The sequence below is a fragment of the Oreochromis aureus genome, linkage group 4 (assembly GCF_013358895.1).
Source record: "Oreochromis aureus strain Israel breed Guangdong linkage group 4, ZZ_aureus, whole genome shotgun sequence".
NCBI lineage: Eukaryota > Metazoa > Chordata > Actinopteri > Cichliformes > Cichlidae > Oreochromis > Oreochromis aureus.
The window spans coordinates 4,913,479-4,966,877 of NC_052945.1; the positions used below are offsets into that span (position 1 = coordinate 4,913,479).

A 53,399-nucleotide genomic window follows, 5' to 3' on the forward strand; every position below is an offset into this window, starting at 1 on the left:
CAGCTGAGATATCACATCGTCTGCAACAAATAATTCAGCACTTCAAGTCCTCCGCTCTCAATCTACTATTACTGCGTTTAACAACCTTTTACTCTGTAATTTTATAAATAAAGTTTTATGTTTGAAATTTCAGTTATAAAATGTAAACTTTAAAGTCAAGTTTTCAGTAAATTACTGACACCAGCGAACGTAATTTTTTGTCAGATATTCTTGTAATTCTTTAAAGCAGTCTTGAGCAATAATTCTCTAAAGTTTTGGAGGGTCTCAGGGTGAGGATGGGCCACCAGCCAATCACAGGGCCAGTGAGTCCAGTCCATCTGACTATTTTCAGAGGAATGGTTTTTTTTGTTTAAGCCACTTAACTGTATCTGTAGACACTTTGTTTCAGCCTGTCACAGAAGCACATCATTTGTTCCCAATTCTTTAGTTGAATCTATAAAAAATGCCAAATATAACACAGTTTGACAGACATAAAATAGTTTTTCTGCTCCAACAGCCAAAAACTTGGCATATCGCAGAATTTGTCTGAGCGAACTGGACAAGTGAAGGACAAAAGAAGAAAAAGTATCAGGCCTAAAAAAAACTATATACAGTAGATGGAAAGTATCTGAAAGTCATGTCCATAAGAGACAGGGAAAAATCCTGCAAGGGGCCTGAGAGATGCACCCGACCCTTCAGCTGGTCCATCTACTGTTCACTGAAGCTTCATCACAAATACTCTCAGTGAAAGGGCAGCTGTCACAGAGCCATTCTTAATGAGGGATGAAGGCTGAGGTTAACTGAATTACACAAGACCGTGATTACAAATCAACTAGTGGAACTATTCCTGAAGAGTACTTACAGAAATAAAGTTCAGACTGTGTTTACAGAATAAAGGCGGTCATATCAAATATTGACAAACTCTGTTTTTGCTTTATATCTTGTATATCCACGTATGTTTCCCAATAACCCAGCTAAATATAAAAACATCATTGGCAGCTCAAGACTTTTGCACAGTACTGTGTTTCATATTTGTACTTATGTCTTTTCCACTGCTAATAAGAGTGAAAATGCAGATTGACTGAAATATCACAAAACACTTGTTCACTAAACAGGAAATAAATGTTCAATAGTGTCTAAGAAAATCTGTATACATAATATAAACTCCTCAAATATTATGGTTCGTACTTTACTGAAATTCTCTTTATATTTCTGCATTTATTAAATAACTTTACATTAGAACAAATAATTTGTATTTAGTGTGTCATTAAAACTTCTGGTTTGATTGGTGAAATTTAAAAAGTAGAATTAAAGATGAAAACTAAACATTTTCGTTACACAAATGAAAAGATTATTACCGACACCTGGTGGACAAAGAAGAGACAACACGACCTTTATCCACTGTTTTTACTTCTCACTTTGGCTAAACTGAACAAAATCAACCACAGCCTGCTGTTAATCCTCTGAGAGGGAACAAAAAGACTTTTTCTTTTGTAGTGGAGCAGCCAGCCATGCCCGAAACTGGTCAGCATGGAAACCAGTAAACAAAGTGACAAACAGGAAGAAGCTCTGATCACTGATTAGCTGTGAGTCACATTCAGGGTAAGTCTGTTCGTCTCTGATGCTGAATTGATAAAAATGATTAGGGGGGGATATTTATCAGCGAATGAGAAAAACAAGCAGTATTTATATGTCTTTGTAGCTCTGGTTACAGATGAAAAGCCATTAAACAAAGAAGAAAAATTACCATAAGGCAGAATAAAGACACAAACATGCGGATCTAGAACGTGTTAGCCTGAAAACCACGTCCATCCCGGTACCAACAGGTGATTTTACAAGTTTGCACCTTAAAAGGGAACAGTCTTACACCTTTAATGCCTTAAATATAACTAAACGAAAGATTAACATAAATTTGTGTTATGGAGTTTAGACAGTAACAGTAACACAGGTCTGGTATTTCATTTCCAGTCTCTCTGGCAAAATTACTTAAAATGCAAATAAATCCACACAGGAGCAAAAGTTTGGACCCATCCCTTTCACAACACTGATGCATAAGACAGATGTCACAGTTTTAGCTAAAATAAACTGATTATTAACCTTGAAATCCAGAAGAAACAGCACAAATATGTCCATTTGTTTGCACGGGAAGCGTCAGAAACCTTTAGGAACTGTTACTGTGACTCTTTTTTACTGTCAGGCGATTCACACAGTTTAACCTTAACACATGAACTCTTTAGTGCGTTAGAAATATTGAAGATTAATTAACTTTTTGGGTTATATAAAAGTATTTTATTCAACTGTTAAAAAGTGGCGCATTTATTGTAAAATTAAACTTATTTTAGTAGTGACTGCTCTTGTGGGTTTTAACAAATGACACAATTAATTATCATATAAACAAATGGTTATTTAACCTGCCAATATCAGAGTAACCTGCTTCAAGGTCTTACTGAGCTCAACAGAGGGCGCTATAAGCTCACGCATACTTCATAATCACTCAGCTCTTCAGGTTTTTTATGGTGCCAAACACTACAGGCTGCACACAAACACTCCTGCGGTGTATTTCCAGCAGTGACCGTGAGTTTAAGCTAAAATAAAGTGAGTAAAATCAGTTTTCTTCCATCTGAGAAACTGTGACAGGATTTTGAGGCTCGCAGGATCTCAGCGTCCAAACTGCAGATTTGACCCATGTGTTCGACATAAGCGGGATTACTCTCTCCTCAGGTCGTACAGCGCTTACAGGTCACAGCTCTCTGACATGTTACTGTGAACACTTTTATCATTAACTGGCACATTTTTTACTCAATACTCAAACTTTGTAGTTATTTATATTAAATTGAGTTTCATAAAAATGTTCTGCATCTGCCGGGGATTATTTTTGATTTTTTTTTAAAAAACCTTTGCAAAGGTTGTTTTTTTTTCTCTATTTTTGAGAGCAGTTAAATAATTAAACTATAAAAGTACTTCAGATTCATCCTGCAAGTTCCCGTACACACATTTATACTGAGTGTTCAGACATTTCATTTAGATTTTATTTTGAAAAAGTATTTACATTCATTTTATGTCTGGAACAAACTGGGATTTAACATTTTGAGGCCAAACAATATAAAGGATGAACGACTTTGTTCTTTAACATGACGGGTTTTGGTCCAAACTGCATAAAGGGGACAAACATTTTCAGTTCAGTCTAACAGGTCGACCCTCTGTGATTCTCATCTCCCACAGTGGTCTTTGGTGAAACTAAATTCATCAGGTATCAGTCCATAATGAAAACCGCAGAGAGCACAAAATCCTCTGAAAACTGCACAGCAGACGGAGCTCTGCAACATCACAATTCGATTGTCATATAATTTTCTTTCTTGTTTCCTCTTAGTATCGGATCTGTTTCATCCATCCATTTTCTTGACTTATCCAGTTCATGGTGACGGGGGTCCTGGAGACTATCCAGGTGGGCCAGAGTTGGTGTACAGCCAAGACAGGTTGCAATTCATTACAGGACCGATTTTATACTAGCATAACCAGAGCATTATCATTCCCAACGTGGCTTTGTGGCTTTCTATTCCAGCCCTAACCTTACTCCTAACCTTAACCTTAACCATAACTGTAACACATTCACATAGTGGATTCCAGCCCTAACCATAGCCTTAACACATTTACAGATTCATGCAAACCTGCTCTCGTGCCTCCGAACGCGTAACATACTGATGATTTGTCACCATTGTTGGTATGTTACGCGTTGGGATGAGGACCTGTTGACATAACATACTGAAATATGTGGCTATATGTAAATGGTTGTGCAGCAGAGCCTACACATAGCTTTTCACTGTCATCTACATATTGGAGCTGTTTACTGTCACTAGGGGGCAGTGTCACGAACTGTGGAACAACTATTCTATACACTGCTCGTGCTGTTGTTTGTCCTTTAGCCAACACTATCAAGGAAAAGAGGGCATGCCATATAAAGATGTTCTGTTATGTTGAGAACATTAGAAATGTTTTCAGCTTTTACATTTTCAGTTTTCTTTTCAGCAGAAAAGAATTCTACCTATGCACAGCTCCGTCACCGTGAAGTTACACAGTGGTGGGTTGTTTTTTTTTCCGTGGAGGACTGAACATGTCTGGGAAAGTTGCATACCCAAAACATGTTGTTCAGGTGCCAATTTACTTCAGGATTTTCTGTACCACAGTTGGCTGTGAGTCAGATTCTCCCCGTTGACTTTAATACTGTAAACAGCTGCAGCCTGGCGGGAGTAACTTCATTGACCTACAGACCAATCATGGCCTGATGTTAACATATATAACTGTTCTTCTACAGATCCCAACGGTCAGGTGTTATTCACAGATTTCAGGTTGGGTCAGGGAGGTAAAACTCTGCCAAATCAAACATCCAGAGCTCCCCGATGGGGGTGCTTTGGAGCATAAATCCTGGGCTGCACCTGGGGGCAGATAGAGACAGTAACTGAGGCTGGGACATCACCCCACACCACTCTGTTCATTTTGCTTGGTGGGTTATCTGCCCCCAGATCAGACCTGCTTGTCTGTGCCCTTCTCGTAGTAGATGGTATTTGTCTGAATTGAAGTTAACTGACTGTCTTTGTTTATAGGTTAGCATGTTATTAGCAGATCCTTTTACCTCCCTTTGGTGTGCACTGCTTAGAATATCTGACCTTAAAGTCAAAATGCAATGTTTGTTCAAAGAGTGAAGTATAAACATTAAGACAGAAGCTCGGTTTGTGTCTGATTAAACTTTCTGCGTTTTGATTTGTGATAGTTTCATGTCAGCAGCTGCTTTGAGCATTTTGCCCATAACGTCATCACTGCTGCTACCCGGGGCTGCGTTAATACATAACTTTGTGCAGAAGTGAATGAATGTGTTCTTGAATTTGTCTTAATGGCAGCCCTCACATACCAAGAGCGCACCAGAGAGGCTGGTTGAACCTGAAATGCACTTTGAAGCGATCCAAGGCATAAATATGAATGAGACCAGAAGGATTTTTATGGGACGGAAGATCAAAGACTCAACATGTGTCACATTTTCCTCAAAGGAAGCTGTGAAAAAACAGAAAATAAAATAAGCTCTTCATTCAAAGACGGTTCAGTGTTTCATGTTGACCCTCGGAGGGATTTCAGTATATTAACATAACATAAAAAAGATGGTGCAGACTTATCAGGCAGAGTCGTATCATCAGTGTACGAACTGTATCGCCACCTATTTTTTATCAGAGGAGAGGAGGAGCTCGTTAACTGGTTTCACAGGGGGATTCAGGGGCATCTAAGATAAGATAAGATAAGATAAGATAAGATAAGATGACCTTTATTAGTCCCACAGGTGGGAAATTTGATTTGTTACAGCAAAGATGTTACATCTATAAGTATGAAACAAGTCCACTATATTTAATCAAAATCATAAGATATGACTAAAGAGTCGGGAAACTACCAAGATCGTTTTGTTCTAAACCTCAGCAAACTGTGAGTGAAAACTAAACTTAAAAGTTAAAAAGTACACAAAATAAAAAAGTTGAACCCCAGTTTCCTGGATAAAAATCATGTGGACTACGTCTCCTACAAACAAAACAAAACCTTTTCTGACATCTGAAGAAAGATAACTTCAGGTGTCCTTCACTACATCTTTTACAAACCTTTAGAAGATGTTTAAATGTGGATCTTTCTACAAATGAAGTAGAAGCTCCAGGATGGTGGCAGCGGGTCGACGTCCTCAGTGAGGGCGTCGTGGATCAGGCTTGTTGTAGTGCATCTGGTGGACTAGATTAGGGCAGCACTTTGGCTTTGTTGGGGTTTTGCTGTGTGGAGGGGGAGGCTGCTGCTGTTGGGGAGTGTCATTGGCGCTGGAGGTGTGATTGGTCTGAAATAAGGCAGAAGACTGGTTTCTAACATGATGTGGAGCGTTGTTCACTTCAGTACTGTTGTGGTCTTTTTGATGTATGTTACAACACTCACACTACTCTTTTCTCCAAATAACGAGTACTTTTGATACTTTATACCAGGACTTGACTCCACTGAGTGAATACATCAGCACTTTCAGTAAGTGGGTGATTGAAACTGGTCACACTGAGATCTTCCTGGCTGTCCAGGTCATACACGTTCGTCTCCAGACAGGATTTCCTGTCTGTATCTGAGGGACGGGCTTGATATCTGGACCCAGGAGGTCCCAGCCCTGTGACTGGCACTGACCAGTACTGGGAGTGAGGAAGCTGGAGACAGCAGACTGGTCACCGTGGCTTTGTTTCCTGCCTTCATTGTTTAAGATGAGCAGGAAGGATGAGCAATCACGAAACCATCTTGGCTATCCTTTTTATTTTGTCACTCTGCTGCTGTGATGTGCTTTCTGCTGGGGTTGAACAGGACTAACCATTTAACAGCACAGTAAATCAGGCTTTCTTCAGAGCATTAAGCTTTTTGGGGTGTGTTTCCAGTCACTGATGAGCGAATAATACTCATTCGGCCTCTGTGTCATCATGTTTGGTTGTTTGTCACGGGGAAAGGCTGAAAGAATACCAGTGACGTAAGCTGTCATCCCCGGAGAGAATGGAAATTTAAAAATATAAATTCAGAAACTCACCTGAATTCTGATCAGATGAGAACAAAAAACAAAAAACTGAGAGACAGAATACAAAAGTACAATAGCATAAAGAACTGGAAAGAAAGTAGAAAAACAATGCAAAACATCCTCATAGCTTCTGACCGGTTTTTATAAGAAGTCGTAAAAGTACAGTGTTTTCTCTAAACGTCATAAATAACTAACAGGAACACGTAACGCACCAGGATTTTCCGTCACTAATAATTCACTAGAAGTGGATTCTTTCATGCTCACACTTCAGTGCTGATGAAAGAGTAGTAACATCTGTGAATGTAAAGAATCAAGTTTTGCCAGCCTGTTTGTGGCTCTGCATGCCAGATTTGTTACTTTATGTTTTCATAATCATCCTCAGTAGGAAACAGACAGTTCTTCCAATTTTGTTTCTTATAGAATCCATAGCACACTTAAAAGTTCTCAAGTCCACCTTAAATTATGCAATAGACCTTTATTATACTGATACTTTGAACTGTCCAACATCTGCTCCTCCACAGTGGCATCGACAGGAAACACCGAGCTGAGCTCAGAGAGCAGCTTTCTTCATATAACCACGGCATGAAGAAGAAAAAGCAGCAGCACGTGAGACACACCAAAAATCAGCATAAAAAGTAAAAAAACGTAAGAAACCTCCCAACACCACAAAGTTTCACTCTCAAACAGAACATCAACAAAGATAAAGAAGAAGCAGAAGGCTGTGAAAAATGTGTCTGCTCTGAAGATGTACGATTACTCGATGATACATGAGTCGTGTATTTCTTGGAAAAAGATGAACCTCTAGGAAGTACGGTGTTAACCGCCCCTGGTTCTTTGGGGGTAAACAGATTTGCTTGTGACTCTTAACACTTTGAGAATATTTCTACAGTTACCTGCATCCTCTATAAGCAGGCCAATGTTTGCACAGAAAATACTGAGCTTGTTTAGCACAAAGATGGACTTTCCCAGTGGATGGCATGCAGAGACAGCATTGTGGGGGGGTGGGTCTGTAAAGCCTGCAAGTGTCACAGCGAGTTTAAAATCGAGATGGAGGTCTGTTTGGTTAAATCTGGGGCAGTTTGATCGACTTCAGGAAATAAGGTGGTTTTGGTTGAATGTAAATTAAATTGCTTCTCACGTGAATTTTTTTTTCTGTCTTCTTCCTCAAACATAACCAAACACTACCAGGAACAAGCCATGTCTGGGAAACTGAGTCTTTAAGAGCCAACTTATACAAAAAAAACTCAGATTAAAGAGAAAAAAGCTGCAAACATGCTGAAATCTTCACATATTTATTGATAGGGCCAAATAAATGGGTGAAATTGTGGAAGTTCTACCTCTTTACACCAGAGCCGCATGACTTTGGTTTAGCGCTGCAAATAAACATGTTGCACACATGCATTCTTCACACCGATTTTTCTCATTTTATTTTGTATTATTTATGTTTTCATTGTGTCCCATTTCTAAAGTTTATGGTTGTACTGATTTTACTGTAATGTGATATTTCCTGTGGTTAAAGATTTCTGTGAACGCAAACAAGCGGGAGTCTGAGAGCTTCCTGGATGAGTTGATCGGGTGGTTTTCTGATCATCAGCAGCAGATCAATCAGCTGTTCATCCGCGGTGATGCAGACAGAAGTGGATCAGTCAGCCTGAAGGACTTTGAGGTGGGTAATCCATCATCCCTGACCTGAATAATCCGGGATTTTCTTTGCCAGGATGGGAGAAGGGTCTCGGATTTTTTATTGAGCTTCTTTGAGTGTCAATTAAAGATAATCGTAGAGGAGAAGGAGATATGTGAGTCAGTACTAAATGCCACAGTGCCATTGTGCTGAAGTATTTATGGAGGGTACTGTGAATCAGGCTCTTGGTAATGTCAGCAGAGCCTCATTTCCTCTCATCCACCCCCCTCCTCCTCCTCCTCCTCCTCACAGATAAGAGCAGCTGGCTCTGGGAAACAAAACCAGGACAATGTTCCTTTTGTCAGTCTGACTTCAGACACACTGAGTAAACTTCCAAAGAGATTATGGCGCAGACCTGCAGTATAACACCGCAGCTATGACTCTGACTGGGAAGACCTACAGCACAGAAACACTGCTGTAGGTCTTAATAATCAATAAATTACTTTTACAGCACATCTAATGTGATCATTTACAGCTGGTTTATAGATCACACACGATTCACAGAGAGAGATCTCAGTTCATCTCATCTTCTGAACAAAACTGTCTCTGCCTCTTTAAAACGTCTCCCCCTAAAAGCCTTTTTTTATTGGCCAGAATCTGGAAGCTTTGTGAGGGGCAGCACTCGTGGGTTGTGAGCTGCAGGAGAAAAGAGGGAATCACATTTTTAACATTAAAGCCTGCAGGGATTGCACGTCCTCATGTTAATGTTATTTGACACTTTGTTCACATTTTAATATAAACATCAGCTTTTTATAAGCAAATAAGGAAAACCATTGCAATTATTATTATTTTACTGTATATATCTTTTTTTTTTACCAGGCAGGTCACCATTTTATACTTTTTTATACTAACCGTGTTAAGACATTTTCATGTCCTAAAGACAATTACTCACATGTGGCAAAATATGGTTTGTGCACCATGTGAATCCGGCCTTTGAAACTCTAAAAGGAAAACTAAACAACCCCCCAAAGTCTGAATCTCGGTGCAGATGACTAAAGGCTGTACTGTTATTAAACTGGATTTCAGAGGAGGGCGCTCCACTTACACGTGCACGTTCTGTGTATGCTCTCTATGTTTTTACTGTGCTGCAGGTTTGATGAGTTTGGGTGTCCCTTATCAGCAGTTTCAGCTCCACACGCTGACTCAGCAGCTGAAGACCTTCAATGACATGATTAGTTATCAAGATTTGATGAAACAAATACAGTCTCTGAGGTGAACCAAACTTATTTCTCTATTAGTATTTGATTATTTTTCCTTTTTTTAAAGTTTATGAGTTTGTTTGATTTTATTTCCCGCAGTCACAGCGCAGAGCCCCGCGCTCAGATAGCAGAGGACTTCATAAAAAGACAAGAACCAGTGGAGACAGAAAATTTAAAACATCAGCAGAGACGGCAAAACACTGAAACCCAGAGGTATTTAGCTCATTATGTGTAATATTATATTATATGAACAGAACATTCATTCTATAAAGATAAAAGTAAAGGTGAATGCAGTTTTGCAAATAAAATAATCAGTGGCGTGTTACAAATACACAAAAATAGACGTTGCAGATGTAACTGTGATGTTTCATAAGTTTGTATGATTTGAAAAATGTCAAAGTTTATTGTTTGTAAAGTTTTCTCAAGTTTACTATTTTGGCAAAATTAGCTGATTTTAGCATTTGGAAAATTTTCAAATAAAAAAAATAAATTAATGTAACCTTGTTTTCCTGTTTGTGTAATTTGTTGAAGTTTAATATTTCTAAAAGAGTTAAATATTTTATTATTTTCAGAAATTGTACTATTTATAAGTTATGTAAAATTTTATTATTTGTTTTTAAATTTTATTATTTGTTCATATTGGCTTATTTTCATATTTCTGCTCATTTTTATATTTACCAAAATAAATATAAATATTTAGTGGAATATGTGGAAAAACTTGCCTTATATTTCAATTTAAAACTTAACTTAATTTTTTTTACCTAGAAAACGATTAAAAAAGAGATTTACAATTTTAAAAATATAAAACATTTTACACTGACATATTTCAATATAAAGACAACCTTACTAAAGTTCTATATTATATTCTATATTAAGTAAACTTACTAAAGTTCATTTTCTGAGCACTTCAAACGTACATATAGCTAACTGATATAGTTATTTTGCAGGTTAACATTAATAATAATTTTTTAAAAAGTTTCCAAGCACATTTTCATTTGATGAACTAAAAAATCAGAGCGATAGAAATTCAAATATCATCAACTGAATCACTTCAGACCAGTCTGTTGATAGAAAAGCACAAAATGTTCACACCTGAGATTTTTCAGTTTAATCTTACTTCTATTTTCCTGCTCAAACAGACTGAAATATTTCGCTTTTTACTTCCACTTCAACAAGTCGTTTCACTTTACATTTTAAAACGTTAAGTCCACTTTTTTACTTTGATCATGGTACATTTGAATATGTGAATATGTGAATATTTGCATACAGTGCAGACATGAAGCCACAAAATCCCTCTGACTTGTTTTTAGAGTAAGTGGGAGGAGCAGCAGCTGGTTTTAAAATATCATAAAGCCAGACAGACATCAGACATGTCCCGGTGAAAAGCAGTTTCGACAGTTTCTGTGGCTGCACTGGGACAAACTGGGCAGCTCCTGGGAAACACAATCAGGCTGTGTTGACATTCATTCCAAAACTCCATGAGTGAGGTTAACCAGGCTGAGTTATTCCTGACCCTCAGCTGTAAATCACACTGTGACTCCACTCCTGTAACTCAGACGCCCAAAATTACAACATCGGGACACAAGCAGCCTCAACAGCTCTGAAAACAAAGGACTCGGGGCGACCTTTAGCTGGCCCGCTGACAGGTGCCGTCGCCTTTTTCTGACCTGGCAGCTGTGATTGTTTTCCTGTGCCACAGAAGGATGTTTTAGCAGTAAATCACACATAACATAGTGTGCACAGCCCGAGTTGAATTGAATTAACTTTTTTCCCCCTCTTTTGCTACACTGGTTTGATAAAATTAGACTTAGACTCAAAAACATTACATTTCTACATGTTGATGTTATTTAAACCCACTGATTGCTTGATTACATTAGCAAACAGCATGCCGTGTCTGGAAAGTCTCCAGGGGTTTAGGCCTGGAGTTTGCTTCTCGGACGTGTGGTTAAGATGCTGAAACAAACATGTTTTTGCAGTATTTTCAGTATTTGCATTTAGCCTTGATGCGTTCGGTCTGCTGTTAACAAAAGCTAGAGATTAATCAGTTCTGTTTATCTCATCTCACACGGAAAACACATCGAATGGTTAAACTGAGATATTTTAATGTTTCATGAAAAACATTTGGCTCATTTCAAAAAACACCTTAAAAAACACTGGGATGGGGACAGTATAAAGGCTGGAAAACTAAGTTATGCTAAAAAGAAAGAATGGGAGAAACATTTTGTACCTAATCAGGTTAATTGGCAACAGGTCACAAATGGCAAATGAAAGTGCTGTGCTCTAAATTATTCCCTAATTTACTATAATGATGACGACCATTCAGACATAAAACCAGGGATTCAGACCATAAATTCATCAGGACGCTGTAAATCAAATGACAAGATTCTCACATTATTCATAATACCACAGCAGTCGCCCCCTGCTGGATAGAAACCATGGACTTTTAAAACCACTTAACCAACCTTTGAGCCATCTTCTGTATATATAGGTATATATATGTATATAGTGTAGCCACATAGTTTTATAGAGTCTAAACCCCAAACTAAATTTTCATCGTCATCAAACCTCCAGGTTCATCCGTCTGAGTGTCCGACTGATCCCCTTCACCTCGTCCACAGCGCACCCTGGAAACTTTGAGGTGGTTTTATCGAGCAGTCGCACAGTGTTTGGTCTGATGAGTGCGATCGAGGACCGAGCTGGGATCCACACCTCAAGCCTGGAGGTTTTCAGTAGCAGAGTGCCAACAGAGGAGGCCCGCCTGCCCCTGGAGAGCACGCTGGAGGAGTGCGGCTTCAAAGGAGGGCCAGAGGAGAGGCCTCCAGAGGCCACCGTGTACTATGACTACAGACTGCCATTTACAGACTGTCCCATCCTCAACTACGACCACTACATCAGGTCGAAGCAGGATTCTACATCGTATCGGGGTCTGTGAATTACAAAGCTGTTTGGAGGTACCTACACCTACTGTAGAGACCAGTTTTGTTATATGCTTGAGTTTCAATATAACAACAACAAAGGTGACTTCGAACAGCACCCAATGTCACGCATAGTTGAGGTCAGAAGTAAACACACCCTAATCATACACATGAATGTTGTGTTCATTCTGGGCTGTCAGGGATCCTCTTTTTCCTGGATGCAATGATTGCACAACAGACATCTTTAATGACTTTATTAAAACAAAAACTCGGTGCACATGTTTAATATGGATTTTCCTAATCCACACAGGCTCAAATATACACCATATACTCACTTAAATCTTTAAATAAGTGGTTGCTGAGTTTTCTACAGTATATTATCCTGACAAGTCCAAAGCTATTAACTTCTCATTGGGGTCCTGATTGACTACAGCTGGTAGTTCCTCTTTGCCAGAAAACAATTTCTTTGACAACATTCATTGGATTGACAAATATTCAGAACAATGGGAAAGTCAAGGAGCTCAGAGAAGAGCTAAGAGGAATTGTAGATTTACCTAAGAACACATTATGTGAATGAGTCATCACTTTGCCAAAGTCTGGAATATGAAAAGTTGTTAGGATGTTCAGGAACAACCCAGGAACCAGGACTCAAGACGCTGCTGTAAAACCAGTGAAAGCAAGTTTTACATCACCACGGACTGAGAGTGTGCTGACCAAGAAAGAAGACCCTGCTGTAAAATCCAGAAAAACCCTTTAAGCTTGAAATTTGCAGCTGCAAATGCAACGCAATGACAATGACAGGCCTTCAAACCTAAGAACACTTTCCCAACTGTCAAGCATGGCGGTGGTAGCGTTACGCTCTGGGGCTGTTTCGCTGCCAGTCGTAATCATGGGTTGCAAGAGACATCAACAACAGCTAGACAGTTTAAACTTGGACACAGTTAGTTGGGTGTTCCAAGAAGACAATGATCCCAAACATAAAACCAGCTAATGTTGAGCTTCTGGAATGGCCTTCCCAAAGCCCTGACCTCATCCCTATTGAAAATGAGTGGACTACGCTTAAAAATCAGGTCTTTAGCAGCAAACCAACCAATTTATATGATCTCTGTTAAGTCTGCCACGTAAACTAGACACATATCCAGAAGGCTATTGATGGCTGCCAGAAGATATATATATATGTATATATATGTACATGTATTTGAACCTGTGTGGGTTAGAGAAAATCCCAAATGAATTCAAACTCATGAACCAAGTTCTTGTTTTTGTTTTAGTCATTAAAGATGTATGCTGTGCAGCCATTTCTCCCTGGAAAAAGAACACCTTGAAGAAATCATTAAAAGCCCCAAATTACCACAACATTAATGCCCATGATGACCTCAGTGACAGCTAGCTGGCTAACCACCCCCATGTTGGCAGTTACTAAAGTAAATATTAGCTTTACAGCTTTACTGATGGATACAACAGTACTGTTTTATTATACATAATTTAGTACCATAAATCAAGTAATTTGGTAAGTCGGCTAACCAGTTTTAATAGAAGATGCTTTCTGCTGCTCATAAAATACAAAAATATGCAGGGATGTCTTCAGTATCCCCTTTTTGTTTGCTAGTGTTAATAAACATGGCGACAGATGCCTCATGCTTATTTAGACTGGAATAACAGTAATATCTATTTCTAACCTCACTCAGGTCTTCCCATTTTATTATTAAAAAGAACTGAAATTCGCACAAACTAAATTAAGAAATAAAAATTAAAATGTAAGCATAAATGAAAGCTAACGAGCTCCTCGAGTGAACCCTCAGCAACATTTAAAGGAGGATTTATGTAAGAAAGCTGCAGGGAGCGCCTCACTCAGCACCTCGCGGTCAGCTCATGCTTTAATTACACCCTCAGGGACGCAGTTTAAGCCGGCGTGTACAAATCTTCACACCAGGTCAGAGTGGCGCTTTTCCCCGCAGGGCCTCGCTGGCTGAACGCTGCCATGCTGGAGTCAGTGGAAAGTGCCTGGCTGGTGGAAACCGCAGAGCCGCTATAAACAGTGGCCACCAAAGCGTGCCATGCAGCTACCACACCCCACAGCTTCCCTCCTCCTCCTCCTACTGCTGCTCCACCCAGCCCAGCTTTTACATCCCAGCTTCAACCCCGAAGCCTCCTCGTCCTGTTTACTAACACAGGCCCGATTTAAGGAAACAGACCGTAAAATGAGCATAAGAGACAGGTTTTCCAAGTCAAAATAATATTTATTCCACAGGCTCAAAAATACTGCGCAGTATAAATATTACAAAACAGAATAGTTTAAGATGAAAAACACAGACAGACGTCAGGTGTTCGAGCTCTGCAGCAGTTTTCTTTTTTACATCATATGTTTTATGCTTTTATTCATTAAACCAGCTGAACACGTTAATGCTGAGCAGAACAAAGTCGGGTTTATGTTTCCTTTAATAAACTGAGTTCTTCCAGAGGAGTTTGGAGAAGTTCTGGAATTTAAATGTCTCATTTTTATTTTTGGCCTGAGCTCTGCGGTTTGGAGGGAAACTAAACTGTAATTAGAGCCGCATTAATGAGGCAATTAACCCAATACCTCATAAAATGTGTACTGTCATGTTCCCAAAAGCTTTTTAACTTTTAAGTTGCTTTCAGATATGAAGTTTAGTGCCTTTACTTTTTTTCCATGTTTAACACAGCAGGAAGAAATCTGCTTCAAACTACCAGGAATACTCTGCATGGTTTAGGCCACAATCCGACATCTATGGTGCCAAAATCCCAATAAACTATCCCAGTAAGAAGCTGGGACAAACAGGGCGTTTGTGTAGGAAAATGTGTGACGCTAATCTGCTAAATAGTCTAAATGAGCTAATGGTGTGTTGACTTAAAAAATGAAGACAACATGAACCATGCATCATGTTTGGTATTCGACTTGTTGGTTAAAGTAGCTGCGTTTCTCTTTTCTTTGTGCTAATTTCCTTCATATTTTCAAGGCTGGACTGAGTGCGGGCGCCTCAGACGAGGCCCCTTCTGCTGCGCTTTCTTCTGAAAAACTGATCCTATCAAAATGTGGGTCATGTATCAGTAAGTGGAATAGGTGTACGACGTCACCCTGACCTCTTTGTAGGCTGGCTACAGATGACTCTGTAGCGCGTAAACAGCTTTTCATTTAAGTAAATAAAAGAAAATATTCTTTAGGTTTGGACTCATTAGTTTTTTTTTAAATTGTTTTATAGAAAGATCAATGAAGAAAATAACCTGTAGAATAATTGATAATAAAGAGGATCAGGCTTCACTGTGGTTATGATTACGAATAACTTCTTTTTCTGTTTCTCTGGATTGCAGTGAAACTTCCAAGCAGCGGTTCTCAAACTTTTCCTCTTGACATGCCTCACAAAGATTCACAACCTACATATTTTTTATCAGTTAATACAAAATAAAAAAGTAGCTCTAAAAATTAATCAAGTTTTTTTAATTGGTTGTCCACACCTTAACAAACAAGGGTTGTACCATCTTGTACAGCAAAAATATAAAGAAAATAAGCTGTGGAATAACTGATAAATAAAACCTGCAGTGCCAGTTGTGATTCTCTGACTTTGTCTTAATTTAACTTCTTAACTTCCTGGTGAATCACTTAGGCTTAGTCTAAACCAGAAGAAGTTACCGATCTCACCGTATATGCCCAACAGGTCAAAGATGCAACGTAACTATAGCCTAAAAAAGATCCTCATGGTTAATCCCAACTCCAGCCACTTGGTTTTAGTGCCTAAACCTAACCTGCAATTTAACTTGAAGCTGACCCAGCAGTTTTTTTTTCCTAACCCTGGCCACTTGTTTTATGTGTCTGACCCTAACTGCCTTTGGTTTGAGGCTATCTGGTGCTGTTTCTCATTTTACCCTGAAGTGGATCTCCTCCATGTCATCCGCTTCCTCTGGACCTACTTTCAAGGCTTCTTGTTTTCTTTAACGAAGCTCTAAACAGCTCAAATCACTTAAAGTCAGCGGACTGACACGGGGAGAGTCAACAAGATATTTGAAGTTTACTGACCTTCACTAAGCAAGGTATTTCAGAAACCCTTTACCCCAATAAAGTTTTCCCATTCCTCCTGGGGGATCCTGAGGCGTCACCAGGCCTGAAGAAATAGATAATCTCTTCAAGGAATTCTTAGTCTACTCCACAATCTTCTCCCAGTTGGGTTTACCTGGAAAACCTCCAAAGGGAGGCCTGATCAAATGTTTGCACCACCACAGCTACTTATGACATAAAGTAGTGGCTCTACTTTGAGCTCCTCACCACATGTTTAAGACTGAGCCAACCTAAGAAGGAAGTACATTTCTTCTTCTGAGGGGTCACTACCCACAACTTATAGACATAAATGAGGGTTGGAAGAATGGCTGGTCAATCAAAAATGTCATCTTTAGAGTCGGTTTTCTCTTAACCATGATGCTTCCTACACAACATGCTGATCCACCTCATGCTCCACTTTCCTATAATCCGTAACATTAAAGTTTCCTCGCAATAACTCTCCCTGAATCGTATGTGTTAGAGATAGTTTGAGAACCGCTGCTTTAAAGCACGAGTTAGTGTTTAACCCAGAAACATAACCTGCCCGGTGGAAGATCTGCCTGCAAGTTAAAGAAACCAAACACACCTTTACCTGCTTTTTTATATGTGTGGAAAAATGAGTAACACGCTACAAGTGCTAATTAGATTTTACTTTTAAACGACTGATAATATTTTATGGTGTTACAGCAGCAGACTGATGTTGAACTTATAGAAGGAAGAACCTGAAACAGCAGAAAACTGAGGGTTAATGTTCAGTCGTCCCTGCGATGAAACAAACGGTGCAACACAAAGACAATTTTCCTTGTTTTGGAAACTTATCTGAATCTGAGACATGCCCACAGGCAGATACGTCTCTCTAACAAAGTAAACAACTGGGTAACATATTTTGGTTTTGGAGTGTAACATATAAAGCTTCACAGTTTTTTTTAAATAGATATAATTTAAAAATGAATTTGGAAATAGTTCCAGTTGAAGCCAGACGTGAGGAATCACGGAGCGGCTTGGCGGCGCTCTTCGGAGGCTGGTTTACCCCTTTCACTGTTTTTGAGTTTGTTTTTAGAAGCTGGTAAAGAAAAAAAAAGAGCTTTTAAAACTTGTCTTTCCCCTCCGCCTGCCAGCAAAGCGCCTACAGTCTGAGTTCAGTTTGATTGTCTCCATCCGACAGTGAGTCACAAACAAAAAGGAGGAGGTTTGTGTTCCTTTGATTGGGGAAATCCATCCTGTGAGAAATACTGATTTTGGGATGAAGCAAAAAGGATGAAGTTCACGCCCTCCGGTATTCCCAAATTGCACTTTATCGTCCACTAGCGCTCTTCCTTCAGCACGTTGTCAAAGTGGAGGCTTTGATGCCTGTTTTGGAGTCCATCTTGGCAACCAGAAGTTTAAGTATGTCTCCGGATGAGCGAATCAGTTCCCGTCCACTGAAATGAAAACACAATGAGTTGGAAGTTAGTTGATGAGCCTTTTGCTTTACCGTGATACCATGATGACGTGTTTTAGATTTTTGCTATTTTCTATTTAAATGGTTTATATTTAGAGTCAAAAGATTAAAAATACAAACAGTGCTGCGATTTACATGATACCTCACATTAATTTGTGAACTGTTTTTGTAAATGTCTTAAGTTTTCTTCATATGATTTTCTTTTTTGTGTTTTTTTATACTTTATTTGCATGATATATGTTTTATTAAGCACCGTTTATCATATGTTTTGTTGTTGCTGTTAAAAAAAAAAAGTCAGCTTTGGTAACAACAATGGCCTACATGACCTGTGGTGTACCTCAAGGTTCTGATATGGGTCCACTTCTATTTCCATGATATGTGCTACCACTTAGATCAACCTTTTAAAAAACTTTGCACTGCTAATCAATTGTACGTTGACGACATCCAAATAGACTTACATCTGAAATCAGACACCAACTCCTCAGTGACGTCCTTACCTATTGCTAGCTAGCTGCCTTTGCTCGGTCTTTCATGTGTTTATGTTGGACTGAGGTTTTGCAAATATCACAATTGCAATCGATATGTTTGTTTTAATACATTAGTCAAGCTCATCGAGCCAAGATAAAATTTAGTTAGGTATGACAGGTTATCTATGGGGGTGGCTGTAGCTCAGGAGGTAGAGCAGGTTATCTAACAATCAGAAGGTTGTGGTGCATGCCAAATATCCTCGGGAACGATACTAACTGCAAGTTGCCCTCTGATGCATCCACCGGAGTATGAATGTTAGATTAGAACGGATGGGAACGGGTGAACGCGGCAAATTGTCTAAAGCACTTTGAGTGCTCAGGTAGAGTAGCAAAGTGCAATATAAGAACCACTCCATTTATCATTTACGGTAGCAGACACACAAGCCTTAGGAAAACAGTTCAGGGTTGTATTTAATCCTGAAAAACAAGCGATCCTTCCATAAACTAATAACTGCCATTTCCTGCTGGTCAGGTCTTTGACAGATAAAGAAAACTTAAAATCAACCTTTAAATAAATATATTAGTTAGCCTACCCGGTAACACACACAAACTCAATATACCAGTAACTGACGCTAATCTTAGCGTGATTGCTGATGTTGCTGCCAGCAAAATACTATCTGAATGGTCTCTCTGTGAATGAGAAAGGGCTTTAAAAAGTAAAAGTAAGTAACTGATGGTGTTTTTCCTGAGAACTGCCATCTGTACTTTTACACTCACATGCTATATTCCATCCCAACCAGGCTGACGCCGTTCACGGCCAGGATTCGATCACCTGTTCTCAGTTTCTGACATTTGGCGGCCGGGGACTCGGGAACGACTGACTTCACATAAATGCCGCTCATTCTCAGCGGTGTTTTCTACATGAAGACATAAAAACAGGACAAAAAAAATGATGCTGTAAACACATTAGAGAGGTGGTTAGAAAATGATTGAAAGTTTGCTGCAAAAGAGGGGTGACACACTGCAGATGCTCTGCAGTAAAGCAGAAAAAGTCCTTCTACAGTGTTTTGCAGATATTTAAGCTCCCGAGAGAGGATTTGAATTTTTCTTTCTGCTAATGAATACAAAATATTACAAAGCTTAAAAGATTTCTGTCAGAATCAACAGATCAAAAAATGACATCAAAAGACAATGGAAGAAAATCAAGCAAATATTCCAGTGAAGGATGAACCTGTTTAATTTTGGTGTTTTCTGATCATTCTGCTAATCAGTTTTTCAACTACGTATTTTGGGATAAGCATAAGGAAGCAAAAACATCAGATTCAGTTCATTGTAAGAGTTTTATTGTGTTGTAGCACCTTATTTGTCACAGTGTCATTACGGTGTTAAGCACTGATCTATAGAGGCTCTTCTCCCCAAGTCTGGACTGCAGGAACATTTAGTGATTAAATGAGGGCTTTCAGCCTTCCAGCAGTTTGCAGTCTGAACTAATTAGTGTCCGATCTCATCAGTTAAACAAACTTCTTCCTGCCTACTACTTTATTTACAAACAGCGATTGTGAATATTTACCGTCCCATCTACGAGTGCCAGCCCGAGACCGTGAGGCCCTTTGTGGAGCTCCACCGCAAACACTTCCTCTCTGTCTTCTTCTTCCTCTGCTGCTGCTTCCTCGTTTCCCGTCTTCCTCCCAACACTTCCACTGGCTAAACAAACACAGACAAACACATCAGATCAAAGAGGCGTCCAGGAGTTGATTCCCACAGTGTTGTTCAATAAGTCTGGTGGGTGGAGCTTCTGCATCACAGATAATTGATAATCTATTTTCAGTCTTTTTCACGCTGCTATAAATGATGGACGTAGCCACAGTGACGTCAGCCAGTGATGTGTGGACTTTCATTTGAAGTCTGAGCGTTAGCTGTTAGTGGAGCTAACGAGCGTTTCACATTACATAATCTGAGGCCTCAAGTGAGCATTAGAGGAACCGCAGATTTTCACATCATTTTAATTTTTGCCCTGAAGTTGCCGCTTGGGGTCGTCCTGTCAAAACACCATCGACAGCAGCCTTCCCCTCCCCAAAAATAAACCCTGATCCTCCCCCTCCTCCCCCACTGTCTGTCCCCCACGCAGGACCTGCCCCGAACAATGCCGCTGCCGATTAAGATTCCACGCACCAACCCAGCTGTAAATTCCCATGACGGATCAGCCGCTGCTTTCCTTTCCTGACATCACCTCCTCTCTGTCATCAAACCGGACTTCACCAATCATCATGCACTACCTGACACCTCAGAGCTAGGTGCAGGCGAGTGCAGGAAGACTAAAACTAAAACTCTATTTACATAACTTACAGCATGATGTGAGCATGATGCTCAAACGCTTTATTTTATTCATTTGCTTCATTTGAAAAAAAACCCACTGACAACATGTAATAAAGTAACATTATTATTATTATTATTATTGTTATTATTATTATTACTGTTATAAGGACAAAACAGAAGAAAAGTTCTTTTTTGTGTTTTTTTGCCAATATTCTCAAAGAAATCTTTAAAAAAATAGCTCTCCTTGCAGAATGTGTCTCAGTTTTTATGCAGTTATATTTATGCCACATAAAGTTTTTTTGTTATTTTGAAGGTTTTAGAAGCTAAACAATGGAAAACAAAATAGGCGTTGGTTGTTATCCCATGAACTTATACTACCTTAACTTTGACTGTCTTGGAAGGGACAAATTTATCACTTCTCATCATGATCTATTTAATACTTGATGAAAATACTGAAGCTTTCAAATTCCCCTGCAGTTAGACTGAACAACATTGGGTTTTACTTTTATCATAAAACTGTAAAGATGAAAGAAAACTAAAGCTTTTCCTCTTTACTTTGGTCTTAGTTTAATTTACAGTTAAATGTTGCAGATTTTAAAATCATACAGGAATGTGCCAGTTATTTTCCTTGTAAACAATTTTATCTATAGTCCATAAAACATAAATAAAAATAAATAAATAAAAATACCAACAAAAAAACCCCAAAACACTCATAAGTGCTTATCTGTAATGGAAGAAGGAGAAACAGGAAATTCTCCCTATTCAAACAGTAGAAGAAATGAACATTTAATGGATACTCTTGGAAAATCATCTGTAATTAACCCATTACTGGAGTAAGAAGTGCAGCTTTATATAAAAGTATAAACTGTGCAGATTAAACTGAGGGATTTCCTGCAGAGAGAAGGTGCCAGATGGCTCAGGTCCAGTGTAATCCTCAAAGCTTTTCAGCAAATTACTTTTGTTAAAAGCACTAAGAGGGAAAACACAAAGCAAAAAGTGACCAATGAGAGTTAAGACGTCTGATTAAGATCAACCAAATCCTGCTTCTGTTGGAGCGCTGAGGCCCACTGGGGCATCTGTCAGGGAGCGCATTAGCACAGGTGATGAAAAGCGTTCCTGAAGGTTCAGATGTGAGGGATCGTTGGAGCAGGAGATCCTCCTTCCTGAATCCACCACAGCACTGTTAACCATTACAGCCTCTGTTTTATATGTATGTTGTGTCTTTGGTGTGTATTTGGTAAATGTGAAGGATTAAAAAAGAAGGAAAGTTTCTGTGCAGATTCAAACCCAGAGTCCGTGTGAGACCAAATGATAAATACATTAATTTATTTACTTTAATAATTTCTGCACATTTAAAAATCATGAGGGGAGTCGATGATTGTTTTTACCTCCATGTTAGTGATCAACCTGGCAAACCAACACCTCTAGTCAAAAAACATCACCTGTGCACAACAACTTTCCTTTTGCCACAAGCAGAAGGAAATGCAATGAAACCACAACTGTTATCAGAGTGGTTAGCAGTATTATCTTTAAAAATCAAAGTCTTCTTTTCAGTGCTTGTGTTTGAGGAGATGTATCCTCCTACTTATGACTAAAAACACATCTTAGAGCAACAAGCAGCTCCAGTGGCTGTGGCTCAAGAGGTGGAGCAAGTCCCCAACTAACAGAAACCCAAATTTCCCCTGAAGGCTCCACCACAGTGTGAGTGTGCGTCATGCCGTGTTGTCCGTCTTTATATACAGTCTCTGGATGTCGTTATTTTTCACAGTTGGGTCGAAAAATGTTTGAAACTTGGGAATTTATTCATTATTTTCTCAGCGACTCCCTCTAACTCCTACAGATGACCTCATGACGGAGGCGTCCATAAACAATAGGGGTGGGAGAGGAAGCTCTCTTTCCTCTGCACGGTGAACCCACCCTGAGCAGCCTTCCACTTGAAATTCCTGACCTCCAGAGTCAGTAAAAGAAGAAGAGGAGGAGGAGGGCGAAGCCACCTTTATGTGGACAAATATGCAGCCGGCCCACAAGGTCAGGCTGCTAAACACTCCCCTAAAGACTTAAAGGAGGTTCGGGAAGGAGACAAAGGTGGGAGTCACCCTGTGCGTCATCTGAATTAAAACCTGCTGCGTGCCAATGAAGCCAAGAAAGAACTAAAAAATGTGGTCAGGTTGTTGGCATGTGCACCAACTGAGGGGGCTCAATCTTTGTTTTAGTGACTGCTGAACATGTTCTACGCTCACTGAAAACCAAAAACCCACTAACGCATCTGAGAAGCCAGAAAAACATAAGCTGAGCTCTGAAAATGATTTGCAGTACTGATTAATGCTTATATATTTTTATCAGTGGCTTCAGGCCCTCGTATCCAACACGGAAGTTGTTGTGTTCTTGAAACATCTTTGGAGCAGAAAAAAACTATGAATAACTTTTATGACAGTAACTTCATACCAAACGTACGGAAGGTGAATGTTTGTTAAAGCCTGATGTTCAGGGTGTTCAGGATTGAAAGAGTAGATAAATAGATATTTAGAGCTTTGTTTGGGTTTGTATTTACTTGAGATTCGGACTGATATTTCTTTCCTGACTGCTAGTACACTCTTACCTTTCTTTAGTTGGCGGGTGCCCTCCTGCAGGTCAGCCTCCAGCTCAGCCAGCTCCATCCCCTGTGGGGTGTTGGGTGGCGTGAGCAGGCAGGATGGGTCCAGGGCCAGGCTCTTGTGGTAGCCCATGTCGGCCTGTCCTGGGAGGGTGTTCTGCAGCTCCAGGCTTTTCAGCTTCTGGGCCAGGACGGCCTCACAGCTGCTCAGGTCGCCAGGAGGGACTCGGGCCTGAGCTGGTTCTGCAGACGTAAGAGAGTCCGGGTCTACCGGGTCGGAGACCGCCTGATCGGCTGGATCCTGGGCGACTCTGACTGAGGCCGAGGTCGCAGACTGGCTGTCTGTAGTCGTCTCATTGACAGGCTGAGTTTGGGCAAAGTAAAGTTAATCAACAGCAGACGCAGAAACATCAAAGTGTCTCATTTACTGTTGTCTCGTTATGGCGGCGCAGAGAGCTCGTTACCTGCTCCTCCGCTTCGGGTTTGACTCGGGTTTCACTGCGAGGAAGCTGGCTGATGAAGTCCTGCAGACGTGCGAGCTGCTCAAACAGCGCCGGCTCCACGATGGGTTTGCCTAGCTCCAGGTGAAACGTGCTGCTGGGCAGGATGAGCGGCGGGTGGTTGTCGAAGCTCTCCAGGATGTCGGCTGCGCAAATGAAGAAGAGAAGGGAAAGTCCAATCACCATCCATCAAAAACAACCTGAACTTCATTACGGCTCTCTAATAAAATTTGATCCTGCACGTTTATGTGGAGCTGCTGGGTTTGGTTTAACGTTGATTAAAAGCAGTACATACACAACAGGCTGTTAAGGAAGGCTTTGATCACGGGTCACCAGAAAGTTAACATTAGAGATCAACTGATACCAATTCTTAGTAATCAAGGATACCAGTAAATGATGCTTTTAATTGTGACATGCAACCAATCAGTAGCTCTGCAGGCAGCATGTTGCTCTAAACCAGAATGGTGACTGTAGAGAGAGTGCATCAGAGCTGAATCAGGGGCGATCCCCTAGTCACCATCGTTTGCTGCCTACGTGGAAAATCTGAAGTCACTACAAATAAAAAGAAATGCAGCTTCATTAAAGCGCAAACTTCTAAAAAGTCAGCCAAACTGGTGAAAGGTGGTTCTCACAAACACCTGTAGCGCAGAAGGAGACGTGCCAGCTGGAACATTTTTTTTATGGTTACAGCGATAAAAAGGTTGTTTTATCTTCACTTAGAGGAGGAGTTAAATATTTTGTATCCTTCACATGCTGAATACCTCTCAGCATGAGTGTCTAAAATCACTTTGTTGGAATCTGGTTAATCTGAAGTTGGAGGTGAAAAGAGGTTAGAGCGAGGTGGTGGTGGTGGCTGAGAGTTAACTGTGATTGGTGGAAACAGGCTGACAGGTCAGGATTACGCCCACTTTAATCCTGCTAATGTTCATTTGTTTTCTCAGTTTCAGCTCTTTAAGTGGAGTCTTACTCCCCCGATAAAGAAGCTTCACTCCAGCAGCTCTGAGTTAGAGTGTAGATCTTTTAACTCTGCGTTTAAGGTTGCTCTACTTTCTGGAATAGTTTTGTTATCAGTTCATTTGCAAAACTAACAAGATATAATTAACAATTCAATTTTTTTTAATAATAATCTTATAATATTGATTGACATCTGAAATCCATGTTTTTGTACATTTCTATTTTAACTTTGATTTTTGTTGAGATTGACAGCTTTGGGCCTCCGTAAATGTTACACCTCGACCTCTAAATAAATATGCACAAAACATGAAAGGAGACGCGCTCACAGCTGCACAGGACAAATACCTGACAATATAATGAGTATAACAATAAACAGGCGTCGTCAGCTGATGTTTCAGGAATTTCAAGATTGCTTCTCAGCTGCTGAGGAGAGTCTCTTCTTCTCTTTTTGTTTTTTAATCACATTATTAAATCTGCTGCCTGCCCTGTTATTTATCATGACATACTCCTCAGTCAAAATTGTCTGACAACAAGTTTGAGCATGCAAAGCTGCACAACAGGTCGTTCTGATTCCTGCCGAGCGAGGAGTCCGATTACTGCAGTTTGCTGTAAACAAGGTCGTCTTGTGGAGAGGACGAAACTGAAAATGTTTCTAGTAACAAAAAAACACTTGCAGTATGAGGAAAACAGCATTAAAATGCACTTTGTCAGCTCTTTGTCACAGCCTTTTAATTATGAAATCCTTAAGTAACGGGAACTGTTGATGACAGGAGAATGTCTCAGGCAGTTGCGTTTATTATTCACTCCCAATAAAATGTATTTCAAAAAAGGCGTCACAGCCAAAACCCAATGTGATGTCTTTAAATTTCTAAATATGAAACATTCAAATACTTGCATACACATTAGGGGCATCAGAAAAATAAAAAGTGCTAATTTGCTTAATCAGTAAATTTTGGTTTATTGCTGAAGAACAGCAGCTCGTTCATACCCGCCTCGAGTCAGTTAATAACAGCCTTCTCAAAGGTGCCAATGCTCTCGAATACAGACGAGGTTTGGCTCTTTGAAGTTGAGATGAGTCCAAACTCATCGTTTTTCAGCATGCAGGGCTACTTTTGTGACGGGTCTGCTTTAGCCCCAAAACAGAATGTTTTCCTAAACCTAAGATGTTTTTAAGGCCAGAACAAAACCAAAGCACAAAGGTCTGACTAGGCCACCGCTAACCCTCCAACCTCATAATGTGACCTTTGCAGACCTCTAAAATTGATCATTTAGAATCTGTGCATTAAGTTAATCCTTAGAATGATTTTAACTGGAAACTGCTTGTTAAATCTACTGTTATTAACTATACCAAACTATAACTATACCAAATGCTCCAAATGTCCGTTCCCAAAAAACAAACAATCCCTGAGTAACACTGAGATTTAAAAACACTTCAAATTCTCTCAGCTACAATAAAATGATCAGTGTGGCTGTCCTCTCAAGGTGTTACAATAAACTTTAACGTCCATGACAAAGAGAATTTACGGAGTTATGAGCCATAAGTTAGTAGTAACAAAAAAACTTTGATATAACTTTGAAAGCATTAATATAACTTTGGGTGTAGCAGCAGCGAGGTTTGGAGGGTCGCTGAGGTCAGACAGGTTCCTATAGAAACATGGTTAGGCTCATAAACACATTAGCAGAGAGAAGATTTATGAGAATCGGAGGATAGAACAAAGGTTAACTAGGTGCCTGATGGGCAGACTCAAATGCCATCATATGGCAGGAAGAAACTTGACCAAATCAAACTTGAGCTAAGAAAACATCTGAGATGATCCGTCCACAACAGCGATTCTTTCTGAAGCATTGGTAAAAACCCTGACAGGCTAAACATGACCACAGTGACTTAGACGGGACACAAGGCTGCTACATCATCATTTAATAAGTCTGTTCTTTACCCGTTCTGTCGGCGTCCTCTGCATCACCCGGTGACGGGCTCCATCCGGAGGGGCAGGCCTTCCCGGAGTTGTACTCCCTCAGCATGTGGTGAAGCTGGGCGGGTTTCAGAGCAGCGAACTCGGTCCTGAGAGAAACCCAGGATGCCTGGAAGGACATAAAACAACAAAGAAAAGACAAAAACATCAATAAACACGAGGCAAAGCTCCTCTGAAGCTTTTCATGGGTTAAAATATGGGTTCATAAAAGAATTTCCCTGATGGTTTAGTTTTAAGTAGGAGTCATAAAAGCTCCTTATTGTACTGTATTTTTCCCATCATGCTTCCATATGAGCAACTCTCTCATTTACATGCAAAGTATTCTAAACTAACTACATAACATGCAAACAGGAAGCTGTGGTAACAAGGCCTCATGGGAAAAATGTATCCACAGTAGCACTTAGTTTCAGTTTTTCTTGTGTTTACTCTCCACTGCGAGGTGCGTGCTGGGTTTCACTAATCAACTCGTCCCGCTTGTTCTGTGCAGCGTGAGAACTGTAAACTTGTCTTTATCTCCACACTCTTAGTGGGAAAGTCCACATCGTGAAATATGATGATCGCCTCATAGCTGCAGCCACTCAAGCACACTTAAGACAATATTTGATATTTGACCTTTTGATGAGTGCAGCAGTATAAGGATACAGGTGAGTCACCTAATTGTGTTATTGAACCTACGGAGTCCAAAAGGATCACAATTAAATACTTAAAAAAAACATTATTCTTATACATATTAGTTTAGTTTGTCTTTGTCTTCTTTGCAAGATGAACAGAATCACAGAAGGAGATGTGCTTGTTCAGCTGCACAGGACTTAACGACAGACAGACGCTGATAATGAGTGTTTTTCTGAAACATCGGGTGATGTCATCTTGCCAGCTGATCTTTCAGAAACACCGACCTTTTCTTAGAGCGTCTGCTGAAAGTAGCTCGAGGACACGGAAACAGGTCAGTCACCTGGCTGCGTCATCGTGTGTTTGAAGTCCAAAATGATGTAAAATTAACAAAAACATAACCAAATCATACTCAATCATCTTTATCCTTTTTTATTTTATTGTATGTTTTTTGGTTTGTTAGTAAGATGACTGCTGATCATGTTATGACATCATTCTGCCTGCTGATGTTCCAGAAACACAGAGGATTCCTGCTGGAAGTAGCTTGAGGATAAGGAAACAGGTGACTCACTGCATACTATTCATGCATCTGTTGCAAGACAAACTTTACAAACATGACACGGTTTATTCGGTCTGCTCCCACTTGAACTACTGGATGTAAAGGTTGTGCTCAGACTTGCTGGGGCCAACAGAAGCTGGAAGCTGCTCGGTCCCACAGACGCCACGCTGAGCCGAGGCGGAGAAGGTGAACTTTAAGTTCTGCTTACAAACAACGCAAACTTTAAAAATGTCTCATTTTTAAAGATGTCTGAGATTTAATGTCCCCCTAAAATAAGGCCCTCCAGATGCTGTGTTCTCTGGCACAACAAGCGACACCACTTCCCACATCTGGTAATTTACAGCTGTGCCAGCGAGCCACTTCAGCTCTTAGCAGCTCCAGATGGAAAAGCAGAACTCTTCAGAGGGTGTGTGCCGTTTAGCGGCAGCCACAAAGTGACCTCATGCCAGGGGGGAGGGGTGGAAGAAGCAGCAACTCCGAGGCAGAAAAGACGAAACGCTGCACCCGTCAGATGAGTCATGGGTGGTGCTGCGCGTCATGCAGTAAAAACAGGTGTCAGCCTCACAGTGTGAAACCAGAGTTATGGTTCAATAGTCAGTAAATGTTTCCGTTTTTTAAACTGGGTATATGAAACACAGTGAGTGTACATCATGTTCTTTAATAATCAATAAGAGTGCTGTAGATGAAACACTTCCTGAGGTTATGCACTGGTAAAAATAATGGCTGTTTTATACGACTGAGGTTATTTAGAGACAAACCATGTGACCTTAGACTGACACAAGAAGGCCTAAATATAAACTCCTTACCCGCCCACCCCTCATTCAGGGCCAGCTTAAACTGCCCTCATGTCCTTAAGTAACGTTAACTAACTGAATGACCTTCTAGGTGCTTTGTACCTGGGGAACTTTGCAGGTCCGTTTCCCTTCAGTGACTCAGTGTTTAATAACATACTAAGTGAGAGCTCAGCTTCCTTCTAAGAGTAAACAGGATCTGAATAGGTAGCTATGAGAACAGCCTGCTTAAGGAGGGACTAAAGTGGTGAGCTACCACAGCAGTGAAGTGTAGAGGCAAATATGAACAGGTTGTTCTCCGATTGTCTGTCAGCCTTTAAGATGATTTTTCTCCTCTCTGTGTTTGAACAGTTCCTTAAATAAGGATTTAATCTGATAATTTATGAAGTGTTAGTCCGAGCAAACAGGATATCCTCATCACAGCCAAGTGAAGTCAGTCACACCTTCACTGGCAGTGTGACATGAGGGTTCAAACATTTTAGTGTGTTTACTCGGTTTCCTCATACAAATGTTTCTCAGAAGACTGCAGCTGTTCTCAAGGGGACAATAACCATAAAGCAAGAGCGTGCCTCCACAGACAGCACTGCCCTCGGGCTCTGTGGCAGTGCTGTCAAACATGTGGCCCGGGGGCCACAACAGGCCTGACAGTGCGTCTGATTCAACCCGCTGTATGTTTTATTTTTCTTTTAATATGGTTATTTTGTGGTAATGCAGAAATCGTTTCTTCTTCTTTCATTTTTTCTGTTGCTTCTTCCCTTTCAGTGCTCATTTTCTTCATTTTTCTTTCTGTCCTTATTTGTCTAATTTATTTTCTTTCTTTTTTCCTCTTCTCTCTTTCCTTCTTTTATTTCTTTCTCTCCTTCATTTCATTTTTCCTTTTGTTTCTTTCCTTGTGTCTTTCCTTTTTTCTTTCCTCTGCTCCTTCTCTTACCTTTCCTTGTTTCCCCCTTATATCCTTCTTTCCTTTGTGTGCCCCTTCCCTTTCCTCCTTCTTTTCTCATAACTGGTTTTTACTCGTCCAGTTTAAGATCAAACTGCTTTGTAAGTGGCCCACAATCTAAAATGACTGACACGCTGCTCTGTGGTGTTACTGGTCACCATAATGTTTGACAGAAGGAGCCAAGAGTTTGGAAAATATAATTGAGCTTCAGATTTCCCCAAAGATGGAAAGTTTTAAATGAGCCAGAAACATTTAACTCGTACACATTAGAGGAAATACTCGGGCTGGCGTAAAACGTGACTCTGCCGCTGGGCTACACCCGCCTGTGGTAAGACAAACAGGAAAGGAGAAGAGGATGTCCTCTGACCTGCAGCAGGGTTTCTTTGGGTGTGGCCAGCAGATTGACAGCAGCAGAGAGCTTTTGGAAAAACTCGGTGGCCAGATCACCCAGACCGATGCTCTGGATCCAGTCCATCAGCAGGTCCAGGTTGGCCCGGATCTGCACGCCTCGGGACCACTGATAGAACCCAGCGACAGATCCTGAACAACAACAGAGAGAGGACATGAATGATAGTTATAAAGTTTATTTGCACGTCAGCTTTCATTAGAAGTTTAAGAAAGAGAAGCATAAACATTCTCATACACAAAGAGCAAAATAAGACAAAATATGATAAAACAATAAGAAGACAGACTAAAAAGAAACTCGCAGTAAATATTATATTTCGTACATTAAATGAGAAAAAACAGATCTTACCTCTCTCCATGAGGGTGTTGAAGAGCGATGCATTGATGAAGAAGAACAGGTAGGCGCAGAGCTGTAACGAGATGTCCGGATGCACCTGGAAGGCCGTCAGCAGCTTCAGCGCCTCCTTCAGGACCTCCAGGATGCTCTCAAGACCATCGGGCACTCGCAGCTGACCGCTCTCCGAGAAAGGGTTCCCATCCAGCAGGCCAGACAGGGCCGAATACATGCTCTGTGAAGGGGGGGTGGAGACATCATCAACTACTGACACGAACTCCCTTTGTTATGCCGTGACTCAAGAAACAACTTAAAGTATGTAATGGAGTATTAGGGCCCTCTGAAGGCAAAAACTGTAAAAATAATGAATTTACCATAAAAAGGGCAAATTTAAATACGCAGAAAAACTTGTGTGTTTTTCTGCTAATTTATAAGTAAAAAAAAAAAAAATCTGGCATGGGCCCTAATTACACAAAGAGAGGTGCAACACAAATCATGTGTCAGGTGTGCAGGACATCATAATTCAAAGACAGGAAGGCATTCACAGAGTGAACAGGAAGCCCCGCAGAAAAGCCCGAGGTTCACAGTACAAAGGGCAGCTGTAGGGACATGAATAGCCCGGTGCTGCAGTTACACCACAGTTTGACTTATTTCAGACACACACACGAGTATTTTAAGGGGCCCTTTTCTTTCCTAATAAACTAAAGTCTTTTTCACACGGTTTTTAGCTCTCCTAGAATAAAGTCTGTTTTTCTGCTAATTTGCTCAAAGAATAAATTTAAAGCATAATTTCACGCTTATACTTGCATCTCATTTTGCTCCTGGTGTTTCTATATGTCTCACTGAACAAGAGCACCTGTTGAATTGTTGATCAGAGCCATTTTTTTAAGTTGTAAATCTGTGCAGTGCCCAGAAAAGGTAACTAAACACTCAAAAATGATTCATACAACATAATCTATTTATAACAGTTTCATTCTCCCACTGATTTAACGACTGTATGGTAGTGCTACATTTACAGCATTCGTAACCCAAACATGACCCTCCCTGCTGTTTGTGTGGAAAACGTGGGGATTTTTCTGATCTCCTAGAAAGTGAACTCAATGCTGAAAATCTGAGGCTCCAAGGCAGCAAATTTGTATTTACTTTGAGCTCAAAAATCCACCTGCAGGTTGAAGGAAGCAGACTGTACACTGACAGATTTACAGTGTAGATAAATAAACCTGCAAGCTTATCGTATTGAATACTACCTCCCCGTCAGCTCTTATCACTCCTCGTGCTGCTGCTTACACAGTTCTGCCATTGTTTCACACGCATGACATCAACCGCTGCCTCATCGAACACACCAACACGCTCACACAACATGACTAAGATAATGAGCTCAGACACGCTGACAGAGGCCGTAACCCTGCATGCCTGAGGCAACAGGTCAGCTGATAGTTTACAGTGAAACTCAGCAGACCTGCAGGTGTTGAGCTGGGCTGATGGTTTAAAATTACTTTCTGTGCACACAGACGCCTTTTTTCTGCTTCTTTAACACATTTTTTCCACAGTTTTATTTACAGTATAGTCACAAACAGCTTTAGCAGGGAGAAAAAGAAGAACTAAAGAGTCATACTTCACAGGAAATTAACAGAAAGACCCTTTTTGACTCCTCCTCCCTTCCTTTTTGTCTTTTGGCTGTTTCTCATATGACAACTTGTCTTCCTCTGCAGGAAACAGGCTTATAGCCGCTAATCCTCCCTTTCTCCAACAGAAAAACAGTCAAGTGAAACATGTATAAGTAATACATGTCAAGACAATTCAGAGTACATAATACTCAGTAAAGGCGGAGCTGAGTGAATACAGAGCCTCAAAAGTGATAAATTAATGTCTGACAAACAACACACTTTATAAGGCTAAAACATACAATAAGAGAATTATATTTTCAGAAACTCATTCAAAAAATCTCTGAGTAAACAAAACAGGACAGGCTGTTCCTGCTTCCTTCCTCAGAAGTTGCAGGGTTGTGGCGGTGGTGCAGTTTCTTCTCATAAAAATCCTCAACATCCCAGACTGGTTTCAGCCTTTTAAAAATATGCTGCCTGGCATTTTGTCTCTAAGAAGGCAATTATTAAAGTTAAAAACAAATGAAATTCCAACCCCTCCCTTTTTTAAAACCTCTAACATTAACATATGAGTTGTAGTGTCCTATGCTCAGATTTAAGGTGGATTATCTTTCTCTGTCAGTCTTCCACTGCTAAATTCTTCACATTTATTGTTCTCCAAAATAAAGCTCAAATACCCAATCCAATGAACCTTAATCCACCATCATTTTTGAGTGGACAGGGACTTTAAATGTTTGTGCTTTAATGTTGACTGGATTTGGTGTAAACCAGACAGCCTTAAAGTGCCACCTCAGCCTGGGAAAGTCACATAAAATCAGCCTGGGAGTGCCTCATTAGGCTGTAAAACTACAAACCCGACTGCTGTCAAATCCAAATCCAGACACAAGATGATTCCCAACATTCACAAGTCTAAATCAAAGAGTGTGCCCAGAGGTTTTAAGGGTTTAGAATAAATTATCTTCCTAACATCTATCAGTTTCTCACATTTTTTTTTTTTTTACAGTATCTTGTGGTGTTCCTCAGGGCTCTATTTTAGGGCCATGTTTTTTTTATCCATCCATCCATTTTATTCTATTTAACCCTTTCACACATAGTGGTCACTACAGTGGACAGCTATTCAAAGACTGTTTTCTTAAATTTGTGTCAGTGTTGATGGTATACTTGCACATAAACACAACACAGTATATATTATTTATGCGTTTGTCAAATTCATAAGTCAAAACGTATGTTGTCCACCTAAGTGGACATGTATAAAACTCTTTGAAAAGTACACGTTTAAAAAATGAAGCTCAAAAATCTTTTTTTCATGCCTAAAGATGAATAAAAATGCTTAAGAAAAAGGATCCTGATTGAGGTTGTCATTATTCATGCATGAAAGGGTTAAGGTCACGGGGATGCTGGAGCCAGCTGTCATAGGGCTAACACAGACACAGGCAGCCCTTTACCCTCACATTCACACCTTCTGCTGATATATAGAGTCACCAATTAACCGCAGATGCAAGTCTTTGGACTGTGAGAGACAGAGAGTACCTGGAGTGAACTCATGGGAAGAACATGCAAACTCCACACAGGAAGGGTTCAAACCAAGCTCTCTAGCTATGAGGTCACACTGCTAACCACTGTATCCCCATGAAATAACAACATAGAATTCATGCCTTAGACTATGAAGACCTAAAAAACTGTTTGTAATAGATGCATGTGGACATGTTGTTAAAGCCTGTTGGTCATCACATCTTAATCTGAAGTTGAATCTTACAGCTCCAGCTGCATATTTTTAACTTGGGCGGATGCAGATTTACCACTTTTGGCTTTGCGTCATTGGGCGGCTTTGCACAGCAATTGCCAGATATGTTCTGGTCAGTCCTGCTGATTATGAACATGAAAATGTGTTTTTCATTTTGTTTGCTGCATTTTTCTCGACGTTTAATTTTGCTTTTAAAAATATTCTGTCATGTAACTCAAAAGCTGTAGAACATTTTCAGATTGTGGTTCTGTTTTTGTTAATCAACAAACCAAAGTAACCCAGAGAGAGAGAAGACTGTGTTTATGTTGCACTCAGTGCAAAACAGTGTATTTAAGACATTTTAAAGACCAGCAGACACCATCTAATTATCTTTTTGACAAAAACAGCGACAAGCTGGTTCCAGACTTACTTATCTATTTGCTTTTAATTGTTCAATTTTATGTCAGATATTCTCCATCCACTATCAGCTGTGTCCTGGCTAAAGAGCCACATTTACACTAATTATGTTTTCATTTAGTCTGCAAAATAATAATTCCCCTGTTCATTTTTGTTTGTTTTTAAATCCTCTATAAACCACACTAAAACACACCTGCTGTTCTTTAAAGCGTTTTGCAATGTAACTTCAACATTACAGTTCAGCTCACATTACAGTTCTGGTTTATGTTATTCAACAAACCAGCGTAGCCTCGAGGGAGAGGACTGTGTGTGTGTTTATGTCGTGGTCAGTGGAAAAGACACTCGCTCAGTATCTCACAGGCCTTTCCTGCCTGAGAGTTTGTGTTTCCATTCTGTTATTGTGTTTTCTGTCTGGACAATGCTCAATCAAAACAGAATACGCTGTTTGCACTAGACTTCCCGTTTCATGTGTGACCAACACTGAGATTAGAGAGGCCAAAAGAGATGTGAAACATGTGATGTGATTTTTATGTGAGCTCTTTATGTTATCAAGCCAACCTTTGTTAGGTAGTAGACGGTCTGCTGGAAGGTGAACATGATGACTTCCTCCAAGACTGTCATGGCTTCCTCGCAGGCTGTCCGAGTGGATGATATCTCAGAGTCCAGCAGACCTGTAGAGACATACAAATAAGTCTTAACAGCACACACACAAACACAGACAGCGGTGAGAATGATGAATGCCCACCTTCATCCTCCTGGTCCAGCCTCCAGGGCAGCAGCTGTGGGACTTCATGCTGGATGAAGTGCAGCAGTTCGATGGAGTTAGCCATCCACAGCACCAGCGGCTGCAGGCCCGGGATCAGCTCCTTCATACTGAGAAGCTGCAGCTGCTCCGACTGCTCGTCGCCAGAGCTCCTGATGTAAAACAACCAGTGTGAGATTAGATCTGAAACAAGCCTGAGAAGACACTGTGAGCTGTCTATAAGCAGAAAAAGTTTTTTACAAAGACCCACGTGACCCATTCTAAGCAAGTGTCCATTCAACAAATGTGATATTTATTGTATTTTATTGAGCTACTTTACTTTTATGTTCTTGTGTTTAAATAAAATTTTAATTTCCTGGTTTTCTGAATAAATAAACTTCATCTTATCTTATCCATTCACTCTTAACTTCCCCGTTAAAGTTTAACATTTAACTGGTTAGTACTTTGATAACCAGTCACGTATTGTTTTGGGAGGTTTGAGTTTTACTAAACAATTAAATGTGGGATGTTTTAAAAATCATTCAATTACTATTAATTCTGCAGATTAACTGATATTTAAACTTTCTGTCATGGAGGCCATACATATGTTTTGCCTCCAACATGACAGCATTGACAGTCAGTAGTCTTTGGGTATCTAGTATAAACAGTGGTCTCCATGTCTGCTTGCTTCAAACCATTTACAGTTTAACTTCCTTTTAAATTTTTGCAAATCAGCAAAATACTGTGAGTGGTTAAGCACAGTTAAACACAAGTTCCTGCTCCTTTTCAAGAAGCTGCGTTTTGTCTTTTCCCAATAAAATGAGTTAACATTTCTGATTTGTGATGGACTAACCAGTTAACTGACTGAAAGCAAACGTAGGAGGTGTTTTTATGGTTTTGTTATGATTTGCTGTGGCTCAAGAGTTGGGAGTTCGCCTTGTAATCGGAAGGTTGCCGGTTCGAGTCCCGGCTCGGACAGTCTCGGTCGTTGTGTCCTTGGGCAAGACACTTCACCCGTTGCGTACTGGTGGTGGTCAGAGGGCCCGGTGGCGCCAGTGTCCGGCAGCCTCGCCTCTGTCAGTGCGCCCCAGGGTAGCTGTGGCTACAACGTAGCCTGCCATCACCAGTGTGTGAATGGGTGGATGACTGGATATGTAAAGCGCTTTGGGGTCCTTAGGGACTAGAAAAGCGCTATATAAATACAGGCCATTTACCATTTACAGGCCATTGCTGTGTTTTCTACTGCTACACAGCTGTTCGCTCTATATGTCATAGAGGTCATATGATCCTTTGGATTCCTCCCTTTTATCGAAGCCCACACAATGACCTCTGACTCAGAATCTGTTGACCTTTGATAGCTTTTCTCCTGCTGATATAGACAGTTTTTAATTCTCATGATTATAAAGCTTTGTGATCACAACACAAACTTCTCTTTTTGTGCACAACCTAAAATTAAAAGAACTTAACCTTTTTCTAGAGGAGCATGTTAATTTCATTTAGAAAGTATAAGAGGTCATATATCTTGTGAAAACACTTGTACTCACGTTTCTGGCTGGATTGCTGCAAGCTCCTTTGTTTTCTCCTGAGGGGGACAAAACATAGAACATAGACATTATTTCATGGCTGCTTTAAGTTTACTAATGGGATGTACCAGTGGAAAAACCCTATTTTTGTCTTAAAAAGCTGCTGTCAGGATATCCGAACATAATGCAGTGTCAGTTTTGCTACTGAAAAGCATGGATACAGCCATTTTTGGCCTTATTGCACATGCAATAGAAGCGGATGACCGTTTAAATGAGTCATACAGATGTGATTTGATAATGTTTGTTGCACACAATTTACTGTAAATTGTACTAGATTTTACTCCCCAAAAAGTATGCTTTATTTTTCGCGTGATGTGGCTGTGACAGGAATGTTCATTTCTTTGGAAAGCCAGGGGAAGTTGTTATCAGAATGAGTGTAATTATTGTAGATCGAAGGCTCAAAGCTGTGAGCAGTGCCTGGGCATTTGGTTCTGTCCTGCAGCTCTTCACTCAGTCCTCAGTGTGAATGTTTAGAGTCAAATTTCACATATTTCAGGTCCTTAAAACTGAACCTAACAGAGCAGAGATCAACTGAACCTGATAAGGAGCGTTACTTACACTATATAAGTATAAAGGCAACCAATTTACTTTTTTCAGTATTTAGTCACAACTTTGAAACAAAAATTGCTCCATAATGGAAACTGCAGAGCACACAAGAGCATCTGTGTGGCTCTTCTCAGCGGTGCACACATACACAGAGCTCTGCAACATCAAAAACAGACTTTCAAACTTTTTCCTTATCTTCTTTTTAGTATCAGATCTGTTAGATTTTTAACCTTAACCTTATTAACCTTATTATCACTCTCACATTTGATAGCCCTAACCCCAAGCAAAAAAAGAAAAAAAATTGACTGGAAACCCAACTGCCAAATAATGCTTTGGTCATGAAATTTAACGTGATGCTGAGTTTTTTTCCTTACCCACGTAATGAGCTGGATCTGATTGGATAGCCGAAGCAGCAGCTGTCTGAAATGCGTCAGCTCAAACGTGGAGGATGAGTGCTGGATGCAGAGACTCAGCAGGAAAGCTGGTGTCAGCTTTGGTTCATTCCCATTGGGGTCCAACATGTCCAGGATCTGTTGTAGGACTTTTTCCTCCTGGTCGAGTTCATAGCTCAGCGAAGCCTCAGTGCCCTCCAGGTCTCTCCAACGAGGAGGTAAAAGCTTCCTCTGGAGCTTTTTTCCAGCCACCAAGGAGCCGCATGACAAACAAGAGGTCCTTGAGTCAGAGTTTGGGCAGAGTCTGGTCATCCAAGGAGGAGCGTGAAGTGATCCTGGTGTGCTTGTAGGATCCTTAAACATGAACAAGTAGTGTTTCCCCAAGCCAACCAAATCTCCTGGATTCAGTTCAACCTCCTCTTTAAGGAGTAAACCATTTCGGGTCACAGGAGCTCCATGAAGGGGCTTCAGCATCGTCAGCGTCTTTCTGTGCTCTCCTCCTGTGGAAGTTTGGCTGTTAGAGTCCAGTCGTCTGACACAGCAGTGCTGTGGTAACACATCTGGAGCAAACAGGAGGATGTCCACCTTCAGCCTCTCCTCATCTTCTCCAGTGTGATGCTCTCTGCAGCAGCCAAAGATGGTGGTGGTCCCACTCATGAGATAGATGACGAAATCCTGCCAAAAAAAAGACATTTGTATCAAATGTTTCGCACAATATATCCAGCTGCAAAGCTGGCAGATCAACTGCTTCGGTTTCCATTGTAATATCCCTGGCTTACGCTGGTAAGCGCCCCCCAACTCTTCCTGATATGATCTTTGGTAAGCTCTAACTTGGCAATATTTTACTGTGAAGGGTTACAACTTCTATGGCACAAGAGGTTGTAACTCAACTTCTTGTTGTAACTCAAATATACTTTATCCAATCTGGCACAAACTTTACATTCATGACTTTGTCACTCTGGGTTCTGATCAAGACATAGGAGTAGCGGGTGTTCTCTAATGCCACCTATTGGGCACAGGAAGTGATTTGTAACTCGTTTGTGGAACTGCCAATAAGAGTCCAACAGTTTTAGCTTTTCCTTAAATCACACTTGTACACAGAAAACTGATGTTGGATGGAAAGCAGTAAAAAGACTCTTATTATCCGTTTATCTGCACAGGTTTTGGCTGTGATTACAGTAAAGAGCGCTGCTGTTGTCAGCTCTTTGCGAGTGAAATGCTCATGCTGTTGGACTCTGTACCACCAGCGACGACTTCCTGCTGTGTCTTCCATGACAGCAACAACACAAGCTTTCATTTTGCGGCCTCATATTCTTCCTCTAATGCAATTCCATTCTTCAACCAAACATTCGTTCAAAGTAGCAGTCAGCGGGAAGCCTGGGATTGATTTCCTTGTGTAACACTTTGGAAATAAACCAGGAGTGTGCGTGCAAGCAGCAGTAGGATCAGCTGGTAAAAGTACAACTTGAACTGGCAGAGTGAGGCGGGACAGGAATGGAAGGGCTTATGAGCGAGACGGTGAGGACCAGGAGCTCAGGGTCACCACGTTAAGACTATTACTCAGGCAATGATAGCCTATCATCTCTGCTGCCTAAAGCCAAGCAGCCTCAGCATGAAGGCAGGGCTACAACAGCATTCATATCAGATGGTGTTAAAGACCTTTTTTGTTACTTTTAAGATATAAAGACAAAATGATTAATAACTGGGGTGCATTGCTGTAATGGGTAATGGTATCAACCAATATTCCACCAGTCAAGCATACGCAGACTCCACCATCCTGACTGAAACATACTCAGGCTTGCTTATTGTAAAAACACGGCTCATTCAAAAACAATAAAAACTTGATGGGCATCGTTCAACCACAGAAGTTGCAGCTCAGCATCAGAACTCTTTCTCCACTGAAATAAATGACAGGGCAAGCCAAATTCAGCTTTGTTTCTTTGGTCTCCAACAACACAGTTTCAAAAAACAACCCAAAAATCAGCTTTCAGTTCCTGTTGCATGATCGCTGGTCCACCACAGACCCGCCTCGTTCCTTTGCTTTGGCTTTGGGTCGACCCATTGTTGCAGAGTAAGATTAGGTCGGCTGCAGCTCTCAGTGTGCTGCCGTGCTCCCAGCATCCTGCTCAGTCAGCAATCCCCAGCAGCGGGGATAAAAACACTGCGAGAAAGAGCTTCCTGTTCCTGGGAATGGGCTAAAGCCACAGAGTGCTCTTTGGTTTACTGCGCAAAAGAGATCTTTAAACAGGCGATGTTGACAAGGACAGATTTTGGAAGTAAGGACAGTTTGAAACAGAGGTCAGGTACACTGGTATGTTGATTACAGCACAGCAGTGTTTACACGCTACAGTTTATCCTCCTAATCAGGACTGCCTCTTTGTTCTTCCAAAGATCCTAAGCAGGTTTCCTTCTGGCAGAAGGTTAAGCACTCTGTTCTTCATCCTTTCATTGACACATGATGACACAGGGCTCGCCCTGAGCCCGAACAGGATCACCTGGTCCTAACACACCTGTGTAGCAGTGATTCCGCCCTGTCTGACTCTCTGACTGAGGGATTTTCTCCTTGAGTTACATAACAAGCTCAGTTCGCCACTATATGTTTCTCTTCCTCTTGTCTCTTTTAAGCTTGTTTGCTTACACGCTCACAGGAGACACTCAAGGGCAATAAAAGGTCTTCACAGAACCAGGTTTATTATACTTAACTAAAACTTTACAATAAAAATTAACTTCAAGTCTTTAAAATGTCAAAAAAGGAGTTCAGACACTGCCTGCAAATCTGCTTCATTATAAGTTTTCACTCATCTGTAGGTCAGCTTTAAACGTCAGATACTATTATTGGCAATAATTTGGTTAAATATGACCAGGCTGAAAACAGCACTGTAAGAGAACAACAGCACCCACCTGTAGCTGATATTACAGCAGCACATCATTCTCCTCATTTCCAGATCCATATTTTTGTTGTTTGACTATACCAGAGCAGTTTTGCAGGTAAAAAAAATAATAAAATAAAATCCTTATTTCTCTCACACTGAGTTTTGTGCAGGCCACTCAGTTCAACCTCAATCCAAACAAGCCGTTTTAGCTTCTCCAACTTTAGACTAACTTTCATGTGATTAGCTACCACTCACAAACAAGCAAGTGGGTGGGACTTCGTTCCCTGAGTTGACCAAATTAGGCTTATCCTCCATGTGACATCATACAAAGCCCAGAGTAGGAAAAAAACTAACTGAAACTGAGTGTTTTGAGCAGGCTGAAGTCTGGGCTCTAAGCTCACAGGGATAACTGCTTTCTACAATGACCTCATTATCTGAAACTTTGGAGTTCAGAAAGGTCTCATCTGCTTAAGGTAATTATAGTTATATACAGATAACCTTAAGTTGGTCTGTTCACCTGTAAGTCACCTGGAGATAAAGTGAAGAATAGCTGCTCTGCCACTCACCTGTCTGTGGCTGTAGCCCTGCAGCAGGAGGAAATAAGGGAAGTCAAAGGGTGGGTGGATGGAGTACTGGGTTGTGTTATCATCGCTGCTCTCAGTCTCCTCCTTTTCCATGCCAAGACGCAGCACTTCCTTGTCGGCCTCAGCCTCGGGATCCTCTCTGAGCGCACTCTGTTGGGCCTTGCTAGCCTCCTTACCCATCGCGGACAAATCCATCTCGCTGAGGCTCCTCCAGATGCCGAGTCCATCTGCGTCCTCCCCGCTGCTGTCCACAAACAGGGAGGTCACTCTGGAGCGGGTCTTCTGCAGCTTACGAGCCTGAGCATTGATCCCTGGGTGGACAAAGAGATGCTATGTCACCGAGTGTGTTGACACCTGAGTATGTTTCACGACTCATTTCGGACTTTTAAAAAAATCTTTATCTTCTTACTATAAAAAGTTTCCAAAGCTTGGTGCAGTAACTTGTTCACACTCTATGCTGATGATGCTGGACTGCTTGTCAGTTTCTTAGAAAAAAATGATCTAACATAAAATCCACAGAGAACAAGGACTTCTTAGTTTATCAGGATCTTCATTATCTACAAACATCCGGCAGCTCCTTTTCTTGTGGTCTACTTAATCTCAGTTAATCAATCTCAGGTGCGCCGCAGTGATATTTCTAACTGACAGATTCCAGGCAGAATTGCACAGGGTTAAGGTCAAAGATGACTTTTGTGATTATTACAAATTAGTAGTAGTTCACAGGTAATACTAGCCTGACTACAGCTTATGTTACTTAGGTTTTTGTATAATTTAGTTCATAACATCTACTTCATTAAATAAACAGCAATAAAGAAGATCATATAGATCAAAACAAAATATACTAAAATAGAGCAACACAGAGTGTTTGATGCTGCAGATGCCCAGATGCCGCATGTCACTTAATTAAAAAATAACTAATTCAAACTCAGAAATTTGGGGTTACTCTCCAGCAGAAGACTACACTTCTCAAATTTCTGGCCTCGGTTAATCATTCGGCTTTACACAAACTTTGAGTCAGTGCCAGGAAAAACAGAAGAACTACCTCTCGTGTTTTTAAAGTTATCTTTACGATAAACAGAATTCCTCCCGAAATTACTCCGGTCATCGGAGCTGACTCCAGCATAACACTTTTCTGCTCTGGCTTCAGTTCAAATGCAACATAACCAGAGGAAAAAGGGGGGAAATGTGCAGGGAAGGTGAGATGTGACCACCTCTATCAGATACCAGCAGCCGCTCTGTCGGCCTGACGTAACACAAACACTATTCAGCTCGTTGGGAGCCATTAAGCGTGGTGGAATGTCCACAGAGTCCGGCTTCACACCCGGTGCTCCGCTGCCCTTATCAGCTGTGGAAATGGGTGTTTTCCACATTGTTCAGCACTGCTGTGACAGGCTGGGCTTGATGCCTAAAAACCCCATGGAGGTAAAAGGCAGCTTTCCCCCGGTCAGAGAGGAGGAAGGGGAGGGTGGATCACAGAGCCATGAGAACCAGTGCAGAGCTGCACAGATAGAGAACTCTGAATGCTGATATCTGAATGTGACTTAGATGAGTCTTTTATGCATTAAACAATTTTTGTAGTCACCCGACACTCTCATGTGCCACCATCAGCTTCTCAACTGCCTTCTATGTGAATGACCCTGCATGAATTTTTCCATGAAAACTGAAAGCAAAGCAACACTAACCAATGCTAGCTTAGAAATGGAGTCTATTAATCACCAACAAATTACCGGCTCAGAGAACAACACAGAATCTAACAAAAACTCTGCATTCAGGAAAAAAAAAAAATCTGTCTTTAATTTTAGTCTTTGTTAGTTTGGTCTACCCTATAATGAAACCTGTGACTGTGTGTGTATGTACTAAACTTCTGAAATCTTAAAATCTGACAAATACCAACCAGTTTCCTGACAGCTAAAATAAACTAAGAAAAAACCCCTAAACATTCTTAAACTAATAAATGAGAAAACTCAATCTGAAAATGAAACTGGAACTCTAACAATGAATAAACACTGTACCTTTTTTTAAAATGTAGAATCAGCTCAAAACCCGTCATTTTAAAAAATGAAGAAAACCTTCAGTAGAAATCAAATTATAATTAAGGTTATCTGTAATTTAAGCTTCGCGCTATCAGACCAATCCTGATTAAAAAGCCGTCAGTGTCGGTCCAGAGCTGAAAAGGACCACAACAAACGTGAGCCAAAGTCAACAAGGCCGCTCAGCCCCCAGAGTGCAGGAAGTCAGCTCTGACAGAAAGAAAAACACAGCAGCTATAGGCCTGGTGGGAAGAGCCACGTTGTGCCTTGATGCTTTGCGAGGATCTTATGGACCCTTGAATTAAAGCAAAGATAAGAGCAAGGCAGCTTTTGTTTCCTCCTGACCTCTCCTGCATGTCTGTTTGAACCAGTGATAAGAAGCACAATGAAACCCAGCAATAAGAAACATCTAAGGCTGCCAAGGCTAAGGCTGAGTGATTGATAACCCCAGTGGGAGGATGTTAGGGTCACTGTGCAGGTGTTAGGCGCCATTCATACCTGCTGTGATTGTGTCCCTATCCTTTAAACTTTGCTCTTCGACGCTTGCCCGCAGCTGGATTTCAAAACGTCTGGAGAAGCCATCCTTGGGCTTCCACAGCGACTGCAGCATCAGGGGCCTCTCGCTGTCACCCACAACCCTAAAGCACTCTCTCTTCCACTGGTTATCAGCCCCCGTCTGGCCAATCACGTCGCACAGCACATAGTTGTTGGGGTCTTCTTTTTCCAGACAGTACCTGAAGAGAAAAAAAAACAGAGAAATTAAGCATTAGCAGTAGGTCTGGAAGTTGTTTTTCACACTGAAGCAGTCATAAATGTTTCTGATTTCTAAGTTTTCCTCTTTTTGTCCTCAACAACGGCTCAAAATCCAAACATACTCAATTTACAATTAGATCAAATAGACAAAAGCAGTAAATTCTCACATGTTAAAATCTAGTTTGACCTAAAAGTAGCACTACTTCATTTACTTTGTTTATTTTAGGAATAAATCTTATTGCAAGGACTCAACAATATGTTTTAGGACCAAGAGAAAACCTCTTACCTTTCCAAGGCCTGCTTCACCAGCTCCTTTGCACTGGACTGAGTGGTAGCCAGCACACTCTTGTAGTTGGTCCCCTGGCAGATGTCACTGCCAAAGATCTTCAAGATACCAGGAATGGACATTTGGCTGGATAGCTCAGCTGGGTCGTCCACAGCCTGGAGGTCTCCAGACAAGCTTCCGCCACTACCACTCGCCACCTGGACATGCCGTCCACCGTCTCTCAGGTCGGGGCTTTGGTTGAACACAGTGGAAAACCTGTTGTTGTGGCGGCGGATTTTGCTCTTGGCTGGCTGCCGGACGCCAACGCTCTCAGCAGAGCGGACAGTGCTGTTCGAGTTGTTGGACCTGATTGGAGTGAGAGGACAGAGCACTAAAACATCCTGCACATGAACCATGATCTGCCTAAAGTTCTTCACTTCACACCCAAATTTAGAACTAAAACAAACCAGTATTTTGTTTTTACGGTGATCTAAACTTATCAGCTAATTGTTTGGTCTCTGTGAACCTATTTAAACCTTTACATAAGTCATTATGTTACCTTAATGAATAGACAACTATGTTATTCTCATTTCTAGCATTTCTAAAAAAAACAAAAAAACAAGCAGAAATACAGTCATAAAATCTAACTGAAAAGAAAACATGGGCCGACATACAGCTAACATATAAAAAGTCATTACTAAGGCTGTGTAATTACTCCATTAATTAATATAGTTTCAATTAAAGCTATAACTTCTTTTTTTTCTCATTATAGGTCTACTAAGACCAGATATAACTCATTTATCCTTTAGTACAGCAGCTCAAACTAAAGTTAAACGCAACGTAAATGAAATTAAATGTTAACTTATTAACAATATTTTCCCCATAGTCTTAATTTCTAATATTATTATTATCATCATCATTACAAGCATTAATCATGCACATCTTTACATGCATCTCAACATTAAATCACTTAATTTATTGGTGTACTGGTATAAAATGCAGATACAGTAATATAAATTATGTCTTAATGTGCAAAGTTACAACTGGAGCTGGCTAATGCGTATACTTAAAACGATTATATCTTCTAAAACTAATGCTGCTGCGATTATAAACCTTTATGTTTCTACTGGAGGTTGAAAACAGGGGAGTTCTTGTTCCCCACTGTTGCCAATAGCATTTATCGTAGGTTGGGGTTACTCTGCAGTATTCTACACTGTAAGATTACTGCTGTAGTAAAGTGGCGCTATGTAAATAAAACTAATTAAAGTAGATTCGATTAAAGCATGCAGACACTTACTGGACAGATCCATTGCTGGGTTTTCTTCCCAGTTTGGCCAGGCGCCTTTTGGGAGAGCGGATGAGTAAACCCACGGGAAAGTTCAGGGTTTGTTTATTTACGTGGCTGCTTCTCTCCTCCGAAATCATTATTTTAACGTTTTTTTCAGCTTCTACATAAACACGGCGAACATGGCTTTATTCACAGCCAGTTTTCACGATAAGAAGCGGGCGTAGTCCACAATTTCGACTCCCAGAAAATCAGTAAAAGGTGTGTAAGTACTCCAACAGTGTGTCGGCATCCATGAGAGAAGTTCACATTCCCACATATGCTGAAGGAGAACCAACTTCAAGCTGCTAAAATCGGACCGCTGGAGGGTAAAATCCAAACTGGAGCCGAAGTTAAGGAGGAAATACAAAAAAAACCTGACGCTTACGTTGCTTTTTATCCGTTTCTGAGCTGTAAAACGGGTGAAGTTAAAGCCCGGTCCATGATAAGAAAGCCGTTAACTCCGTCCGGAATTCTGAAGCTGACTGAATGAAACTACCTGCTGCTGCACGAGCCACTACAGCAACACGTCACCGCGGCGTCACTGTAAGGAGCGAGGGGGCGGAGCTAATCACAGTTCAAACACGGGCATACACGACTGTCCTATCTTTGTGAGGACCTGTGGGCACCTAAAGCGGAGTCTCAGTTCCTTTAGGCTAATTAGTTAGCTAGCGTTTAGTCTCATCATACTACTTGCATAATACTATTAACCTGACATTAACGTAAGCACTAAAACCACGACTAAACCCTTAAAGAAGCGCCTGAAAGTGAAAAAGAGAAACGTTGTCTCACTAGCTTGGTTTTAAATCAGGATCGGTCCCCACAAATGTATAGAGACAGGTATACACATGTACACACTTTATATCTATGAGAATCTCATGCTCATTGTCCTGGTAACTCCACTACACTTATATATGCAAATAGGAGTGGCCTTTCATATTTTTAAAAATCTAATAGCAATATTTGAAAAACAAAAACAAAACATTATTTTTGGTCTCTTGTTTTACTGGGTCCAACAAACAGATTAGCGAAACAAGGTGATATAACTAAGTTATATAACTAAATTCATTTTTTTAAAAAAACTTTAATGAACTTTGGAGACGTTTTGGCAACGTTAATGAGTAAATAATTAACTAAGGAATATTACTGAAAAATAGATGTTTATGTTGTGAAATGAGGGAACAATATTAATATAGCAAAGATTCTCTAAAGAGTACAGGATATAAGGTTATTTAATCTCTATGAATTCTAATTTGTGAGAAAGGTTAGAGTTTCACCTGCCTGTTGAACCTGTAATTTTAAATGCTGTTATTTTTAAATGTAAATTATAGGTTTGTGTGTCCTGGAAATAATTAAAAATGATGCCCATGAAATTGCTAAATCTGAAGCGTCACTCCTCCGGTTGTGGCCAATTTATGTACAAAGATCGCCATCTAGTGGCAGGAAATTGCCTTGCAGCTACATCAGGACTTACTAAATAAAAAGGCTTCACTTCATCTCATCTCCATCTTTAACCTTTATTAAATACTGCTATGGTTCATTTAAACTGTTTGTAAAGACATTATTGTTGTTTTCGGTAGATTTAAGAGTATTTATATTAGTGCAGTAATTGTCACCAAAGGTTCTGTGTTCAATTTCTGCAACAATTCATCAATTAATCAATAAATTAAAGGAGCGGCAGCTGCTTTGGTGGCTGATAATCCATGTTTACATTCGTTTTTGTTTATGGGAGTATTTTGAAATACATAGATGATAAGTTACAGCAGAATACCTCCATGTAAATACACATACCTGAAAGAATGAGACTGTCCAGGCTCAGCCTTAAAGACAGGATGAGGCACTCTATCATTTGGAAGCGACTCGAGACTGTAATATTCGGTATTGATCTGATAGCAACTAAATACACAGTAATGAACTCATAATAGCAGTTTATGTAGGGGAGAGCAGCATGTCATGATTTATGAAGCAAATGCATCACCAGTATGCATAATCTGAGCTGGTCATTTGTTAGCAGACAAGTGAACATCACAGATAGAGTCTGCACTGTTAGACATTTTATTGTATTTTTACAGTAACTTACTGGCAACACTATTGCCAGTAAGTTACTGTAATTACTGATCTACAGTATCTTTACTGTTGTGATGTTTTACAGTTCAACCACTTTACTGTAAACATATATTACAGTATAACAGCTTTACTGTAAATGTTGTTTGTGGTAATGCAGCGTTACTGTAAACGTGGTTTACAGTTAGAAAGACTTACCGTGATTAAGTTTTATAGTATCACTGTACTGCAAATGTGGTTTATGGTATAACACTGTAATTGTGTACAGTATAATTTGTTTAGACTGTAATTGTGTTTTACAGCATATAAAATAATATTAACATTCATATTCAATATAAGAACATTTACAAAAAACAATATAATTGAATAAAGTAGTCTCAGAATAGTGAATTAAACCAACATTTATTGTTGATAATTTTTTTTAACAAGAAAAACATTTTCAACTGAATAAAAACAATGTCAATAACCAAAATAAATAGAAGCGTACATGAAAACTACACAGTCCTTCACCTTTCTGTGTCTGATTTTTTAAGGAAAACAGTTTTCATTCCACTAAAAACAGGACAAACCCACCAGCATGAACATTAAATAAACTATTACAATTGTAAAACAAAAATCATTTACAAAATGTAATAATTATCAGTGGGTCTCAGGAAATAGAAAGTGACATGGGATTTAGATTTCCGTTACCAGGATGGTAGTCAGCGTAGTCTTCATCACCACCTGTCAAAGACACATCATCAATATTCATGTTTGCTCAGGTTATTCACTTTTTCACATCTGTCTGAGATCATTCATACTGTTGTATGGATGTGTGTACAGTATGTACAGTTAAGCCCATAATTATTCATACCCTGGCAAATTTTGACTTAAAGTTACTTTTATTCAACTAGCAAGTTATTTTTTGACTGGAAATGACACAGGCATCTCACAAAAGATAATAAGATGATGTACAAGACGCATCATTATGAAAAAAAAATATTTCTCAGCTTTTATTTACATTTGAGCAAAAAGTATCATGTCCAGAATTATTCATACCCTTTACAAACTGTCACAGTCTCTAGGAAAATCCAAAGTTCCATCCATTCCAAATAGTCAAAGCTGTTCTAAAGCATCCTAATTAACCTGATTAATTGGAAATAGCTGTTTTGATCAACTATACAGGTGAAAAACAGCAGCTCTCTGCAGGTGGTTTGTGGACAGTCATGGCTAAGACAAAGGAACTCAGTGAGGACCTGCAGCTGTGCATTGTGGCTGCTCACAAGTGAGGAATGGGCTACAAGGCCATATCCAAATGTTTTCAAGTTCCAGTGGCTACAGTGCAAAGTATTATTAAAACATACAAGATGTTCCGCACTGTGGAAAATCTCAGAGGACGTTGTCGGAAGCCAAAAGTGAAACCTGTGCTGGCCAGGGGATAGTGAGAGAGGTGAAAAAGAATCCAAGGATCACCACCAAGGCCATTCTGGTGAATCTGGGCTCTGCTGGTGGCAATGTCTCAAGGCAGACAGTCCAACGGACACTGCTGGGTTCCACGGATGCAGACCAAGGAAAACGCCACTTCTCCAGGCACTTCTAAGGCATGCAAAAGCTCATTTGGCCTTTGCAAATGCTCATCTGGACAAAGAAGAAGGTTTCTGGTCTTCAGTGTTATGGTCAGATGAAACAAAAATTGAATTATTTGGTCACAATGATGTTGCCTTCATTTGGCATAAAAATGGAGAAGCTTCAACCCAAAGAACACCATCCCCACTGTCAAACATGGTGGTGGGAACCTAATGCTTTGGGGGTGTTTTTTAGCCAATGGACCATGGAACCTAATCACAGTAAACAGCACCATGAAAAAAGAGCAATACATGAAGATTCTCAACAACAACATCAGGCAGTCTGCAGAAAAACTTGGCCTTGGGAACCAGTGGACATTTTAGCACGACAATGACCCAAAACATACAGCAAGCGTGGTGAAGAAATGGTTAGCAGACAACAACATTAACGTTTTGCAGTGGCCTAGCCAGAGTCCTGACTTGAATCAATTGAGAATCTGTGGAGGGAGCTAAAGATCAGGGTGATGGCAAGAAGACCTCCAACCTGAAAGATCTGGAGCTCATTGCTAAAGATGAATGGGCAAAAATGCCTGTGGAGACATGCAAAAAGCTGGTCTGCAATTATAGGAAGCGTTTGATTGCTGTAATAGCCAATAAAGGCTTTTTTTCTATTGATTATTGAAAAGGGTATGAATAATTCTGGACATGATACTTTTTGCTAAAATATAAATAAAACCTGAGAAATATTTTTTCCACAATGCCTCTTGTACATCGTCTTATTATCTTTGGGGAGACACCTGTGTCATTTCTGCTCAAAAAATAACTTGCTTGTTGAACAAAAGTAATTTTAAGTCAAAATTTGGCAGGGGTATGAATAATTATGGGCTTAACTGTATATAATTATCAGCTATGTAAAAGATATTATCATCTCTGTATTCTTACCTAGTTGGAAGTCCTCCAGAGAGCCGCTGGAGGAAGGTGGTGATCCGAGGGCTGATGCTTGTAACCTTCCTCTTTACGACACGACCTGTCTTGCGGCTTGTACCAAGTTTTGCAGGGCATTTTGTTCCCATGTCTGGATCCTCACAAAGAACCTTTAACGGAAAAAAGGCTGCTTTAATTTCAAAATTAAAACATACATTACAGCAATCACCTACATGTTTCTGCAACTGTAGTCAAGCTATCACATATATTTCATTCTTAAATGGTGTAAGCTTTAATGGTGTAAAGTATTTACCTCTGTATCATCTCCAGTGTGATGGACGCTGACTCCTGATACTCAAGGTTGAAAACGTAGTATGACGCAAAGAAGACAGCAAGGGTGCTGCCAAAGTCGTGCATCTGCTCAGGCTCATAAAATATCTTGCCCTCCAAACTGATCATCCAGCGGCTTGCAGACATAAAATTATTCCCTAAAACAGACAAGAGTCCAATAAGACAATGTGCTCACCCTTACAAATAAGGTTTCCACAAGAATGCTGGATAGCAGGCCTCACACTGTACAAAAATAGAATCCACACGGTTTGCTCCTATTTCTCTTATTATTTATTATGTAATGAAAATTATGATCAATTACAGGAAAAAACTGCCTAATGTTTTGGCATTTTGGCCTGTGCTGAAATGTTAGGCTGTTTTTTCCTGTTGGTCATTGTGTATAATAAATAATAAGAGGAACAGCAGCAAACTGTGTGTATTATATATTTTATACAATATAAAACAGACAAACCCCTGTTAATTAGCTGTGTGCTGATGTTTCTTCATATGATAACAAAATTGTCTTAATTCTGAACTACAAACACCACAAAATTTACACCTGTACATGGCTGCATGTGTGTGAATTTGACTTAACTTTTAATTTGCAAAGAGCATGGCAACAACACAACAGTGACTGAAAAACATCTCAATCTATTATCTGTTTGTTGTATTATTAAAGAAGGATCTACATTGCTTGGGTTGTATCAAAAATGGGAAAAAGTTAAAAGAAAAACTATCTATAGATCAATGTTATTAACTTAAACCATGCAGACCCTGAAACACTGGAGGAAAAATTTTGGAGGGTCTGTCAAGCTGACGTTAAACCCCTGAACAATGGCACTGCGACTAACTGCGACTAATTTACAGACCACTACACTGTCTTGCTTTTTAAATGGAACCTATGAAACAATAAACCACAGTTGAGATTAGAGCAGGCTAACCTGCATGAGAAACTTCAAAACTGGGTTAGATTGTTTTAGCAGTCTTTAAATTTCAAAAAAATGTTGTCTAACTTTATTCTCACTAAATATGTCTTTTACCTGCTGTTTTGTCTTGTCTCTCAAAGAACTGAGGCTACATCACAATGTCAGCGCGGCCAGCAAGGGCAGGAGGACAGCAATGCACCACACTGGGCGGGAAAAGACAGAGAGACAATTGTTAATTTAATGTTGCATTTCTTTAACCCTTGAAAAATATATTTACATAAGTAAATAAAAAAAAAAAAACACACAACCCATCTTTTCCAGAATAATTCATCTAATTGCTCTTTTGACCAGCCTAACACAGACGTTACATGGATTTCCTATGAAAAAAGACCCTGGAAGGCGTTGTATTAAAGGAAAAAAACATGCTCCCCTTCCCACTTAAAAAAAAAAAAAATAATAAATATTAAACTTAGGTTGGAGTTCCTCACGCCACCAACATAATGTTATATTAACTATTTAATGTTGTGTACTGCAGCCCACACAAAATTAGATAAAGCAGGCTAACCTACATGAGCAAGCTCAAAACTGGATAAGATTGTTTTAGCAGTCTCTAAATTTCCCAAAAAAAAGTTGTCTTTCTTTATTCTCATTAAATGTGTATTTTTACCTGCTGCTTTGTCTTGTCTTCCAAAGAGCTGAAGCTAAATGTGCCACTGTTAGCATGGCCAGCTTCTCAATAGTCATAGAACAGAAGCGCAGGAGGACAATGCACCACACTCGGCGGGAAAAAGACAAAGACTGTGTTGCGCCTGTGTTCCTCGCCTCTCCCCGTGGAAAATATATATCTAAATATATATTTAAATAAGAAAAGAAAAAAAACACACACAACCTATTTTTTCCAGAATAATTCAGCTAATGTGCTATTTCGACCAAGCTAACACCGAGTTTAAGCCCCCCCTCACACACACAAAAAATATATATGCTCTTAAAAATGAATAAACAAGTATGTTAGGTAGGAGAGTCGTTTGCATTACCTTATGACGTCCCGTTTGCAGTTTCCACACAGAGGTCCAACAATAACGAGGTGCAAAATCTTTTGTCCTCTCGAGCATATCCTAACGAACAGCTAACAAAGTTGGCCTGTCTTTCCTCTCCTGTCAATCACTGGATCACAGGTCATGTCAGTCAGGATATGGAGTGGTGGTTGGTAGAGGTAGGTAGGTGGGTGGGTGGGCGGGGCCAGCATGCATTCAGTGTGTGTTTCACTAAGTTGGGTTGACTAGTTCCCAGAAGAGTTCTGTACATGTTGCACGTTCAGTAAATGAGCAATTCAGTTACTGCTCGACTGAGAAGCCTCCGCCAAATTATTACAATATTCTTCACTACTTGTCACAAGTACAAAATTAAACAAAAACAGACAGCAGCAACAGCCTAAGTGAAATCAAGTCCCTAAAAAGTCAAAACCATAATACTTTCACTGGTATCATACTGACAAATGGCATAGGTTGGAGGAAAATCTGGAAATGGTTAGCAGTGAAAGAGTTAAAATGTAATGCACTATTGCAACCAACCACTGAAAGAGTAAAAATACACAAACAGTATGATGAACCATTCAAATCACATAATACAGTAGCACTACTGCTAATGTGTTAACGGTAGGTATAACTACTACCGCAATTTTAAAAAATACAGTAAGTTACTGTAAATAACCTTAATATACCCATAATGCATAGCAAATTACAGTAATTAACTGTAGAAATGTTTTCAGGTAAGTTACTGGGCATTTTGTGGTATTTTACTGTGAAAAATACAGCAAAGGTTAACAGTGTGTATCTGAATTAGTTAAATCTAAGAAGGTAGAGCCAAAGAGAACAAACCCTTAAAAAGCATTTCTTCTTATGTGTAGGACAAACTTGCATGGGGACTCAGAGGTAGGAGGCACCAAGTCAAAAAGACTTTCAGAGAGTCCTACAGTTTACTGGATGAATATATATTCACTAATATATAAAACTAAACTTCTTCTCTTGCTCTCGGCGAAGGCGGTCGCACTTTTTTTCCTCCTCCTCTCCTCTCCCTTAGCTTCCCTGCTTAGCCTCTTGTGTCCTTGTCTAGTCTCGTGTTTTTTTGTATTACTTTTCCCTGGAACACTCTCTCACAGTCTGTTCTCTAAAACCTAAAAGAGGAATTATGGATTTGATCAACTGGTCTCTGAATGCAATTGACACCCCTTTCTCAACGAGAAGTCTGGGCTCGGGTGAGCCTGACTGCTGAAGATATCTACCTTTTCGGAACCATGATAACAGGGTTCTTGCTGATCGGAGCTGGCTTGGCCCTGGCTTATCGAAGAATTAAGGAAGCGGAACCGGCTGTTCAAACCCCCACAAGGCTGCCCGCTGGGATTGAAACGATGGGACGAGGCGTGAGTTTCTCAAAATGGGCTCATTGAGTGCAGCACGGATAAGATCTTGGAGAACCGCACGGCTGCCGTGAATACTCAGAACAA

The 53,399-nt window shown here is 40.2% G+C and overlaps 1 protein-coding gene and 2 long non-coding RNA genes across 11 annotated transcripts; 1 reads left to right on the top strand and 2 right to left on the bottom strand.

Annotated features, from left to right (window-relative positions):
* The first annotated feature begins 1,421 nt into the window (after positions 1 to 1,421).
* Positions 1,422 to 20,669, top strand: LOC120439722. Of its 6 annotated transcripts, XR_005612699.1 has the most exons (8): positions 2,502 to 2,574; positions 3,350 to 3,424; positions 7,066 to 7,189; positions 8,064 to 8,210; positions 9,317 to 9,437; positions 9,524 to 9,637; positions 11,996 to 12,375; positions 20,427 to 20,669. It is a non-coding gene; the product is annotated as an uncharacterized LOC120439722 (long non-coding RNA). The 6 variants fall into 6 exon arrangements; XR_005612696.1 differs by lacking the exons at positions 2,502 to 2,574; positions 20,427 to 20,669 and adding an exon at positions 1,422 to 1,581 and having other exon boundaries at positions 11,996 to 14,422; XR_005612694.1 differs by lacking the exon at positions 20,427 to 20,669 and having other exon boundaries at positions 11,996 to 14,422.
* si:ch73-281f12.4 (RA_Radil_like and Myo5p-like_CBD_Rasip1 domain-containing protein) lies at positions 14,559 to 45,626 on the bottom strand. The gene is made up of 16 exons (XM_031732205.2): positions 45,082 to 45,626; positions 43,806 to 44,150; positions 43,265 to 43,500; positions 40,719 to 41,047; positions 37,262 to 37,954; positions 36,303 to 36,340; positions 34,762 to 34,931; positions 34,575 to 34,687; positions 30,288 to 30,507; positions 29,901 to 30,073; positions 26,599 to 26,743; positions 23,672 to 23,853; positions 23,214 to 23,571; positions 19,869 to 20,002; positions 19,076 to 19,215; positions 14,559 to 17,811 (listed from the first exon to the last, which is right to left on the bottom strand). Exons 1-16 carry the CDS (start codon positions 45,207 to 45,209, stop codon positions 17,709 to 17,711), a joined length of 3,507 nt encoding a protein of 1,168 aa, XP_031588065.1. The 5' UTR covers positions 45,210 to 45,626; the 3' UTR covers positions 14,559 to 17,708.
* Positions 45,627 to 47,720: 2,094 nt separating this feature from the next.
* Positions 47,721 to 53,193, bottom strand: LOC120439721. Of its 4 annotated transcripts, none has more exons than XR_005612692.1 (6): positions 53,178 to 53,193; positions 51,931 to 52,060; positions 51,011 to 51,099; positions 49,954 to 50,128; positions 49,659 to 49,810; positions 47,721 to 47,895 (listed from the first exon to the last, which is right to left on the bottom strand). It is a non-coding gene; the product is annotated as an uncharacterized LOC120439721 (long non-coding RNA). The 4 variants fall into 4 exon arrangements; XR_005612691.1 differs by lacking the exon at positions 53,178 to 53,193 and adding an exon at positions 52,774 to 52,992; XR_005612693.1 differs by lacking the exon at positions 53,178 to 53,193 and adding an exon at positions 51,564 to 51,741 and having other exon boundaries at positions 51,931 to 52,325.
* Positions 53,194 to 53,399: the final 206 nt, after the last annotated feature.

What these genes read in the sequence shown, in the direction of transcription:
- si:ch73-281f12.4 (XM_031732205.2), bottom strand. Translation starts at nt 45,209, where the DNA reads ATGATTTCGGAGGAGAGAAGCAGCCACGTAAATAAACAAACCCTGAAC. An exon ending in GCTGGACCAGGAGGATGAAG is followed by an intron (nt 34,688 to 34,761) that starts GTGGGCATTCAT and finishes ATGTCTCTACAG; the next exon opens with GTCTGCTGGACTCTGAGATA. An exon ending in CCAAAGAAACCCTGCTGCAG is followed by an intron (nt 26,744 to 29,900) that starts GTCAGAGGACAT and finishes ATGTCCTTCCAG; the next exon opens with GCATCCTGGGTTTCTCTCAG.